We start from the raw sequence: 72,089 nt of genomic DNA, 5'->3' as shown, positions 1-72,089 counted from the left end.
AGACTTAAAAGATTGTTTCTTCACCATACCGCTACAAGAAAACGACAGAGAAAAGTTTGCCTTCACAGTACCGACCTATAATAATTCCCGTCCGGTACAGAGATTCCAGTGGAACGTACTACCTCAAGGTATGTTAAACAGTCCAACTTTGTGTCAATATTTTGTGAATAAACCTCTAGAAATAATTCGTAAAAATTTCCACATTCGTTAATATATCATTATATGGATGACATATTATTGTCTGATTCAAATAAGGATACTTTGGAAAAGATGTTTGAGGCAGTAAAGGAAATTTTGCCTCGCTGGGGATTACAAATTGCCCCAGAAAAAATACAAAGAGGAGATTCTATTAACTATTTAGGTTATAAAATAGATGCTCAGAAAATTGGACCACAGAAAGTGCAGATCAGAAGAGATCGTTACCGGACTCTTAATGATCTTCAAAAACTATTAGGAGAAATCTCTCAATTACAGACGATTATTGGTGTAGAAGGGCATGATTTAAAACACCTGAAAATGGCTTTAAAAGGAGATGAAGACCTAAACAGCCCACGAGTACTATCAGCTGAGGCTGAAAAAGAATTAGAATGGGTAGAAAAGAGAATATTAGAAGCACATGTGGACCGTGTGGATCCAAATCTGGACTGTATTCTGGTTATTTTACCATCTAGAGAATACCCCTCAGGAATATTGATGCAGAGGGACGACATCATTCTAGAATGGGTATTTCTGCCACATAAACAGAATAAAAAATTGAAAACATATATAGAAAAGATCTCTGATTTGATATTAAAAGGTAAATTAAGGCTTCGTCAACTGACTGGGAAAGACCCAGCTGAAATTATTGTACCTTTAATGAATGAGGAAATTTCCTCCTTATGGAAGGATAATGAGTATTGGCAAATAGCTTGCAGTGACTTTTTGGGAAGTATTAGTAATAACTATCCCAAAACAGAGAGAATCAAATTCATAAAGAAAACAATTTGGATTCTTCCACGTATCGTGAGGCAAACACCTATTTCTGGAGTTCTTACCTTCTACACGGATGCAAACAAATCAGGTAAGGCAGGGTATAAATCAGGAAATATAAGTAAAGTAGTTCAAAGCCCTTACAACTCCGTACAAAAGGCAGAGTTATATGCCATTCTCATGGTACTTAAAGACTTTACAGAGCCTCTCAATATAGTCACGGATTCTCAGTATGCAGAAAGAGTTGTCTTGCACATTGAGACTGCAGAATTTGTTCCTGATAATACAGAATTAACCTCATTGTTTTTACAATTGCAGGAAATCATCAGAAACAGGACTCATCCTATATATATAACACACATCAGATCCCATACAGGTCTGCCAGGTCCTCTGGCACAAGGCAATGATGAAATTGATCGTTTATTAGTAGGTAATGTGTTGGAAGCTTCAGAATTTCATAAGAAACACCATGTTAACAGCAAAGGTTTAAAGAAGGATTTTTCTATCACCTGGCAACAAGCCAAAGAAATAGTAAGAAATTGTCCCAGTTGCTCATTGTACAATCAAACTCCATTACCAGCAGGTTGTAATCCTAAAGGTATTCACAGAAATGAACTTTTGCAAATGGATGTATTTCACTTCCCAGAATTTGGCAGTTTGAAATATGTACACCATACTATAGACACATTCTCAGGCTTCCAATGGGCTACTGCCCTCAGCTCTGAAAAAGCTGATTCTGTTATTACACACCTCTTAGAGGTGATGGCTGTTATGGGTATACCTAAAACAATAAAAACTGACAATGGTCCAGCATATGTCTCCAGTAAATTGGAACAATTCTTCAAATATTATAATATAAAACATGTAACTGGTATACCTTACAATCCCACAGGACAAGCAATAATTGAAAGATCTAACCGAACCTTAAAAGAGATGCTTCATAAACAGCCAGGGAAAACAAAGACACCTAGACACAGGTTACACAATGCTTTACTAACGTTGAATTTTCTTAATGCTGATGAAAAAGGACAAACTGCAGCAGAAAGACACTGGACTACAGAGAAGACTTCTGAACTGAACCAACCGGTGTATTTTAAGGATGTTATGACCTCAGTCTGGAAACCAGGATATGTGTTACGTTGGGGAAGGGGTTATGCTTTTGTTTCCACAGGAGAAGAAAAGGTTTGGGTTCCATCAAAATTAATTAAAATTCGATCAGAACAGAAAACATCTCAGGAGGAGGAAGATAACAGCCCATCTACAAATTCATAGTCCACAATGGGTAAAGTGACCTCCTAAAAGGAAAGAGAAGTGCTTTGTTTTTGTCCTCACAGGTAAACTCAGCAAAGAATACTGGACACATGGATTCCTGTAGAAGAATGAATAGCTACCCTGAGGACCATCAAACACACACTGTGTGGTATCAAAGTCTAAATCTCTCTATATTGCTTTTTCATAGTACACCTTTATCTTTATTTCTTCACATACCTCAGTTCCCATTCATTTAACTGAAACTGGCTTTGGAGTTGGATTGGCTCTCCTACTCTAAACCCAAGCATATTATTTAAATACAATTCAGAATTTCTGTATTATATCAAAGAGCCATTGATATAAGACAGAAGAAATAAAATGAGGGACTGTTATCTATGGATTTCTTTTTCTGAACAGTCTAATTTCCTCCAGGTTTTCCATCTTCCCTATTGTCACCTCTTCTGTATGCATACATATGAAAGTTAAAATATTTCTTTGTTAACAGTAATGTTTGAGTTTTCCAGAGAACAAGGGATTTCCTGACAGCAATCTTCAACTGCTTCTGAAAGAGAATGAGGATCCACTTCCTTGACTTCACCTGATTCGACTGGAGGCATCTGAATTGCCCCACATCATTGACTCCACCTGACAAGCACTATCCTGAAACTGGCTTGAAACTACATCACTCGACACAACTCCAGACCAAGGAACAGAAATAGCACATCTTCTACAATCTGACCAGAGCTTCAAGATAAGAGCTTCAATCAACACTAGAACCTCAGTCAGGAACTATCAATCCTGCCATACTGAGACTGTCTGATCTACTCAGATTTTGTTATACTAACATTTTCTTTTCACAGGTCCCCATGAGATTATCATCGTCCCATCTCAGCAGGAAGTAGTTTTGAGAATTCCACGCCCCCTCTCCCTACTATTGATATTATAAGATTTACACCTGTTAGTGTTAGTTTTCAATTATTTTAGAGTTGGGATTGGAAGGAGGTGTTCATATTTGGGTGTTTCTTTAAGATAAGTTTAGGTTTAGATAGAATAGATGTTTGATACATTTTGTTCATGGACACAAGTTAGTTGTCCTTTTTAGACTAAAAGGGAATTGTAGGAGGAAGTCTATGCCGCCATTAAACATGTGACTTACTAGAGGCGCATACAGATGAGGTAATAAAAGGGCGGTTTACCACACCGCTAACCACACCCACTTTAGGCAGGACTAAAGACGTATACGGCTGGACATAAAGACGTATACGTATGTAGGCAGAACTACGTCACTAGCCAAGCCCACTTTTGGGCATGGCTAGGGGCGTTACTGGGGAAGGCATAAAAGACAGCGCACAGGAAGTCTCGCTCTCTTTTCCTGGAGTTCGGCTTCCGGTCCAGTCGCTAGCTGAGATCTGCTGGGCTTCTCGGGGTTTGGTATCGTGTGAGTAATTTTCTAAATTAAATACTTAGCTTCCCTTTCAGTAACTGTGTGTCGCGTATCGTTACAGCGTCCGTAAAGCCAACACCTGAAAACTCTGTTGCTAGAGTGATTTATTCAAAATGTTTTGGAAGAATTGAGACATTAAAATCTTACATTTGAAAGGTTTATTAGTCAGGATTCTCTAGAAGAACAGAACTGATGGTATGAATATGTATGTATGTATGTATGTATGTATGTATGTATGTATATGGAGAGAGAAAAGGGGAATTATCAGAGTGGCTTCTTACAGGCTGTGATTCACCTAGTGCAATAATGACTCTCCACCAAGGAAAAGTCCTAGAATCCAGTAGTTGTTCGGTCCATGAGACTAGATGTCTCAGATGGTCTTTCACAGGAATCTTGAAGAAGCAGACGCTAACACCAGTGAAGGAATGGACTTGCCAGCAAGAGTAAGGACAAACAAGCCAATAGCTCTTCCTTCATCCATGTGCCTTATGTAGGCTGCCACCAGAAGGTGTGGCCCAGATTGAAAGTGGACCTTCCCAGTTCCAAAGATCTAGATTAAAAATTGATTGTCCCACTTCAAATGACTTAAGAAAAACCTCACAGGTGTACCCAGTCACTTTGGTTTTAGTTAATTCCAGATGACAACCAAGAATAGCCATCACAACCTAGGAAAATAATTATATGTCTGGGTAAAATGGGATATTAAGAAAAATATGAGAACATTATCAAATAAGAATCCATAAGATCACTAGAAACATTTAAAATAAAATGTATAATGAATGTATTGTGAGAGATGTAAAAATGAGTCACTTCAATGGCTGTCAGGAACAATTTTTTAAAAGGAAAAAAGTAAATAGAGGAATTATTTTAATGGTACATTGTCAGATTACAGGCCAAGAATGGAGGTGTGTGATAATTCTGAGTTATTATGAGAGAACACCAAGAAAACAAAACTACCATCTTGTGACCTCAACCTCTTCAAAACACAGACCTGTCCCCTTATTGTGTTTTCATGCTCCACCAGGTGTAGCATATAGGGTTGAGTTTACTTCAGCTGTTGCTACTTATGTTCCGTTATGGAAAAACAAGCTAGGCTTCTCCTTGTGATTATATACAGCTTGAACTCATGAGAATTTCACTCAAATGATTCTTCTTAACCCTCAAGAGTACAAATGCTCTGATGCTCTGAATAAAGTCAGCTATTGCATGAGACTTTAGTCCACCTCATTTGTACGTCCTACTCCCCCAGGTTTATGCTGTCAACTAGAGTGGTAAACAGTGCTTAACTTTCCTAAAAATACAGGTGAGTTTTCTGCATGTCACTCAAGCTGTAAAAATTTCTTTAAATGATGCCCAGTATCCAAACAGTTCTACTTAAACAGTTTCATGATCTGAGACACTCAGACATTTTAAAATTCAACTTTTGCCAAAGTGATTTATGATTTTGAAGCACTTATGTCAATTTGATTTATGTTTCTGTCTCTGCCTGTGGTATGTGTACTTAACCTAACTGAGTTTCTCTTAAGAAACAAGGAGCCACAGAGACAGGCATAGTACACTTCTCAATGGACCATTAGCAGAAAATTTAGAAACTGTCCTCTGCTCCCTGTGGTTCCTAAGCTCCACAAAACGTGCACATTAGAGCACCAGACACAGATTAGGCAGTGAAGTCACTTACAACACGCAGGTCCATCCTGTGTTTTTGGGGAAGGTGGTATAAAATTCCTTTGCATAGATGTTTATGGGACAGCTAGTGCAAGAGAGGAGCTGGAAAGGTGACTCAGCAGTTAGAAGTACTTCTTCCTCCTGCAGAGCACCCGAGTTTAGTTCCCAATATATGGTGACTCACAATCATATGTAACTTCAAATTCGGAGAATTTTTCAAAAATTAAAGACTGACTAGATGAGGAAACCACTTAAAATTCATCAGCAAGTGAAAGCCCAATCCTAACTAACTTGTCTTTCACAAAGCCTTTGTGGCAATCAATACCTTTCCACTTGTACAGAGAGGTTTCTCTTGTCTCAGAAGATACAGTTGAGGTTGGAACAGTGACTCAAGACCTAAGAGTGTTTGTCCCTCTTGAAGAGTACCTGAGCTTGATTTCCCCACCACCTACATCAGGAGACTCACAATTGCCTATAACTCCAGCTTCAAGGGAATCTTGTTTCTGCCTATCACAGTGGTATGCGCATACCCATGTACATACACTTAATTACAGTTAAAAAATCCTTAAGAAAAGTCGAAACTGTTATCAAGATTTGGGAGAGAAGAAACATAGGAAGCAAATGCTGAATGATCAATATTCAAAGAAAAAAGTTACTAATCCACAGATAAAAATATTGAATACCTCTCGAGCTTTGCAATCATTTTTTAATATATTTTTAAGCAGTCCACCCTTTAAGGAGCAAATTCATGATTTTACCATTACTAACTGTCATCTGAGATGAGGAGTGTTATTTTCCACAGTCATAATAGTCCATTTTCAAATATATTTTTAAAAGTCTTACCATCACTAAAATGTCGCTCTTAAAATTTTCTATTCTTTTGCTAGTTCTTTAATGGACTCAGTTTCTATAACACTAAAATGAAAAGTGAAGAACGTAACAGACTGTAGGCATCTCCAGAGGAAGTTGGTGTTTTCCTGGAACATCACAATGACTAGGCTGCTATGCTGGTCCTTTGTTGGTTTTATGTCTAAAGTATTTGTAGAAAATATTACCTCTCTAAATGTTGTTTTAAGGTTTCTGTAAATTGTCACTGGTACTCTGTCCCAGGAAAGCACCAAAAGTTACTCTAAAGGACATATTTACAAGTTTTTTTTAGAAAACTGTCTCTACTATCTACAGAAAACAATATACAACCAGACTTCTACATCCAATGGTTCTACATCTGCAGAGTCAATCAAACATGGATTAAATTTTTCAAGGCAAAAAAAAATCCTGTCTCTTTCTTTGTTGTTAGAATCTATGCAATACAGTATAAGCACCAATCATATGGCATTTACTTATTTGTTTGTGTTGCTGATTATATGTAAACATCTATAATTTTTGCATCAAAAAAGAGGTTAATTCCCTAAGTACACCAAGAAATAGGCATCTGACCTGCTACCCATGATAGAAAAAATATCATCTAGGTAGAGCCTGATGTACAAAATAAGGCCATAAAATTCCACTAAAGGACATATTTCTTTGTGTCAATTCCTTTGGACCCAATCATTTTCTTCTCTCTGGTTAGAAATACTCAAATGAGGCACTCAGAGACCTATGAAATCTTACTCTCTGAAGAACTTTATTCAAGAAAGTCATCTTAGCTTGCCCAAGTTTCTGAGCCGTTCACTAAAGACAGTACCCAGTGAACAACAATTACCTAATCTCTCCCTTGAATTTTATAGACATGAAATGCCCAACCATAGAAGATGCTTCTGTTGTCTTCAGGGGATTTCTGGCAATCTAGACTCTTGTTTGTAGCCTTCCATATTATGGTAGAGTTAATCTGAAGCACTCTATGCTTCTCTCCCAGTGCGATATAATCCTACAGTACCAGAAGCAACACTATGTCATGTAAGGTCAATGTATCTTTAACTGAAGATATTAAAGCTAATGAAACTCCCTCAGAAGCCAGGTGACTCATCTCTCACCTCTAGGACACTACACACACAGACCAATTATGTCTTAGCAGAATGACAAAATATGACAGATTCTATGTACTATTTTGAAACAGTGCCAAAGTTCTGCCTACCCATGTCTCCCATACCATGTCTTTGACTCCTCTCTGTTCTTACTATTATGCTTCAGTAAACGTGTATACCATCCACTGGGGTGGCAAGGGAAGAAAGCAGCTAAGGGCTTTGAAACATAAAACTGTGTTATTGTAACTATTATATATAATTTCATGTTACATAAATGAATGTAGTCATTTATTTAGTTGTATTTATCAAGGCCTTTTCCTATGACCTTTTTCAGGTCATTCAATGTGCCAGAAAAGAGGAAGATTAAGAATGGGTTTCAGACACTACAAATAGATCCATGTCTATCACCATGCACAAAACTTAAGTCCAAATGGATCAAAGGCTTCAACATAAATCCAGCCATACTAAACTTCTTAGAAGAGAAAGTGGGAGATACCCTTGAACAAATTGGTACAGGAGACAGCTTCCTGAACATAACACCAGTGGCACAGACACTGAGATCAACAATTAATAAATGGAACCTCCTGAAACTGAGAAGCTTCTGTAAGGCAAAGGACACAGTCAATAAGACAAAACAGCAACCCAGAGGATGAGAAAAGGTATTCACCAACCCCACATCTGACAGAGGGCTTATCTCCCAAATTTACAAAGAACTCAAGAAGCTAGTCTACAAAACACCAAATAAAAAGTGGGGTATGGAACTAAATAGAGAATCCTCAATAGAGGAGTCTAAAATGGCTGAGAGACAGTTAAGAAAGTGTTCAACATTCATAGCTATCAGGTAAATGCAAATCAAAACAACTCTGAGATACCATCTTACTCCTGTCCACCTGTCCAACTGGCTAAAATAAAAAACACCAATGACAGTTTATGCTGGAGAAAATGTGGAGAAAGGGAAACACTCCTTCACTGCTGGTGGGAGTGCCGACTTGTACAGCCACTTTGGAAATCAGTATGGATATTCTTCAGGAAAATGGGAATCAGTCTACCATAAGATCCAGCAATTCCACTCTTAGGCATATACCCAAAAGATGTACTTTCATACAACAAGGACATCTGTTCCACTGTGTTCAAAGCAGCATTATTTGTAATAGCCAGAACCTGGAAGCAACCTAGATGCCCCACAACTGAAGAGATAGAGAAAATGTGGTACATTTACACAATAGAGAACTACTCAATGGATAAAAACAATGGAATCTTGAAATTCACAGGCAAATGGAAGGAACGAAAAGAAACCATCCTGGTTAAGGCAACCCAGTCAAAAAGGACAAACATGATATGTACTCATATATATATATATATATATATATATATATATATATATATGTATGAATTTTTGACATAGAGCAAAGGATTGCCAGCCTATATTACATACCACCAAAGAAGCTAAGAAACCAGGAGAACCCTAAGAGAGACATACATGGTCCCCCAGAAAAGGGGAAAGGGACAAGATCTCCTAAGATAATTGGGAGAATGGGGGAGGGGAGCAGAAGCTAGAAGTAAGAGAAGGGGAGAAGAGGATATGAAGGAACAGGAAGGTTGAATTGGGGAAGAATAGAGGAGAGCAAGATCATAGATACCATAACAGAGGGAGTTACAGGTTTAAAGAGAAATCTGGCACTAGGGAAATGTCCAGAGATATGCAAGGATGACCCCAACTAACAATCTAAGAAATAGTGGAGAGGCTACCTTAGATGCCTTTCCCTGATAATGAGATATGTGACTACCTTATATGCCATCCTAGAGCCTTCATACAGCAGTTGATGGAAGTAGACACAGACACCCACAGCTGATGGAAGTAGAAACAGAACACAATTGCAGAGAGGGAGGAGTGATGAGCAAAGAGGTCAAGACCAGGCTGGTGAAACCCACAGAAACAGCTGACCTGAACAAGTGGGTGCTCATGGATCCCAGACTGATAGCTGGGAAGCCAGCATAGGATTTATCCAGCCCCCCTGAACATAAGTGTCAGTGAAGTGACCTTGGAAATCTATGGGGTCTCTGGTAGTAGATCAGTATTTATCCCTAGTATAGGAATGGACTTTGGGGTCCAACTCCACATAGAGGGAAGTTCTCTCAGCCTAGACACACAGGGGAGGTCTTAGATCCTGCCCCAAATGATGTGACAGACTTTGAAGATCCCCTATGGAAAGCCTCACCCTCCCTGGGTGCAGAAAGAGGATGGGATAGAGAGTTAGTAGGGGGTGGAGGAGGAGGGGAGGGAGAGGGAACTGGGATTGACAAGTACAGCAATCTTGTTTCTAATTTAAATTTGAAAAACTGGGAAAAAAGAGAACATGTTTCAGAGACTTCCAACATCCTCAAGAACAGCTGAAGTACCTTCTGGTGTCACTGCAAGCCTGATTATCCTGGTCAGAAAGGACTTCTCCAAAAGAGTGAAAGACTCATACTCTACATGATGTTTCCCTTTGCTCATGAAGCCTGACACTTCAATGCTATATTGCAAACTAAAAATTATAATAGCACTGAACTGATGGTAAGAAAATTTTCCAAATGCAGCAAACATGCTGTGAAAAAAGAAAGAAAAGGAAACAACAGAGTTGCTGATGTAATATTTGTAACAAATGGTACTACATATGAAAGCCATAAGGCAGCAGTAATGCTTGAGACAGCTTCCAAAGACTCAAGCAGTTGTTCTAATACTAGCTACTAAACTCCCATAAACTACAACAATTCATGGTGGCCTTTGGCCGTAAACCAAGCACACTCGTTTGTTCTACCCTTTATTCCAATAGCCTATCCTTTACAGCCAGATTATAAATTTCCCCATTTATAAAATTAAATTAGACATAAGCTTTAGTCACAGACACAATGGAATACAAATCAGGCATTGAAAAAGAAAAGACAATGATAAGGGTGAGCTACTTTGTCCAGATAAACCATCAAAATCATCATTCCTTATGATGCAAGTCTTAGATTAACCTATTTCTGGAAATTGGAGGAAGTTGGCAAACATAGGCAAACCACTATTTGTCTCATAGTAAGTAAAACTTTATATTGCCAATGTCTCATAAGTAAAACTTTATATTGCCAATGTCTCATAGTAAGTAAAACTTTATATTGCCAATAGGGGTTTAAACATAGGATCTATTTTTTCATAAAGATAGTAGCTGGTGGCCTGATATAAACAACATTACAAGAGGAATTTCACCGTGGAATATGCTGTAAGGACCCCCATGGAGATGATCACAATCACTTGTCATGACTGTGCATAGTGCAAATTACTCACAAGCACTAAGCTTGCTTTATTTCCTCTCTTTTGTTTGGGAACAGAGTGAACCAGTAAAAATACTCATATATTTGTTAATGAAACCTAACCAGAATATACTTAGAAATGCACCCTTATCTGATATATTTACCTTTAGAAATAATAGGCATGGAATTACTGAAGCAAGTTATAAGGGCCAAACAATTCTCATTTAGTATTTATATGCCAAATGTACATTGATATACTAAGGCACATGTAACTGTGTGCTCTAAATAGCTATGCAAAATTAATTTTAATTAGGAGATATCTACAGATGACAATACAGATCAAGCAATACATAGCATTCTTCTAAAATACACAGATTTACTTCATCATTTATTATATTTATTTCAAAATCATTCAGTTTTCTTATCTTCTTATCTTGAGTGCAAATACTGCCTGAAATGAAGGATTTGGTTATGTTATAAAATGACTCTTCTATCCTTTTCAAAAGTATTACATCATTTCTTTCCAAGATAAAAAAGAGTGTATAATATAAATTCAAATGATACATAGGAGTTGCTCAAGTTCACGTTATCTTTAGTAAGAAAGCATTTGAATATTTTAATCACAAAAGTATATTGATATAAATATATTAGAGATATATCACTATGTAATTAAATCAGCAGAGAAAAAAGAAAAGCTTCTGTGGATGAGGCCTGAAGATGTTGCCTTGCTGGGTGACTCTGGTTCAGGCTGTTTTGGAAATGCAGTCAACAACATCTGGGTCTGTGTTGTCATTATACTGAAGGAGGAGCTATATTCAAGGAGGTTATGTGGCAGTTGGCTAGCCTTTGAAGACCCAAATCCAAGCTCACTCACCCGGTTCTATCCATAGGTCAGCCTCACAACACAGCAACTGGTTTTCTCCTCACAGTAACTGGTCCAAGAAGGAGCTAAACTAAAAATGGAAGTTAGAATTCTTTAACTCTATTCTGTCTGTGAGCAGTGAGAAGTCCAATTTACCCTCCAGGCAGGAGATGTGTGACAGTCAGGTGACCAGAGCTTGGTGGGTTTCACACCCATGTATTAAGACAGTCAGCAAGACAAAAAAGTAACCCAAAGATTGGGAAAAGATATTCACTAACCCTACATCTGATAGAGGGCTGATCTCCAAAATTTACAAAGAACTCAAGAAGCAAGTCTCCAAAACACCAAAGGATCCAATCAAAAAGTGGGATACAGAACTAAATAGAGAATTCTCAGTAGAGGAGTCTAAAATGGCTGAGAGACACTTAAGAAAGTGCTCAACATACCTAGCCATCTTGGAAATGCAAATCAAAACAACTCTGAGATATCATCTTACACCTGTCAGAATGGCTAAAATCAAAAACACCAATGACAGTTTATGCTGGAGAGGATGTGAAGAAAGGGGAACATTCTTTCACTGCTGGTGAGAGTGCTGACTGGTAGAGACACTTTGGAAATCAGTATGGAGATTCCTCAGGAAAATGGGAATCAGTCTACCACAAGACCCAGCAATTCCACTCTTAGGCATATATCCAAAAGATGCACATTCATATAACAAGGATGTTTGTTCACTATGTTCATAGCAGCATGATTTGTAATAGCAAGAACCTGGAAGCAACCTAGATGTCCCTCAACCGAAGAGTGGATAGAGAAAATGTGGTACATTTACACAATGGATTACTATTCAGAGGAAAAAAACAATGGAATCTTGAAATTTGCAGGCAAATGAATGGCACTAGAAGAAACCATCCTGAGTGAGGTAACTCAGTCACAAAAGAAAAAAAACAAACATGGTAGGTACTCACTCATTTTAGACATGAATCAGGGGAGTGCCAGCATACAATCCCACTGCCAGAGAGTTTGGGAAACAGAACCTTCATCCAGTGACTGATGAAAGCAGAGGTAGATACCCACAGACAAACACTGAACTGAACTCCTGGAATCCAGTGTCAGAGAGAACTGATGGGCAAAGGAGTTAAGACTGGGCTGGTTTAACCCACAGAAACAGTTGACCTGAACAAGGGGGAGCTCTTGGACCACAGATTGATGGCTGTGTGGAAAGCATGGGACTGACCCAGACACCTTGAATGTGGGTGTCAGTGAGGAGGCCTAGGTAATCTATGGGGCCTTGGGTGGTATTTATCCCTGGAGTCCAAATAGACTTTGAGTGCCTATCCCACAATGAGGGATGCTCTCTCAGCCTGGACTCTTGAAGGAGGGCCTAGACCCTACCCTGGATGACATGACAGGCTCTGGAGATCCACCATGGAGGGTCTCACTCTACCTGGAGATCAGAGTGGAGACTAGGTGGGGGACTGGGTGGCCTGGTGGTGAGGAGGGGAGGGAAACGGAGCTGGGATTGACATGTGAAACAAACTTGTTTCTAACTTAAATTTTAAAAAGGAAAAAAATACAACTTTATGCGTCCATTTTGCTTAATCAATCATGTTTTTATACTTCATATTCAGTTCAAACTGTCTGTGTCAATGTGACATCTGGCTAATTCAATTGTTTGCATGTGTTTAACTGAATGTTCCCCTAAGCAGATATGTATATACACTGCCGTATCCCTCTGTGCTGGTGTTGGTTGATTTTGTCATTTTAATTCATCTAAACTTGGGTAGAAAGTCTCAATAAGGAATTTTCACTGTTGGGTAGGCCTGTAGGCATGTCTATGAGAAATTGTCTTGGTTACTTTAATTAATGTGGGAAAAACTAGCCCATTGTGGACAGCCTCATTCCCTGGGTTTGAATCCTAGACTGTATAAAAGTAGCAAGAATGTGAGCCAAGGCCAACACGCACACATTCATTCTTTCTCTGCTGTTGCTTGTGAATGTAAGTAGCTGTTTCAAGTCCCAGAGTGTACTCTAACCTGGAATTCTACCCTGTCTTCCCTACACAACTTTTATGGGAGTTTCTATCAAAGCAATAAGAAACGACACAACCACCACACTGTTTTAGTAGGGGGTGATTTGCTTGAATTTTACAGGTTCACAGCCAGAGAGGAGCCTGGCTCCAGATGAACCTGTGCTGAGTCTCACCCATTTTACTTTAGATGAGACTTTTTGAGTTTACGCTAAAATGAATTTAAGACATTGTGATCTATTAAGACAGAATGAATGGGACATGAAGCCAAGATATAGAGGTATAGAAAATTGATTTTAACATTTGCTTCCTCCCAAACTACGCTGAAATTTTATTGATATTTTAAGAAGTTTTTCGTCACTGAGTTCCAATTCTTATGAATAAATTAATATCACTATTATTAGATGAATTCTCCTGTTACTAGCTGTATTTTCTACTTTTCTTGTTGATGGATACAACGCTCTGACCAAAAAGCCTTAAAGGAAAAAGGTTCTTTTTCTCACAGTAAGACGGGAAATCAAGTGGCAGTGGCTTGAGGCAGCTGATCACTTGGAATCTACAGTCAGAGAGCAGAGTGCAGTGAGTGCTCATACTCATCCCACCATGGCCTTTCTGTATAAAATCCCCAACACCCATTACTGAAGTGCACTTCCTGGGTAACTCCAGACCTTATCAAGTGGACAACAGAGGTTCATCATCTTAAGAACTCTCATTCTACCTCTGCCTTTCTGATGCAGGAAGAACCTGTAGACTACAGCATGGACATGTTTCTCATTGTCACTCATTCTATGATAATCTTCATAGCACAAAAGAATCCAGATAAACAGCATTAACTGAAGTTAGTTAGCCACATTAGAAAGTTGAGGACTAGGATATTTCAAGGCAAAATCCAGCAATGAGGGATAATAGTCTAGAAAAATCTGAGCCATGAACTTGATTAATTATGAATTATATACTAATGAATTTTCAAAAAATTGTGTTTGGTTTTATCTCGGGTAAATATTTGTTACAGAAAGCAAGACAAACAGAAAAACTCCATGACATACCTTATAACATACTCACTTTGGTGTCTATTTTCTGTTTTATGTTACAAACACAAGAAAGGGTCTATGGATAGAACGCCTTGGGCTGAGAGTGACATGTGCCTTATTGGCACTTATCAAAATCGAATTAGTAAAATTCCACTATGGCAAAGGAAAAGGGGGGAAGTTGGATGTTTTAAAATCAACTTGGTAAAAGAGAGAGTTACAACTTTGTAGTTATAAAGATATTTAATGGGTAACAAATGGAAACAGCTTCAAAACCACCCTACACATACTGTCTAAAAATGTCTCCATATTTCATTTATTTTAGTGTTCTTTTCAGTATGCATGCTTGAGTGAATATCATCAATTTGGTGAGTAAAAAGTTTGATAAAACCAATTCTTGTATCACCAAGATACATCCACAGTTTTGCTTTGGGCTTATAATTAAATGAACCACAAAACTCTCATTTATTAAAATTCATTGCATAGTTTCCAACAGAAAATATATTCATGCTCAAAGGCAGCAAGGAGCTATTATAAATGATATTGAACTGAAATTTGTATTATTTTTACCCCAGAAAAACAGTAGGTGTAAGTGAAATCTATATTTTCTTCACTATATTCCAAGTCATGTCTAAGGGGACCAAGTTAATAATAAAGTTAATGGAAAGTATTTTTGATAGTGTGTGGTGATAAAATATGAATAACATTTTAAATGTAGTTTTACATCATTGACATCAAGTACCTGTGAGCATACACTAGCCTTAGATTCTATTACGAATATCATCCTTTCTAGTAGGCCCACCTCTTTGAATTGATTCATTTATTCTACTCAATTATTTGTCAGTATTTCCTAGTATGCATCACCATCTCAATTCATCCCCTGAGCTTTAGAACTTCTCCTACTGTGCCACCACTTCTGCTGCTTTCTATCTGGGACTAAACCCTCTAGCTTCTGCCTGAAGACTACCTCTCTTCCACCTGTGGTATATTCACAAGACTGGAGCTGAGAGATTCTAGAGGCTTTGGGGGCTGTTGAATTTTGCAGGATCCTAACCTGAGAGCTAAGATCACGGGAAACAGGAGGTGAGGGCCCTGACAAACTCATTGACATCTCACATTTCCTGTGTCTATATATGAGTAGATGGCGGTGGCATCTTATTATCACATCAGAAAATACACAGCATAACATCATTTGTCCATCCTGAGGCTAGCCTTTGGGGATCATTAGAATTAGATCCTCATAACATGGGGCTATTGGGTCAGGCTCCAAGCAGTCAATATCTGGTTGTTAGAGAGTAAGAGATACTCCTTATTGTCCTTGGCGTTTCATTTAGAGGACTCTTGTCTCTACAAGAGACAAAAATTACTTTATTCTTTTAAAGGGCTACATGTGAATTGTACTACTGACTCCTGTAATCTATCATTGTCCCTCTTTGTTTCATTTTTAATTTTTACATAAAGCACAGAAAAAAAGAGAATGTACATCTTTATGAAATCTTTCTCTGATGACATTTTCATGGTGACTAATTTCTCAAGGTGAGACTGATAGAATGAGTTTTGCTAGGTGGCTCATTAAATAGTAGATGACTAGACGGTCAGTGAGAATGGGTTCCTCCCTCATAATCAGCAGTCTATAAAACCAGGAAATGAAACTGCATGATCTGAGTTATTATATAACTCTAGAGGTTCTATTGTCCAGTGTTTCCATCAAATGAACTGGAGGCTAAAATTGGAGAAGATAGTTCTATTTCATTCCAAGCTTGGAACAATAGGTCAAAGACATCTCAAAAACGAATTAATTATTAATTAATTAATAAGGAATGGAAGGAATGGAATGTGAGGGATACATAGAAAGAGGAAAAGAGGGAGAGAGGATAGGAAAGCTGTTCCCAATTTTCCAAAAGGGAAAGATCTCAGAGATTTTACGATACTATGGATAGAATATTCCCGTGCTTAGCACAATTCATTGGCCTTGGACATGTTGTTCCACCAGCAGAGCTTTAGGTAAACTTGCTCTTTCCTTGAAAACTAGTTTCAGGATTGGAGAGGTGGTTCAGCAGTTAAGAGGAATTGCTGTTCTTCCTGAGGGCCTGGAACTCAATTCCCAGACCCCATGTTGGCAGTTTACAACTGTTTGTAACTCTGGCTCAGGGGATCTAATTCCTTCCTTGGACCTGTGGGTATCCACACTCCAGTGACTATCCTCATAGAGACACACACATAAAAATAAAGCTTAAAAAAGGAAAGGTAGCTTCAGCTCTGCCTTAGTCATTATTCTATTGCTGTGAAGAGATGCTATGACCAATAAATCTCTTATATAAGAAAGCATTTAATTGGGGATTGCTTTCAGTTTCAGAATTTAGTCCATTGTTGTCATGGCAGGGAACATGGCATACTACCATGCAGGCAGGCATGGTGCTGGAGAGGTTGAGAGTTCTACATTCAGACGCCCAGGCAGTAGGAAGAGATAGACACTGGGCCTAGTTTGAGCATCTGAAACCCCAAAGCCCATCTTCCAACAAGGCCATGCCTCCTAATCCCTTTCATGCACCCAAGAAGCACCACTCCCTAAGGAATATACTATTCAAGCCACCATAAGACCCAACACCTTTGCTCCTATTAACAGACTAAATGAAATGGTGAGAGACAGTGATTGGTAAAGGAAGAGGGACACAAGACAAATATCTTTTGTCAGACTTGGAAAACCATATAAAGTGGGTGGAGAAAACATCACAATTACTTCTCCAAATTTCCGATGTAATGTGTGAGAATGGCTACAAGCTAAACAAAAGGGAAGAAGATGGAGGTGCTGAGCTTTTGTTGATATACTTCAAAGAAAGGCTATTTCTTCCTGGTAAAGCTTGGCTATTTTTATGAATTCATTTTATCCTATCATCTATCTTCTTTTTAAAGTGCTCTGTTACATGAATAATGGTCAAAAGAATGGGACCTGAGTTGTATCTCTGACCCTGAATAGAAACATGACATTCTGAACTTCTGAAGAGTCCATGAGTTCACAAGATTACTATCTAGGAGGAGGCTTTAATATCACTCTCCTATGAAAGTCAACCCAAATGGACCTCAGCAGGAAAATACTTCTCAAGAAAGCTATTTTTCCCAGAGATTTTTGCAATAGATAAAACCTCCTTTAAAATGCACTTAACCACAGTGGTCTCCCCAGCTGTGGTCTCCTCTGACTCCTAGACTGATTTCACCTGTAATGGTCCCTCTGGAAGGCATCAACTCTCACCTCTGAAGATGTTCCACACTATCTTGTAATAAACTCCACCTGTCTGCCTTCTACAGCGCATGAATGTAGAAACAGATGAACTCATTTGTGTCTCTTCAATGTCAGAAAAGTGATTAACATTAAATTAACCAACTTCAAGGGTTTCATTGGCAGCATTTGATAGGTACTTTACTTTCCTTGATAGTCCTGGTTATCTACCAATGTCTACTTTCAAAGTGCACATCACAGAGTAAATCTGAACCTATATGTATATCTACATAAAGAGTAAATAGAGTTTAGAGGTTGCAGAAGTTTAAGAGATTACAAAAGTCATAAAAGAAGGGAAACTAAGAGAAATTCAAAGACATCTGTGGGAAGTGAGATAGCATACTTGGGAAGAGACAGCTGCTGTTGTCGGCTACAAGATCAAAGTTGAGTCCAGCTACAGAAGTGAGATGGCAAAACATAGTCTATAGAAATGAATGATGGATAGATGGATAGTAGGTCCAGATAGGTGAGCAAGGAAAGGGGAGTTTATAATCCAAGCAGGCTATGTCAGCAACAAGGACTGAGCTGAGACAAAATTCTTTAGAGAGTTTAGAATTACTTGCCTGTTAGTGCTTGCATCCAACCAGATAGGAACTTTCACATCAGTGATACATGTCCACTCTTTACAGGGTCGTGATGAAGGAGTCATAACCTTTCCTCAGTCTTGTAGGTCATCAGTAAATTCTCAGGTCTGATTTTTCTGATACAATTTTTAAGCACTCATGAGGCCAGGCTATCCCAACTCACCTTAATAATTTATAAGGTGGCACCCTTTCTGATCTCAGAAATGAATAATTTATCAATCCATACCATGTGAGTAGTATTAAAGTCGTTCAGTCTACTCAGGTACTCAGGCCCAGAGTCATGCTCCATATTTAAAATGTAATCAAAAGCTGCTTACACAATGAATTCTTTCTGAGCAAGCCTCAGTTTGAAAACATATATGGTTTGAATACTGTGGAATAACATGCCAGATCTCAACACTAGGAACTATGATCATCAACCCTGAATTCTATTGACAGTGATCACAAGACTAGAGAGCAGTGATAACTTTTGGATAGAATTTTTGGAAACAGTGATGTGAATGAGTGTAATTCAGGGAACTAGGTGCCATCTAGAGCCAGTGCTTTCCTGAGTTTGCTTCCTTCCCCCAAGAAGAAAAAAGAAACGCGGACAAATAGTGAGCAGAGAACTTACAGATTTATTAAGGAAAGGTGAGACAGAATACTCAAGTCCAGAAGTGATTCCAAGAGAAGACCACCAACCCGCCTTCCTGCCCAGTGGCCTTTTACTATTCTGATGGTGGCAACTGGATAGACACTGGGGAAAGCTTTACTGATATCGACCATTTCTTTAGTGACTTGTGATCCAAGCCATTGATTCTTACACATCCTTTGGGTGCCTTCTGTTTATAATTAGATAGGTAATAATATATTACCTTTGCAATCAGAGGAGTGGTCACACATCATGGTCACATTTGTCTATTTCTATTCCAGCTCATTTTACTTGTTTTTTAGGGTGTCGATGATTCCCTTCCCTTTCCAGGCTATATGCAGTTTATAATCTATCATGGGCCTATGGAGAGACAACTCCTGTCTCAACAGTATTTGCACTTCCTCCTTCCTCTGTAGATTCCCACAGTATTCACGTAATAGTCTAAGACATGATGGACATTAAATTGTGTTATTCACTCCAGCTAATTGAGAGGTTCACTATTCTAAATACACAACTTATGTGTGTATGTGGTGGAGAAATATGCATGCCTATATGTTATTTGCATGTACACATGTATAAGCAGGTATAAATGGACATGTGCATACCTGCATTTGTAGGCCAGAGATTGATATGGTGTATCTGCCTTTATTGTTCTCTATCTTGTACTTTGAGACAAAGACTCTCCCTGCACCTGGAGCTCACCAATCTGGCATGATTAGACAACCTTTGAGCAACAAGGATCTGCCTGTCTCTGCTACCCTATGTACACCACCACACTTGCCTATTTATTCAAGTTCTAGACATGTGAACTTCAGTCCTCTGTCTACACATCAGGTGTTTTACTGACTGGGTCACCTCCCCTCCCCACAAATGCACACACAGTTCTCTAGAACTGGGTTTTGTAAATAACACCATTGATGAAAAATATAGCTCTCACCTCTAAGGGAATAACAGTTAATTCTATAGCTAAATATGAGTGATCATGGATCAAGGATAAGGATTCAGGTCAACTCAAACATAATGTTCCAATCTGGTAATACGAAGTTTTGTAGCAACTGTTCAAAAAAGTCATAAATTAAGACACCTTTTAAATATGTTGGGGAAACATAAGGAAGGTAGGTAACAGCAAAGAGAAAAATGTCTGTTATCCTGGTAGCATTCACATTCTCTAGATTGATGTATTGATGCCAGCACATTAGAAGAAAATGTGACTCACAGTCACAAGGACAGATGTGTGCATCAGTGCATACACAGAGGTGGGCAATAAATGGCTATTAAGAAGCCTAAAGAAGTCCAAGATAACTTGGTTCCAGTTCTACAACTTCCACAGTCCACAGCGTCAAAAGCTCTCATTGGTCAATCAGCCATGTAGAAATTTTAGCATGGGCACAGCTATTATTTTTATGTGAATTTCAGATCATACCATTAACAAATAAAATTGACTGACCATTTTTTTCTATAACATTAGGTTCTACTTGGTCATCTCAGGATTTGATCAGAGTATCTCTTACCAAATATAACTTTGTATTGTCAGTGTGTGTGTGTGTGTGTGTGTGTGTGTGTGTGTGTGTGTGCATTTAACACTGTTACAAAGAAATAATTGCCTGACATTGTCACCAAGATATTCCTTGTTTTAATAAAGCCTCTTCCTCTAGGCATAATGTACCATTGCCATTATGGAGCAGAGATGAACTTCGCAGATAGTGATGGAAATGGAGTTAGAGCCATATAGTGGCAGCTGATGTCTATGGGAATAGCAATAAGGCTACTACCAATCACTACTAGAGAGAGGGGAGAAAGGTCACAGAACCATCACTTGACATTGCTGCCATTACTCTCTTCTGCCCCCTAGGCTACTGTGATTTTAGAGAGATGCTGAAGTAATATAAGAGGTGGGAGTTTAACTAGAATGGAATTCCATGATGCAATCTTTGTGAAATTTTTCAAATAACAAGGTGAGCCTTTTCAATGACACAATTGTTAAGAGTTTCCTCTACTTCTGTAAGTAATCCCCCAGTCATATTTCTCTGAGTTCATTTGATCACCAAACTGGGTTTGGTTGGAGGCCTTGTCTGTCTTTCATCAATGCTCTATTTGGGGTGAATAAATATGTGTTCCTATCTCCCCTGAAAAGACTATGCAATCAACCCATTATTTGTTTTCTATATTCAAACCTACAGAAAAATGTGTCATATACTGAGTAAGTGCACTAAAATAATAATATCCCGAGGCAGCTAAACTATCAACAAAACATATAGCCCTGCCACTGTTTTCTTACATCTTTCTCTATTTGTAAAAGTAAGGTTATGAAATAGGCAAACTCAAGGGTCTTTCGCTGTTCTAGAATTCTCTACTATAATTCTCATCAATCAAGACAGCACTGCAATGTTATTTAGCATTTTCTAATTCCATTCAGAGTCTATAAAACTGTAGATAATTTTGAATACATTCTCTGCAGTTTGTAAAGAGTAAACATGTGTACACTAATTCCACTGGGCCCAGTTGTGTAGCATCTCCAAGAGAATGGTCCTAGGCAGCATTCTGTAGCGTTGAATATGACTGTCTTGCTTAGTTGCCTATGAGTGTGGCTGCCTTTCTGTGACCAAACATGGTTCTGTCCCTGTATCATGAATTCACAAGGACTACAGTCAGCTTTCTTTTACCCTTTCACCATTTTCTCTTTGTTCTTTTTTCGATCACTACAGTCATTGGCCACCCTGTGGACAGTAGATTAGAAGAACTTCAGAGAGCCTGATTTATAGTATATTTAATGTTACAGTTATATTCTTTTTTCATATTACATTAATTAGTACATTCCTTATATCTAAAATATTAAGTGACCAAAATTTCCACTGGAAGGCCTAGAAGATTTTAATATATTTCTATTATTTTATTTCTTTACACCCCTTTTTAAATCATATTTTTAATTCTTTGAGAATTTTGTGTATGTATTAAAACAGATTCACTAGCTAACCTTCCCAAGCTGTTTCCTCAGGGATTGGATTGCTCTAATGAACTATGACTATGGGCATTGCACCTTTTGGATTTCTTTAAACTCAAACTGAATATAACCTAGCACGTGATCCAAGGAAAGAAAGCGAATGAAGACAGAAGAAAAGAACAGAAAGAACAACTCTAGACCTTGGTTCTCAACCTGTGGGTTACAATGCCTTTAAACACTTTGGGGGTAAAATGACCCTTTTATCGGGGTCATCTAAGACCCTTGGGAAATACAGATATTTGTATAATAATTCATAACCATAACAAATTACAGTTATGAAGTAGCTACAAAAATAATTTTCTGGTTGGGGGTCACTACAGCATGAGGAACTGTATTAAAGGGTCGCACGCAGCATTAGGAAAGTTAAGAACCAGTGCTCTAGAGTGTTTTCAAAATTTCCTGAAGTTGGATTTGTGTGGTGTCTTCTTTCCTGAGTAACTCCCCTTCAATTGATTTTTCTACTGAAACAGCTCAAAGGTGCCAAACTACCTGTTCTGGGAACAGTTACACATGATTGTAAATCATCTTATTAAACCTTTTTAGAATTCTTGTAATCTGGGTCGCCTCTTTTCTCTTAGTTCCTACAGTAATAGCAATATGTTGTAAGAAGAAGAAATAAGTGTTAATATTCCTCAAAAGGTCTCCATGGAAATCTTTCACTGTTTGAGTAAGGATACCTCCTGCCTCTTCTGTACTGCATCTAAGAGGAGAACCTGTAACTCAAGCCCAGAGCAGGGCAGCCTACATTTCTCTATGGTACCTTGGGTCACTTTCTAATTTGCAAGATAAAGACCATAGCTCTTACTTTCGTTCAGGACTTCATATAAACCAACTCAAGTTACTCAGGACAAGACCCTTTAATAAAGGAAACTCAGTGGCTGCTTTAGAAGTCAAAGAGAATGACTATCAAAAGGTAAAATAGTTGCCTTTATTCCTTGGGTCTTGCGTAACTCATTGTGGTTTTCTTTTCTATTTAATGTCACTGTAAGTACAATAAAGCTAAAAACGTAAACTATAAACAACATCTTTACCATTAATCTCTCAATTATACAACTCAAACACACTGAAATTGCATATAATTCTTGCTATGTAACTTGCACATGACAAATATTTCACCATTAACAGAACAGTAAAAACACTACACAAAAATACTGAAATGTTTTACCCTGCTTTTCAGTAAGTGCACATGCTAACAACACTCTGCCAGTGACATTGCTAAGTAAGAAAGCACCGAAAGAAAATGAACTGTGTCAGTTTCATATACTCAAAAGAGACAGCAGTGATTGTCTTCACTTTCTCGCCATTGAGTTTACTAATTCACTTTCTGCAAATCCGCAAAGAATCATAATTGAAGCATAGTCTAATTATACCCATTATTCTACACATAGTATCTTATCCTAATTAACTTTATGTTGCTATGATTAAACACTGAATGAAACAACTTAGGATAAGAAAGGGGTTTATTTGGTGTATGTTTGCATGTCAACAGTCCATCACTGAGAAATGTCAGGTCAGAAACTCAAGCAGGAACCTACAGACAAGAACATAAAGAAGCTGTGATCTTGAAAGAATGTTACTTTCTGCCTTACTTACTATGTTCTTCCTCTGCCAACTTTCTTTTATACCCAGGCCTAACCCCAAGAATGGCACCTCCTACAGTAAGCTTGTCCCTCCCACATCAATCGCTAGTCAAGACAGTACCCATAGACAGGTTCATGGGCTGATCTGAAAAAGCTATTCTTTCACTGAGGCTCCCTTTTCCCAGGTGTGTCTAGTGGACAATCAAAGCTAGGCATCCCATTACCTTTCCAAAAAACAAAACAAAACAACAAAAAACAAAAACCATGAAACTCTTTGCTCATAAACTTGGATTTTGATCTGGTTCACATATAATTCCTAATAGTCATCATGAAGAAGCATCCAAGGCAGTTCAGATTCCTATGAGTCAGACAATAATTCATATTCATTGTTTGGCTTCAAAGATATTCTGAGTGCCTTTCTCCCTGTCACAATAAATTCAAAGACACTGAGTTTTTTAACATCTCACAGAGCATCGTGTTAGAATGTAATTTAGGATTTAGCGGAAAGCTTTGGAGTTAACCAATAGAGTGAATGAGCTATTTTAGGAATCTGGTGGTTAAATGACTGCAATAATTAATTCAAATGTAATGAAGAGAGTTACTCACTTTGCACCCCAAATGCTAGATGAAGAATATGAATCAAAATCAAATGTCCTAGGCTTCCTTCAGTGTCCATACCTTGTGCTTTAGAGCTTGGTTCTGGCTCAATTTTCAAGTCATCAAATACACACACACACACACACACACACACACACACACACACACAAAGAAATCTTCACAATTGAGTGGGTTCTAGCAGAAAGCAAACAAACAAAACTTGCATAACTGTATCCAAACATTCTCTGACAGATTTCCTAGTGACTAAACTCAGACTAGCAATGTATACAATAAACATATTTTCCCCAAACAAAACTCTAATAGTTTCTGCTTAAACCCTCAAAGACATCAGTCACAGCAAAGGCATATTGTATAGTGAATGCAAGCTCCTGCAAAGAAACCCAACTTCAAACTGAAACCTTTCTGCAAGGCTAATTAGAACTAATTAGAACTTCCACAACTGTAAAGAGTTTGGAATGTTACAGGTCCAGAACTTAATTACAATCCATCTTGACTATATTTAGCTATCTAAATAATCATTATTTGCCCAACTCTGTGTCAGACTTAACATCCTGAGAATACCAGACAAAACCTTTTGGACTCTATTAACTTAACAAAAACATAGATTTCATCAATGAAAAGGATAAGTCATCAGATAGCATCCAAAAGACTGATAGCTGAGGGGTTTTTCACATTGCTGTGACCATCTACTTAATGTTTCCATTGTGTAAAATGAGAAAAGATTGTTTTAAAATAAAACATAAAAGTAACTTGATTGATGACCAACATTGTTCTTTTACTATGAAAACTTCACAAAACTGCTTCTACATTAGAATATTGAATCTGGGGTTAACGAAATATGTGTTCCTGGGCAATGGTCATTCATAATTGGCTCTAGAATAAACTGTCTTTCATCCCATTTGACATGAGGGCTGTAATTTGGGGTCCACAATAGTCATCCTTGGATTTATCTCCATTTTCAATTTGTCATGGAAACATTTTGATATGTAATTTCAAAAAACACCAGCATAACTAATGAAACTGCTTATGTGACTGGTTCTATTGTGTAAAAGTCTTGATTAAAGGAAATGAGAAAAACGGGAAACTATTCTTATTGAAGATGCAAGTACCAAGGGGTAGGAATGTTGTTCTTTTCTCTTTTTTTCATTATTTCTGACTCTGCCCTTGTCTACAAAAGTAAAGCAGTTTTTCCAAGCTAAGCAAATTCTCAAAACCTGTACTATATAAAACAAAATGCTTTAAATAAACGAACAGAAAACTTAATATTATACACTGCACAAATCAAAGTCAGAGTTAAATGAAACAGTTTACTTGCATTCAAGTCTTTAATTTCCCATTGGCCAAGGATGCCTACACAGATGATAATAGCTTATTGCTGATATATGTACAGAGGAGTAAAAAGTAAATATTGTTTTCCTTTAGAATATGAGCCAACCAAATTATAGAGACTTTCTGTGCAATCTCACAGAATTCAAATTACAGTAAACACATCCCCCTAAAATAGTTTATATAAGTATATTCAGCTAATCCAAAAGGATATATGTTAATTTCTGTTCCATTTTGTATAGGCACCTGAAAACATTTATTTTTATGCATTGTTAATGTGGTAAGCCTGGGAAATTTAAAAGGAATAAAGTATAGTCTGCTAATGAAAACATGCTTACACACTTACACACATTCTTGTATACTGGAATTGTAGCACAATGAGTTCCCAACACAATTAACTGTTTGACATCAAAGTGGTGTTTAGTTCTGAATGCTGCTGTATAAAATCCTTTTTAAAAAATACTTATGTTTATACTTGATTGAATTTTAAAGGATGAGAAAGATTTCATTATGTAAAGAAAGAAAGTTGGGAAGGAATTTGGAATGAGAGAAGAGGAATGTGAAGCTTCATAGGGAGTCCCAGAAAAGTGCAGATGTTTAAACAGGTACTCAAGGGAGAGACCAAGCCATTAAATCTAAGAGAAATGTCTGGATAGTAACAGTGTATGATGGTCTCAGTCTGTATAATTTTTAAAAACTTGATTTTACTGTAAATACTAGAAATAAAAATGTTCATAAAATAAACAAAACACCTTCCATGCACATGTTTACATTTTCAAGGTCTGCCTAATTAACAGCAAACTTTGTTATGGAAAACAGATGTTTTGGCCAGTTAGTGTGCACTGTGTCTGAGTGCGTGCTATTTGGAGCTCTGCCTTGCATCACATATCTCTTACAGCACTGGTTTTATCTATGTATTTTATTATATTGGGGCAGAACACTTAATGAATGGCATAAATTTCCCTGAAGCACTAACTAGCAGCAGCAAGTTGGTGTTAATATCACTCTGAACAGTCATTTTCATAATCTCTCATTAGGAAATTACATTTCACAAATGGCAAAAGTTTGGAGGAAATGAAAGTAAAATGGGACTAGAAATGTGAAAACCCATGAGGGATTTCTGGGTAAAGAGCATTCATGTCCTACTATTTTCTTAATTTTAAGCACACACTTTTATTTATGATACATATTAGGATGCTCAGTTGAGAGGACTGAACTAACTATAAAACTACAAATTTGACATTCTCATAGAATAAAGTAATTCCCCAGTATTCGTACATGATAGCAATGTTCTATAATGCAGGTAAGTGATTCTAGTAGTCTAAACAGGCCATTCTGCTTTTAATCACAGTAATATCTGCTTACTAAATAATATAAAATTATGGATTTTGAAAAATAAAACAAGAGTATTCAGTAAGATATGTTAGAGAATACTCAAGTGTTCATTCTATGTTAAGCAATGTATTACAAGCACTTACATGATATGATTAACTTTCAAACCACCTAGGAGACACTAGGAATATCAAAAATCAGCAATTGAAGAAATGTACCTAGAAACACCATGTTATTTGCCTTGTGAAAAAGAAAAAAGACATATAAAGAGGTAATGTAAAAAAGACTTCAATAAAATCAGTGTTAGGAACAAAGGTGCAGAGAATAGAAAATCAAGGCTCCCAAAGCAAACAAACAAAATGCCTTACTATATAAATAGTAAAGTACTTAAACATATACCTCATCAAAGATAACGGCAAAGAAGCACAGGGTAACACACTGTCATTTAATTATCTTGAGGACACAAAAACACAATATAATGTACACCTATCACAATGACTATAATCTTTTTAAATTTAAACAAAATGAAAATGCCAGGGGGTAGCAAGCATCAAGAGGAACTTGGACTCAGCATGTAAAAAAAAAAGTCATGGCATGAGAACTTTGAGGAAAGTTTGCAATTTGTAAACAATTAAATACATACCATATTATCTGACCACTTTAGTATAATTTATTTACCCAAGAGAAAACATATGAACTCACAAACACCTATGCAGACGAGTCAATCACAGCTTGATTTTAATAGACTAAACTATATCCAATGAAACTATTCATCAGCATGTAAGGCAAGTTGGGCTTAATCTTTGTAATGTTATGCAGCAATAAAAATAAACTACAGTATCGGTATACTCCCGCATAAACAGACTTTATTATTCTGGGTGGAAGACACTAAGCTTTGAGCCTGGTGTTAGTTACAGTATGGAGGGCATTAGAAAAGACAAAGTAACCTGCGGAGTGAGGTAAAGCAGATCTGTGTGTGTTAGGAGTGAGACTAGACAGGAGGAGTCAGAATTAGGAAGTGCGAGAGGACACAGACACAGTGACAAACGTGGTCATTGTCTGGGGTTAGCTGGTGCTTTCACAGATGTTGAACTGGAACTGTGACAAACACCTGAAATTTCATGAGTCAATTAGTCTCAGATAAATCTTTTTAAATATTTATGCATGTCTCTATGAAGGTTTTTTGTTATTTTGTTTTTTGCTATCATCTTGATCAGTGAGAATCATCACCCACATTTACCAACAGCTATCCCTAGGGAGAGAAAGAATTGGAGTTTGCTTTTGTTTTGTTTTGTTTTTTTTATTAGTTAATTTTCATTTTCTTAATATCCCAAAACAATTTTTAATCATTTACTTAAGAATGAATGTTCTTCCCTGAGGATATTGGTGACATGTGCCTGTACAGCTCTTGGGAGATGGGAGGCAGAAAGAGACAGAATTCAACGCCAGCTTTGACTACAGAAAACAACCACTAAATCTTCTTCAGAATTTAGGGTTCTTTGAAAAATACATCTATCTCTACATTAACAAAAGAATAGAGTAAAAACAAGCTTAGAGCCACAATGTACTCTACTTTTTTAAAGTATGACTTCTTTACAAGAAAGGTAAGTTCTGTGTTGAGAAAAAACAATGCACTTTAAAAGCAGTCTACTCCAGTTGAGAAGTTGTCCATTACGCTGGTAACTATTTCCCTACTTAAGTTTGTCAAAATAACCAGGAGTCATTTGTAACACTTTGCATATGAAGATTTACTGTGGCTTCCTTGCCCTTAGGTTCTTAGACAGGAAAAGATTAGTGAACAGAGACAAGAGACAGCTCAGTCCTTTCTTTGGTGAGTCACTGAGCCTACTCGTAATAACAGAATTTTAATTAGGTAAACGAATCAACTACACGCTACCAGAATCTTATGTTAGTCATTCAGCATGTTTTTGTAAATGGTATCACATGTGTCCCTTTTTTCGAGGTCTCAGTGCCACACTCATGCCTACCGGACAAATGACAGTTACACAGCATCGGCGGCCAAGATCTCTTAGAACTCCGCATCGTGGAAGAGAAGGGCCGTGTGACGCAGAGGTCATTGCTAAGGCTGCGTTCTCATTTAGACGTGACTATCAGCAGCAGACCTTGTGCCGAGCTTTCTTGGCCTCAGTTTCCCCTACTTTCAAACAAGAGGAGTCATGCTGTCCTGTTTCTGGTTCTTCTCCAAGCACATCGGCCCTGCATTGATGTCCCTGCCCCGTGTGCTACACAGATGCACTGTCCCACCGTGTTTGGCAGCCAGGTATCCTTTAGGTACCATACCAGTCTCCCCTCGACGTCTGCTGGCCTCTGTGGCCTCCTCCCAAGGCTCTGCTGGGCCTGCCAGGGTGCGCCAGAACTTTCACCCGGACTCTGAGGCAGCCATCAACCGCCAAATCAACATGGAGCTGTACGCATCCTACGTGTACCTGTCCATGGCCTACTACTTCTCCAGGGATGATGTGGCCTTGTACAACTTCTCCAAGTATTTCCTTCGGCAGTCCCTGGAGGAGAGGGAGCATGCAGAGAAGCTAATGAGGCTGCAGAACCAACGCGGAGGCCGGATCTGCCTCCAGGATATCAAGAAGCCAGACCAAGATGACTGGGAGAGCGGACTGCGGGCCATGGAATGTGCTCTGCTCCTGGAAAAGAGCGTAAACCAGTCGCTGCTGGACCTGCATACTCTGGCCTCAGAAAAAGGAGATCCTCATTTGTGCGACTTTCTGGAAACCCACTACCTGAATGAGCAGGTGAAGTCTATCAAAGAATTAGGTGACCATGTGCACAACTTAGTCACCATGGGGGCTCCAGCTGCTGGCCTAGCGGAGTATCTTTTTGACAAGCACACCCTTGGAAGTGAGAGCAAGCACTAAGGCAGAGGCTGCCTTTCCAGTACCCTAGTGAGTCCCAAGACCTGGAGTTAGCGGTTGCCTGCTTTCTTGCCCTTAAAATTCAACTCTGTCTTTACATTCTCTTTTTTGGACTATTCTGCCAGTGTTTTGTAGAGATAATTTGCTCACCCCGGTATTAACCACAGCTTTCTGCCCACGCCAAAATACTAATATTTTCCCAGCCTAAAAGATAGCCCAAAATACTATGGTATAAAAAGGATGGAAAACACAACACTGAAATTAGATACAAGATCATGCTCTTAGAATGTTATTAAATGTTGTTCCTAACCATGAACCTTAATCGAAATTCCATAATTTTCAATTCAACAATCTGTTCTGTATTCGAGATCTTATGCACAATGCTCAGGCAGGAAAATATGCAATCTATAATATAGTATAATATAATATAATATATAAATAACCCTAAAACAGAGAAGATGTAGAGTACTATGAAAATCACACGTGCAAATTTTTTGACAACTATTCTATTTTCCCAGTGTGTTATAAGAAATGGCAATGTATGGAGATGACCTGGGTTTTTTTCTTTTTAAACTTTCATGTCAAATTTGGCATTAGCTACATTGGGTATCAGTGGTGGTATTGGGCAGCTTAAGTGGATTCACATTTTAAGGGTTCTGAGAAGTCTTTTAATTAAACACACAAAAAACAAAATCAAAAATGTGCTTTTCTGTTTCAGTGTTTGTCAATCGTATACTATCTATAGGTAGAGTGATTTAGGTTTGTTTTATTATTGTGTTGTTGTTTTTTTGTGGGGACAGGGGAGGGTGTCTTTAAAGAATGAACTGCAATATAACAGAGTAAGCTTGCTTGGTTTCAGACTCTATACCAGACTCTAGCCACAAGGTTGTATAGCCTCCCTTTCAATATAACTGAGAGGGAAAAACCTCTCATAAAATGCATTTTTAGGGTATTTAGAATGGGAAAGAAAGAACAGTGGAGCAGAGACGTCAAGAAGGGATCCAGAATGATGACAGCTTCCTACTGGGCAAAGGATTTTGTTGTTTTTGATTTTGGTTTGTTTGGGTTTTTTGTTATGGTGGTTTTTTGTTTTGGTTTCGTTTTTTGTTTGTTTGTTGTTTGGTTGACTGGTTGGCTGGCTTGTTGCTTGGTTGATTCGTTGATTGGTTGGTTGGTTGGCTAGTTGGCTGGTTGGCTGGCTAGTTGGCTGGCTGATTGGCAGGTTTTTATTTGGGGGGAAGGGGGGAGGTGAGAGGGAGATGTTTGGGGAACAGATATTGGAGTCTATTAGAGAACTATCTGATGGATAGGAAAAAATATGTGGATGTAAGGAGCACAGGATGGATGAATGAAGTCACTACAGGTGTGGTAAAAGGAAATACCTCCCAAGATTCCAGTCGAGAAATGTTTAAAACATTGAACACTCAGAAGATTAACCTGAAAACCACAGGAAGGTCTATTGTTAGTTTGAGTCATCTGAGACACAGACGACAAGAAATTGGTGTACAAGAAGCTAGGGAAAGCTGGAAGAAAATGAGGGAAAGAATTGTGCATTGACTCTTACAGGAAGGTCTTAAAACTTATAATCTTGCATTAGACTTCTTATAAGTCTGGTTCTCAGGGAGAGAAAGTAAAGTGTTGGGAGTTGTTTTATGGAAACTGGTCATTCCGTGGATATATGTACAGGGTTATCAAGCAAAAGGTCATTAGAAGAAATTCAGTAGCCCAGACATTGGCCTGCCTACATTCCTTTCTAGTATATTCACTGATTGACTAAATTCCCAATGTACTCAGTGATTTATGAATAAGAAGGATGGGCTCTTAGACACAACACCAATGTTTCCAGGGAAACACCATACATAGGATACCATGGCAGCTGCTGTTAAATCCAACTTTGCTAAACACATTCTGATGTGGTCTTAAATTCATAACGTATTATTTTAGAAGCAAGTTGTGTTACATGGCAGGGTTACATTACATGAGTCTAAGTATATAGAAAGAATTACAGAAAATGTTGAATAATAGATATTAACATGACTGTAAATATATATATTTACATCAAGTTTAGCTGGAGTCTCTTTTAAAGTGATATTTTAAGTGCGCAATTTAAAAACTAATCTGTATTTCAAGACAAATTTCTTATGGAGATCTATCATTGTCAGAAGAAAAAACAAACTATAAGATGAAGAGAAAGGCAAAAAAGTTCAAACAGAATACAAACAAATTGATGCTAGTGAGAATTCAGAGGTGAAATCACTTAAATTTTGTGATCTGATCCATTCAATGAAAAAGGTTACAAAAACAGGATATGGAAAGAAAACTGATGTGTCTCGAGTCTGTTACTGGAAATTGTGGGACTTAAACAGCACTCTCAGCAGGAGAGCTAAGGAGAGGAGAGGAGTGTGTGATGGTGCAGGTCTGCTTGCAATGATTATGTTCGTTTTCCATTTTATTCTGAAGTAGTCTGTTTTGCTGCACAGACATCCTATTATACGTCTTTAGCAAATTTCCTCTTCAGTTTTTCTAGATGAGTGTTTTTCAAACAGCACACCCATTAGTGAGATAGGTTAGTGAGTCACTATCCACTTTGTGAACAAAATAGAATAGAAGTGAATGTTGTGAAGTAAGGATATCGTCCAATGATAATTGCTTCTGGTGTGTGCACATGTATCCTCATGCATTTATGTCTTAGAGAGTGACATTTCTTACTCTGTTGTTGTCATGGGTATTCAACAGCTATTCTTTTGGATAATTATTTCACAGTCTCTTAGCTCCTCAAATCTCCCAATCCCCTTTCCCTACTGTCAGTGGTAATCTTTTTACTCAGAGAGAAATTAGAAGTAATTGCAAGAAATTTTCATACCGTCCCTGCACTGAATGAATCATACCTTTACATTTGTATGCACTTGTTATGCTTTCAGTTAGGCTACAAGGGTTGAAGCAAGCAGCCCCAGCAGGTCCACAGAACCCCAGGATATGGGATGCCTAAGCTGCATAGATTTCTCATCTTCATTAGTTGATTCCCATGAGAATATAAAATGTCATTGTTTTTCTTTAACAAATAGCACCACCCTTAGACTCAGAATACTTCTAGAAAATAGCAAAGCACCATCCTGTATCCATCCCCTTGATGACATTCCTTACAAGATGTACTTCTCTTCTCTACTATGCTCTCAACTGCTCATTTCCAAGTTCAGTTTCACAGTATTTTATGTCTCTGTCAAAGTCACGTGGGTTCTGTGTTTATAAAGTCGTTTTTCCAGCCGCCTCTTCTTCAGCATGAGCAGTGCTGTGACCACTCACTGTTACAAATCTCAGCCACCCTTTCTAACTCCATCATTCCCTCTTGACTTTTAAACCTTGACCCATGCTGGTGTACTATCCTTGCATCTAGATTCTCATATGTATCTGCATTTGTTTCCTGAAGATTTCACCAAACCAGATGAATTTTACTTAATTGTAAATCACATACGTATATAAAAATTCTCCACCTTTGATACCTGGGATTTCATACCAAATATTTGACACTTTTCTTCAGATATATATCAGACATCTCATGATTGATCCATTTAAAGCAAAATTCTTGATTCCCTTGCCCTCCAAAACTTGTATAGTCCCATCTTTTTCCTCCTGTAAGTACAAGTCCATTCTACTGCTTTCTATGATCTATCCATATCTGACACCACACTTTCTTTCCATATTATAGTTCAGAACACTGGTGAGTTCTTTCAATACAACTTCCTAAAGCTTTCGTTTTCTATAAGCTCTGATCATTTCCTGTACTGTTATATTTTATAGCACACCCTTAACAGTTCTGATTGTATCTATTTTTGTGTGCATGGACTTGTTTCTCCACAAATCAGTCAGTGTGGGTTTTGTTTTATTTAGTCCATCCTTAATACTTCTCAGAAATCTTTAATGATTCCCACAATTTAGAAAAAAAGTCAAGTCATGTTGTATAGCATGTCTCACATAGCACTGTGCAATTTCAGCACATAACCATCTTGACCAGATGTACTTTGTGTGTATTTATGAATGTTTGTAATAAATGCTAAGACTTGAGAGACTGTGTGTGTGTGTGTGTGTTAAGTTTCAAGAGTTAACTATCACTATTCCTGAATGCTGTGATATTATAGCTCTATAATTAGCAGGAGTAAAATGGAAGAGAAAGGGGAAGATGAGGAAGGAAGAAGGAGGGGAGGGTTTTAGGGGAGAAAGAATGCCTTTTTGTCAGTATCCCAGATATATTTGTCCCCACTGATCCCTGCACTTCAAATCTGTTCCCTCTGTGATGAATGCTTTACCACTGAAAGCAAATGTAAGTTGCACTCTGGCTCCATTTATATCACTGATGGCCAAGGTACAGACTTCATGATCATCCATTCTAATTTAGTCACTATCTCTTCCATTACTTGGTCCCTCTCCTTTGATTTTGTTTTCTCGATGACATTTATCACCACCTGACACATTTTTGGTTTGCTTAGGATTTCTTCTCTCACTAGGAGTCAAATTCCCTTGGCCAGACCTGAAGAAGACCTACCCGCCTGCTAGTTGGTCCAAAATGATAGCGAATGAGTGAATAATTAAAATATCCTGAAACTAGGTAAAAGTACTAATCCATACTTTTAGAAAACTTGGGCTTAAAACTCATGTTTGAAATTCCAATAATTTTTAAAAAATAAATGAATATTAGGGGAAATGTTAATATTGGAAAAGGTGATCTGGAAGGCTCTCGGGGCACTATCACTAATTAGTAGTACTACTATTACTACCCAAAAGAAAGGAAAACAAGAGATAGGCCCAGATACAGAAACTGGGTAGATTCTAGATTTAGAGCAGACTGGACTTTAAAATCTTTGAAAAGATTCAGGAACAGAACATAAAAATATAAACGGAAACAATAATTTTAAAATGCAGCACTGATCTTGGAGCCATGAAGAGAGTTCCTCTCAGATGTGTCACAGTTTACTGTGCCTGTCGATGAAGAGGCCGTCAGAGCTGGTGATCGGAAAGTCAATAGCTATTTCAGAGCAATGCCTTTCAGAATTGTGGAGGCAGAATGTCAAATCAGATTAAAGGAAACGAGGCGGAAATATGGAACTCTTTTTCAAAGGTTTTTTTTTTCCTCTTTAATCAAAAGCACAAGAGGAAGATGACTGCAAATGTTCTTAGAAAATAAGTCAACAGAAAGGAGAGGCTTGAGAAACAAACAATAGAGCAGGGTTCTAGGAAGAGTGGCATCTAAGATCAAAGCTCAGACATGACCTGGAAGGATTTGTCCTCAGAAACCAGCAAGTTTGGAAGAGGGAAAAAATGGCTGAGTGTCCTTAGAGAAGAAGGAAAATTGAGAGTTCTTGTCTTTGCGGTGCTAGGTTGTCTAACTAAAATAGCAAACAAGATCACTTATGGCAACATGATGATCTATGAAGAAATGCTTCTGTTAACTCTATTCATAACAATTAAACATTGTAACCAAACAAATTATTTTATAAATATGAAGTTTTTGCCCCATGTCTAATTAAAACCTGGGGATTTCAATACATAAAATACTGCACCCATGTTAGATGGTGGATTAAAAGCTACCTATGTGTGGTGTAATGAATGAGAAAACTCAGGATAACAGAAAACAAAGCTCCCCCCGCCTGCAAATTTCTTTTCCAAAGAGAGAAAATGAGAAGGGTGTCAGAAACCCAAAGAGAATGGTAGGGTGGCTGAAATCATGGCTGAAAAGAACTAAGCAGCACAAGATTGCAGTAGCCTGGCGGCTGGCACAGTAAGTGATAGTGAAAACCTTATCCAAGAGGTAAACCAGCAAAGGTAAGGGAGAAGAGACCAGAAGTCCAACCTGTAGGACAAACCCCCAGTTCTTGACAGCCTTGGATACAGTTGATGCTTTTGGTGAAAGAGTGACTCCTCTTGCACTATGGATCAGGGCTGGTGAAGAGTCCCATCTTGTCATTCTTTGTGAGTTAAAGAACTGTGACTAAATACAACCTTAAAAGGAGATCTATTACTTAAGAATGAATTTCTGTGACACCCTGAGAACAAAAGGCAAATGTAAGTCAGAGGTCCTGGAAGTCACCCTGCCACAACGACAGGTTCTTTAAGACAGCTGCAAAACACAGTGGTAGAGAGGCTCACACTCTGATGACTCAAAATGTCCTGGCAACAATAAGCTTGGCTCAGGCAGTGAAGAGTTAAGTAGGATGGTAGGATGAAGCGCTGCCCTCAGTGCCTAGTAACCGACCCCATGAATGGATGGTAACTGCAATAGACCGGAGCCTGAGTCAGCTAGTGGATTAGCCTCCATAGCTAGAAGATTCACTGCTGCAGAGTCTGAGAGCTCCGAAGTTGCAGTATGCTGCTGAACATTCACAATCTGATTCCTCTGAAAGGGGGTTTAGTGTTTACTGGATTGTGAAAACGTTGGGTTCCAGTCGCCTGTATAGATCTCACTGCTATGTTTGCTTCGCCAATCACAATGCTCATCACAGGGGTCAGATCACAGCCCTCACTCACATCACAGGGCTACAAGCTAACACCAGCTAGACTGTATGAACTAAGGAGTCTCCTCCAGGTAGGGAAACCTACCCATCTCAGACTGCAGAGAGGCATGGAGTGAAAAAGACAGAATAAAAACAGGGCTGCTGGATATTTGTCAGTGGGGGACTCAGCAGCAAATCAAATCGCTTGATACAGTGCTCCTCAACCTGCGGTGGTGATCCCCATGGGGGTCACGTATTGGCTGTTCTGCATATCAAATCTTTAAGTTGTAATTGATAACAGTAGCAAACTTACATTTATGAGGTAGCAACAAAATAATTTTATGGTTCAGGGTCACCATAGCAATACTAGCTGTATTGCAGGGCTCATCATTAGGAAATTTGAGAACTTAGAATGACAGGTCTTCAAGTTTCCTTAGCTCTCAGCCCAACCCAGTACAACCACCTGTTGACTCCAATTTTGAAAGTTCTGGAAAGAAGCTAATACAACACATATTTATGTCTTGTGTACCTTGCATGCCATGCACTCTGTTTCCCTTTTATGACATAATACATTGTATCTTCACTCTTTTATTAAAGGGCTAAGGGCTTTTGAGTTGTTTTATAAGCATCCTTCTTACATTTAATTTTGTTCGGAGAGTTTTTCCTGCCTTTTTTATTTCATTCATTTACTATTTCTCCTACATAAGTTTTTAGCTTCACAACACACTCTTTTGCCATTTTCTGTTCTGTGTTCATTGATGATCTACTAGAGGTCTTTAATCAAATTTAAATGTATTTCTATATTCTGTTCATTTCTGTGCTGCTGATACTGTAACATTTTAATTCTTTGTAAGTGGTACTGGAAACTAGCACTCAAAAACAGGCTGCTTACTGAGATCTTCAGATAAATTGGGAAGAGGTATTAAAACTAGCAGATCAAGCTGGGCGTTGGTAGCGCTCAGCACTCAGGAGGCAGAGGCAGGTGGATCTCTGTGAGTTCTAGGCCCGCCTGGTCTACAGAGCCAGTTCCAGAACAGCCTCCAAAACAATACAGAGAAACCCTGTATCGAAAAACAAAACAGCAACAAAAAAGCTAGCAGACCACGATGCAGAACAAGAAGCCTGCTAAAGCAAAGCAACATGATCCCCAAATTAGAGAGACCAAGGGAGATTGTTCAAAGAAAAGTGGATGAATGGCTACTTTTTCTCAAGGCAAATAAGGCAATCTGCTTAATTTGTAGAATTGGTATGATATTTCAAATAGTATGAACTGAAGATGCATTATATGTGCAAACAAACAAAAAATGCAGGTAAACTTAGCAGATATCAAGGTATGTGTCAAGGATTGTGCTGTAAGACCAAACAGCAGAGCTGTGAAAAACTGTCTTCACAACAAAATACTCTTCAAAGAGTTTCCATTCATTCTTCAAACACATTATTAAGTATCCCACTAGTTTTTTTTTGGTTTTTATGAGACAAGTATCCCACTAGTTTTATAATTCCTTCTTTTCTTTTATATTAAAGAGACTCAATGAAGTTTTATTAGCCAAAAGTGTTATTTATTGGTGACTCAAACATGGGACACGCTGAACATTTTTCAAGGAAATTCCAAATTAGGATTTTTTATGGGAAGACTTTTGCTGATCTTTGGCAGTAGGTGTGAAAATTATGCATTGACCTAATTATTGCTCATCACAGTTTGCCACTGTTGGTGTACTTAATGTACAACAATTCTTTCTAATCAAGGGTGGTTCAGCAAAATTTGGAAACCCTGATCTCACACCAAAGACTGACTTCTGGTTTTATCAGGCCTTCCTCAGTTTAAGTAGTCACCTTTAGTTAATATGGTAGTCACAGAGAAAATAATTCATTGTGAATTAAAATTAGAAATAGGAGCAGTGTTCTTGTTTAAAATTTAATGAGTAGTAATAATTTATGGTAGCTTTGTACTAGAAAATTTATTAAATTCCCTTATACATGCTAACATGTACTTCTCACGACTCTGTCATCTAGGTGTTATTTCATCTTTCTAATAAACTTGGACTCAGAATTCACATTGTTAGGAAGTGGGTAAGCCAAACAATACCCTGGAATTTCACTTCAGGTTCTATTCAGTAGCTCTGCTTTCTATGGAAGGATTTGAGACCAAATCCACATTAAATTCTTCATCTGAAGAACTAAATAAAATGCTTTTCCACCAGAGATTTCTCAGTACATGCTTCATCTTCAACAATATGATTTATGATCTTAATTATACTCATTAGTAGGATATAATGATATCAAAGTCTTAATTATTAGATTTCAACCACACTAATTGGCACTGAAGATATTAGAATTGTGAACAGTAACTGAGTTGAATGTCTTCATGGTTAACATTTTACTGCCACACATAATAATAGATTCAAACAGGTAAATAAAATAAGCATCCACTAACTGAACAGTATCCATACAAGATAAATAAACAGGCTTTCAGTTAATCTATTGGCATGAATTTTAGACAGCTTATCAATCAATGAAACTGAAAACAAATATTTGGTAGATCCTTTTATGATTTTCCTTATAGATATTTCTACTGTGTGTCTGAGAAGCAACAGTTTGAGATAAACTTTCTACTTCATTCTCTGCATTTTTAAATTCTTTCACATTACATCCTTGTGATCTTGAAAGGGCACAAGACATACATCTCTGTGCTAACCAAAAGGTGTATCTGAAAAAGGTAAGGTGAATGCCAGACAAGTGTAATCCCAGCTACTTGTAGATGGAGAAGCACAAGAATCATGAGTTTGAAGCAACCTAGGCTGCATAGAAAGTTTAAGGGCAAGAAGTACACATAGCAAGACCTGTACTTAAAAGGAAAATGAATGGGCTGGGGAGACGGCTTTATGTATGAGTGCTTAATGGGCAACCACAATGATCTGAATTCAACTCTCCAAAATTAACATAAAGAACCAGGAACAGCTGTAGGTGCTTCAAACCCCTGTATTAGGGGGAAGAGCAGTAGATCCTAGGACTTAGCTGGCCAGCCAGCCTAAACAAAATAGCTAACTTATGATTTTTGTGAGAGACACTGTCTAGAGCCAACACGGCAGAGAGTCAGAGACTTCCAACATCATCTGCCCTCCACACATGCACATGGGCATGATACACCTGCACAGCCATGTGCACACACCATACACCACACACACACACACACACACAAAGAAAAAGAACTAAGAAGCAATATGAACAAGAGGCAAATAGAGATATATGTATCTAAATTCCAGCTTGAAATTGGAATTTCACCTATATAAAAATTTTAATGTCACCAAACTCCCAATTTGTAACACACTACTTTTGACTGTGGTCAGACTGTACTGCACCCAAGGAGAAGAGAATTAGGAAAACATAAGGTGCTATGTGAGGGGAAACGTGAGTGGAAGTCTGTGAAAATGTATGGACTTCATAAGTAAAAACAGATGAGAATTATCTCTGTATTCATTATATAATACAGAGAGATTGTCCAAGCATCGATTAAATCATCACTGCAATATGTGAGGACCCAAAGGAAGTCAGAAGAGTCATTGCAAACACAAGAAAAGTTACAACTGACATGAGAAGCAAAGAAATACTTCTACAAAGAAGTTCTAATCTAGCCCACAACATGATAATCACACTTTCAAGTTCTCTCAGCCACATCCTGCATGGCCCACTCTCACCAAGGCCGGCTGGGTTTCACACACATGGATTGTGTCTGCTCTTCATCCCCTCCACGGTCACTATGATCCTTAGTTGTAGTCCCACATCTGACACACACTCTCTACCCTTCACCATCTGTCGTCAGCTTGGTAGATGCAATGTACAAGAACTCTACTACTCCATAGTCCCATCAAGCATTTATTCTTCCAATCTCCTTATTCCCTTTAGTGTCACCCCTGTTACACATCCATCTACCCTGGAAGATTCTATATTACTGTCGTCAGTTTCTTGTCTCCAGGGACTAAGAAACTGCCATATGAGAACTCTTCAACAAATGAATCAAACTACCAAGCTATATTAGAGCCTAGCTAGAATAGTTCAAAGCCATTCCACTATGCATCCAGCAATATACATTGGAAACATAATTATCTAGTTACAGAAAACGAGTTTAGCTTCAGTGTAGCATCTTAGTGTGAGTTCAGTAACCACATCCAGAATGCTGCAATAGATGCCCAGGATAATGTCACTGCCTCTGCTGGCAATTTATGCTTCCAAAGTTTAAATCTTGAACTATCAGGAATCTTTAACATTAGAAACCATGGGTTCTTCCTTTCTGAGCATTTTATCATTCAAGTATTCACAAAGGGAAATAGACGATGCTGAAAAAAAGTGATAATCCAGAAAAGTGGGTCATGGATGGGTTCAGAAGGCAGTCTCTCCAGGTGAAAACATGAATTTTTTATAATATTCCTACTCTCAAAGCACTTGCAGCATTTTCATTTTCTAGAAGGGGTCTTGCCCTGTAGACCGGCTGAGCTCAAACTGGGGATTCTCCTGCTGGTTGCTCACTGCGAGCATGTATATGAGGCCTGCACATCCACTTCCGGCTGAGCCTGCCGTATCTATGATGTCTGCTGCAGGTCCAGGAATTTACCTTAAACATGTTTATTTCTTGTCTTGTATAACTTCCTGCTCCTCTCTCTTCTAGCCATTTCAAGCATGTTATTGCCTGCTCAGTCCTTCAGATGACACAGTGGACCAAGCACGCCAGTTAGGTCTCTGCTCCCCACTAGGTTTCAGTAAGTCCTGTTGGAACTAAAAGCTTAGTTTTCAATCTTGGGGAATACTACCAGGGAGCCAAATGGGAATCTCAGCAACAACATCACACCTCCTTCTGGGGCTTGTCCACACCTAATGGGCTCAGTGAAGGGAGAGAGAGAGAGAGAGAGAGAGAGAGAGAGAGAGAGAGAGAGAGAGAGAGAGAGAGAGAGAGAGAGTTCATCCAGAGAGCATGTGGCAAAACGTCACCTTTCCCCCAGCTTCAAACGTCTGTGGGATATCCTACCTCCAGTGAGCCCTGCAGGATCTGAGGCCACAGTGACTGCAACTCAACCCACCCCACCCAAAGTTTAATAGACTTTCCTTTATTTATCATCAGTAGTTGACCTTAACCCTAAATTAGTCCTCGCAAACCTTTTGCAAGCAATAGCTCTGTCTTAGAATCACCTAGGCACGCCACATCTGAGAACATCTGTCTAAGATCTGTGGTTCCAAATTCAACATGAATTCATTATATGTGTATATGTGACCAAAGACAAGGAGGGGCTAAAGATATGGCTCAGCAATTAAGAGCACTAAATGTTCTTCTGGAGGACCTGGGTTCAGTTCCCAGCACTTGTGTGGTGGCTAACAACCATCTGCAACTACAGTTCCAGAGGATCCAACACTAGCATCTCACCTCTAGGAGCACCCCATGCATGTGGTATACAGATACACATGTGTGCAATATGCACATACCCATAAAATAAAAATCATAACTATGTTTAAAAACCAAAGATAAGTAGTGACAAAGATGTGGAGAAACAGGAAGCTTATAATGACTGTGGAGACATAAAATGGTATAGGATGCAGACATAGGGTAGCTGCTGCTTTAAATCCAAAGCAGAATTTCCAGGTGCCCCAGCATTCCTCTTCCAGGTACGTGCTAAGAGGATGTGATGCTGGCATTTTTAGATGAAAGTTGCTGCATCATACGTATTGCAGCTGAGTTAGAGAACAGAGCAATGATCTGCAATGGGTGAAGAAATGCTAAAACATGTAGATTTATCTACTAGATACCTACCTGCATGTGTACATCTACATATATGTTTATACCCTTATACCCAATAGAATAGTGTTCATCATTTACAAAAGAAATTCTATTAGATGTGAGAGCATGACTGTAGCTAGGGAATTGTACTGTAAGTAAAAGACGTTAGTCAGGGAAAGGACAACTACTGCATGATCTCACCTATGGAATATAGAAAGGCCAAACTCAAAGGACTGAGGTCATAATGGTCAAAAGATACAAAAAGAATTCAAGGTATCTATCCACAGCATGGTGTTCACAATTAATTTCAAGGTGATTGTGTTCTTATGTAAGACTAAGAGAAGATTTTAAGTATTCATAACTCAATTACAACAGTTCTTATTTGAAATAGTAGACATGCTAATTATGTTGTTTAGTCATTCCACAACATATACACATGCCAAAATCACATGCTGTATATCACAAACATATACAGTATTTATTAATTTAAAATAAATGGAAGTATCTTTTTATAAAAAAATAACCTTGACACTTTCTCCTTTCTAAGATCCCACCCCCTCCAAAAAAACAAAACCTACGTTTTAAGCAACTCATGGGCTGATTGAAGTGGAAACAACATAAAAATTGACAACTTCTTTTTAAAATCAAAAGCCCAACTCTCAATTGTGAGGTGAAATGCCTTGTTTTTATGCTAGTGTCAAAGGGAGAGAGAGGTTGTAACTGCTCTGTGTAACTAACCTAAGACGATTCCCTATTTTATTCTCTTAAAATCAATGGGATAAATCTATCTTCTTCCCCTACACTTAGATATTTATAAAGTCTTTACATTTATCAAAAATCTGCAACAAACACTAAGAGACAGAGATTTCTTGGGATTATGGAATTAAATATTGGGTTTTGATAGCAGAAACTACGAGGTTCAATTCAGGAAAGGACACTTAGCCTAACATAACCCAGCTTTCAACGCAGTCAGGTTCAAGATTATTAAATGGACTAACACCATCCTGCAGTTCCCAAGTGACCATTAGGAAAACATTGTTTACACATGATGAAAATGTTATATTCTTCAGTCTGTTTCTGCTGATGTCAAAGAGTTTATGTCATGTAAAGGTCAGTCACTGCACTATCTTAAAATTTGTTGCAATTTGCAAAGAAAATAGTTTCTCTTTGTTTCAGCTAAATTAGAAGTTAATGGACTGAATATCCCACCGTAGCAATAATGTAAATAAGTACAAAGCATTAAGAGAGAGGGAGAGTAAATCAAATTGAGTTGAACGATACATCTTCCCAAGAACATTGTGCAGAAAAACATGGGCTGAAGAGTAATTATTTTTACGCATGGTCACTTGGCATTTTCAACCAGTAAAACATATTGTGCCCAGATCCCACCAGCTAGTGCAAACCACTGGTTGTTAATGTCATGACGCCACCTTGTGGACAATGTAATTACTTAGAAACTTCTATCTGATTTCTTTGTATATATAGTGAAAGGTTTACAAATAAATCTCTTCAGTATGGCAGAAATTAATCAATAATGGCACATTTATTTTATTATCATGTTCACTGAAAGTTACCATTAATAAATTTTATCAAAGATGCTGTTTCTTGTTGTGAGTTGCTACAGACTAAATTTAGTATTCAAAGTACCCATCTGCTAGAGAAGGATTAGCTAAATCTTTGTTTTCAAAGAAGTAATGAAATACCTGCTAGTAAAAGTTAATTTCATTTACCTCTATAGCATGATGCCCAACACTTTCAGCAAAATGTAAGCTGCAGAATGTATTGATGCTGGGGTTCAGTAGAAAATTAGAGATGCAAAAGTCTCAAATATTAGGTTGATTTTTCATGTGTTACATTCCCCATTAACATATCTACTTATTCAAATAAGAAGTTCTGTGATTTACAGCAATTCTAATTGTGATTGGCTTCTTAAAACACAACTAGATTGAGCACAGCATGGTGTGTGCCTATCTTTGATAAATAAATGTATGTGTTGCGTCTTAGTTATCATAGCTGCCAGAAGAAATCCATATGTAATATGGTGCTCTAAACTGTGGGGTCAGCCACAATGTAGGGATAAAGGAGAATTGGGTCTGATCTTATGTCTGGTTCCGCCCGCTAGCACCGTCATATTTCTCTGGCTCAGTTCACTCTGTGAGCCCTCTGTACTTTTCGGACACATTTTCTTTAAGCAGCTCTCACTTGCAGTAACCTACCTTGGCTACCCTCTTGGACATGTGACTGAGGGGTGGGTAATGTTCAGTTACTGGAAGGGAGTTTAAATGTTTCGTTTTGATCAAAGATGTCTAAGTTACTAGCTATGTCGCTTTGGGTGGCTCACTGAGCTTTCTTTGTCTTGGTTCTCTTATTTTTCCTGTGAGATTCTAAAGAGTGATAACATTAAAATGTGTAAGGAATGTATCATAGTGACTGAGTGACGGCAAAAGGGCGTTGGCAGAAAGGAAACTTGGATTAGTATGGTTATTATAGGGGATATTGATTAATTCAACCTCTTCCTCAACCTTAGAGTAAGTTGAATAATGAAATACTTTCCATTTAATATTTGTAAAAGAAGCAATTCTCTTCTGCTTTGACATCCCTAAAACATTTGGTCAGAAAAAAAGTGTAGATGATACTTTGATGGGGTCTGAACTGATTTCCTCTAAGTAACCAAGGCTTTAAACAACTTTCAGTTTCCCAGCTCCCACAGTGCACTGACAGCATCATGTCCAATTCTCCAAACCACTTGAATCTTCATGGATCATTAGACATAGGAAAAATAACAGGTGCATCTTTGACATGCAAAGGTGACTCATCTCCCTTGCATGGATCTGAGACTCCTCCAGTTAATGTAGGTAGTCAAGGGTGAGCACCCTGTTCAGATAACACAAGAGCAGCCAGATATCCCAAGGGAAGTTTCTAGAAAACTAGTTAACCACTAGTCTGTCTATAATGCTCTAGACATTAAAAACAGCAGCTGTCACTTGAGAACTGTGTGAGCTACAGCTCTCAGCCACAAATATGAGCGTTGTTATGATTTACTGCACTTAAAATCCAGTTAATTAAAGCAAAAGCGTTTCCCAAACACATAAAGTCTCAAAAGTGACAATCAATATTCTCCTCATCATGATAATTTTTTCCCTTGGCCAGTTCCGACATTAGTTTAAGGCCCATCCTAATTCTCAGCACAGCCTTGTCGCTCCTTATCCGTCACAGTTATTCACTAAAGCACCTGGCCACCTTGTACTTGGTTGTAATCTACACATATAAATCATGAAAGGTAGGACACCACCTAAAGCAGATCAAAGTCTAGCGTTTCATCAAGTCTCTAGCTTTTCAATATGAACTTACCACTTATTTAGAAGAGGTTTAACTTTGTTCTGTATGTTAAAATATAAATTTTCTTTATTCTATTTAAACCAATATCTTTTGCAGGCACAATATTTGAACTCATTTGGGCTACATTTGCTCCCCATTTTCCATCAGTCATAACACACACTGTCCACCTGAAAGAACAATGGGCTAAAGATATAAATCAATGGTAGAATATTTACCATGTGTAACAAACAGGGACCCTGTCTTTAAAGCTCAGTATTAATAAATGAAGATGTTATATATAACAAACAAGGGTGTGTTTCTAAATTCCCTTTCAAAATAAACATAGGGCTATTTTTCTAATTTTGTATTAAAAAGGCAATCCCAACCTGCCTACCACTTTTTATTCTTGTTAAAGTACCTTTAACACAATATATATTAAATAACAATTTCTTAAACAGTATGTAAAAGATCTGAACTTTCATTAAAAAATAAAGATTTTTCTATTCTTTTCCAGCAACCTGAATTTCTCTGTTGACCAGGTTGACAGATTCAGCTACCAGATGTTCTGATTTAAGGAGTTTGCAACTAGCTCACTTAGGGTCAATGGTGTGGTCTGAATTTGCTGTTGCTCTCAATAAATCATTTTTTCAGAGGGCAATGGTGGAGGCTGACTTTTAAGTTTTGATGTTATACTTTTAGAGACAGACTATGCCAGTATAAAGAGAGTATGAGAATTCACATTTTATCTATGCTTTGGATGTATGACCATCTAATCCTAAATCTTTTCCAAATAAGAGCCAAGTGGGCAGGGCATGGGAGATTGTTGGGAGGTCATTTTTGTTGCCACCTAACCCTAGATATTGTTGCAATCTCTAGAAGCAATTATTGGAAAAAGCCATGATATTTTCTATTATGCCCTTATTCGAACACTTTAAAAGTTGCTGCCCATGGTGTGTCAGCACAATACTGAGCCATATTAAGTATTTAAAGTAGATATCTGTTTTTCAATGATGTTTACTGCTAAACACCTTCAACAAATGGTGCTGGCATAACTGAATGTCGACAAACAGAAGATGCAAACAGACCCACATCTATTCCCATGCAGAAAACTCAAGTCCGAATAGATCAAAGACCATTTATTCCTATGCAGAAAACTCAAGTCCAAATAGATCAAAGACCTCAACATAAATCCAGTTACACTGAACATGATACAAAAGGAGTGGGAAGTAGCCCTAAACACATGGGCACAGGAGACTACTTCCTAAATATAACACCAGTATCACAGACACTGAGAGCAACAATTAATAAATGGGTCCTTTAAAGAGTCATGAGTTTCAGTAAGCCATATTGAAGTGCTTCCTAATATATCTACCCCACATAATTGTACATTTTAACATCTTAACAGCTTTGTTACATTAATATTCTAAGGATTTAATTTTACATATTGTACAGCCTACTTATAAACTTTTATTGAAATCTATAGTGCATTCTTGACTGCAAAGATTTAAGAGAAACATTTTTATATACTCCAATATTTCAACAGGTTATGGATTGATCCAGGCATTTATACTAAAGTAGCCTTCATTGAAAGCACTGGAGCTGAGCTTCAATTAAAAATGCTACATTTCCTTTGAGGGCATTTGTTTTGCTATATTTAGTATCAGTGGCTTCTCTCACCTCCTATCAGCCAATAACTACATGTGCACTGTCCTTTAACCTAAGACAATACTATTATTATTTCTCTCATGGCTTATTTCTGAAATGTAGTATAGAAGAAGATGAATCCTAGCCAATAGCACCAACTCATTAATGTTTGTTGTTAAAAATGAAAAAAAAAACGAATTTAGAATGACTTTGTGACTTTTGAGGGGGTGGGTTGTTACTTTTTTAAAAATCTAAACTATTAAACCTGACATTTCTACATATCATTTGGCATAATGGTCCAGCAACTAAAACAATATTGTAGGCCTATCATTGCAGAGAAAAAGAGAGAGGCTTTCTGCCATTCTTGAAGCTCTGATAATGGATTATTGTTCACCCCACCTGCCTTTCTTCCCTTACCAAAAGACACATGCTCTAGAGTCTACAAAGGTATGAAGAAGTTATGTGTATTTTCAGAATAATAAAAGGAGAAAGATATAGAAATGTGTAGTGTACATGACATTAAAAATCACTTTGTAAATTAGTAGTTGTAGATTCTCATCTAGTAACCACAATTACTAACACTGATTAGTTTACTAAGTTTACAATACCAAGCATAGTATCTCTCTGGCTGAGTGGGTCTTATGTCAAATTGGAGAGCTGTTGGTGATAGCCATGTTATGTCTGCCACTACTACACTCATAGGTTTACTGTGCCGTGCTAGTCATTGATGTGTTTCATATACATCATCGGTGAGTGGGACTTGCATCAGAAGCTACACCCTTAGTCTCACCCAGAAAACTGCCCAAATGTGAAGTGAACAAAGAGGACACCAACTAGCATGCAAAATTATACATAGGGAAATCCCATGAGGCTTCAACTCTACACGAAGAACTAGAGGCAACTGAGTAAATCTGGGAACAGGAAGGTGGCCCTCCCCAGGAAAGAACACACCAATTGTTTGTCCAGGCCCAACTGCTCAGTCCTAAAAGCATACATACAGGTAACATATGTACTCAACAGGATATATTTGGGAATACATATATGCATGCAATAACAATAAAGGAAAAAAAGGAGACAAATTTTAAGAAGAGTGGGAAGGGGTATGTAGGAGGATAAAAGATCAGTTTGGTCTTATTGGCATCAAAACTGAACTGAATTAAGAGAAGTAATTAATTATCTATAAATTATAAAATTAGATATTTTCACATGGGTAGGAATATTTTCAATACGAAAAAACACTAAAATAACTGGATGCATATCTTCATTAAAACATTGGCTATTTTGTACCTTGGGGTAACGCTAACCTAACAAGTGAAAGACCTGTATCGTAAGAACTTTAAATCTTTAAAGAAAGAAATTAAAGAAGCCCTCAGAAAATGGAAAGATCTCCCATGCTCTTGGATAGGTAGGATCAATGTAGTAAAAATGGCAATCCTGCCAAAAGCAATCTACAGATTCAATGCAATCCCCATTAAAATCCCAGCACAATTCTTCACAGATCTTGAAAGAACAATAATCAATTTTGTATGGAAAAACAAAAGACCCAGGATAGCCAAATCAACCCTGTTCAACAAGGCAACATCCGGAGGCATCACCATCCCTGACCTCAAGCTCTATTATAGAGCTATAGTCCTGAAAACAGTTTGGTATTGGCACAAAAATAGACAGGTAGATGAATGGAATTGAATTGAAAACCCGGGTATTAACCCACACATGTATGAACATCTGATCTTTGACAAAGAAGCTAAAAATATACAATGGAATAAAGAAAGCATCTTCAACAAATGATGCTGGCATAACTGGAGACTGGCATGTAGAAGAATGCGGATCGATCCATGTTTATCACCATGCACAAAATTTAAGTCCAAATGGATCAAAGACCTCAACATAAATCCAGCCACACAACCTCTTAGAAGAGAAAGTGGGTGGTACCCTTGAACGAACTGGTACAGGAGACAGCTTCCTGAACATAACACCAGTAGCACAGACAGTGAGATCAACAATTAATAAATGGGACCTCCTGAAACTGAGAAGCTTCTGTAAGGCAAAGGACACAGTCAGCAAGACAAAAAGGCAGCCCACAGAATGGGAAAAAAATATTCACTAATCCCACATCTGACAGAGGGTTGATCTCCAAAATTTGCAAAGAACTCAAGAAGCAAGTCTCCAAAACATCAAAGGACCCAATTAAAAAGTGGGCTGCAGAACTAAATAGAGAGTTTTCCATAGAGGAGTCTGAAATGGCTGAGAGGCACTTGAGAAAGTGCTCAACATCCTTAGCTATCCGGGAAATGCAAATCAAAACAACTCTGAGATACCATCTCACTCCTGTCAGAATGGCTAAAATCAAAAACACCAAGGACAATTTATGCTGGAGAGGATGTGGTGAAAGGGGGACACTCCTCCATTGCTGGTGGGAGTGCCAACTGGTTCAGCCACTTTGGAAATCAGTATGGAGATTCCTCAGAAAAATGGGAATAAACCTACCACAAGACCCAGCAACTCCACTCTTAGGCATATACCCAAAAGATGTCCATTCATACAACAAAGATGTCTGTTCCACTATGTTCATAGCAGCTTTATTTGTAATAGCCAGAACTTGGAAGCAACCTAGATGTCCCTCAACCGAAGAGTGGATAGAGAAAATGTGGTACATTTACACACTAGAGTACTAATCAGCAGAAAAAAACAATGGAATCCTGAGATTCGCAGGCAAATGGATGACACTAGAAGAAACCATCCTGAGTGAGGTAACCCAGTCACTAAAAGAGAAACATGGCATGTACTCTCTCATATATGGATTTTAGACATAGATCTGGGGAGTGCCAGCCTACAATCCTATGGCCAGAGAGTCTGGGAAACAGAAACTTCATTTAGTGGCTGATCGAAGAAGAGGCAGACTCCCTCGGTTAAGTACTGAGCTGAACTCAAGAAAGCCAGTAACAGAGAGGGAGGACTGATGATCAAAAGGATTAAGACTGGGCTGGTTTAACCCCCAGAAACAGCTGACCAGACAAAGGTTAACTCTTGAATCCCAGGCATCAGCCTGGGAATCCAGCATGGGACTGATCAAGACCCCCTGAATCTGGGTGTCAGTGAGGAGGCCTAGGTAATCTATTGAGCCTTGGGCAGCAGATCAGTACCCATCCCAAGTATACACACGGACTTTGGACTCCCATCGAACAATGTGAGGTGCACTCTCACCCTGAACTCTTGGGGAAGGGTCTAGGCCCTGCCCTATATGAAATGACAGACTATGGACACCCCCATGGAGGGCCTAACCCTCCCTGGGGGAATGAGGGGATAATGGGGGGCGGGGGTTGGGGGAGGGCACGGGAGGAGGGGAGGGAAAGGGAGAGGGACCTGGAACTGACTTGTGAAGCAACCTTGTTACTTATCTAAATTTAAACTGGAAAATAAAATAAAAAAAATAAATGCCAAAAAAATTTGGCTATTTTGATTTTAAAGAGTCTTTAAATACTATCTTGCCCATTTGTGCTTTTCTCAAGTGAAAACTAACAATAGGTGAGTCTAGGGATGAAAAGGTTGAAAGTATTCCAACTGTGTTTAAGGAATTCAGGTGCTTTAAATAAGATAGATGACATTATGATGTTTAAATTTGTTCTTCCTCTCATGTCTAATAGAAGTAAAGTAAATGCAGCTGGCAAGATGGTTTGAATTTCAATTATGTTAGGCAAACAACCCCAAGTCAGTCGAAACATAAACTGTTAATTCTCCAAGGAGAGTCTATATATGGCATAAAGAAATAGAGATGCCAATGTGCTCTTAAATTGGGAGCAGAAAGCCTCAAAGCAGACTCGATCCAAACAAATCAGTCAGTTATGAATATACAATAACTTCCACCATACATCAACAAGGGAGAGTGACTATGATGACCAAACACCAGTCTTCCTTGCCTATAACCAATCCAACATTTCTTTCTTTGCATGTGGCACCACATACTATGAGGGCTCTACTGCTTATTAGCTATGGTTGTGTCTTGGCTTTTTGTCCAAGAAGGTTCATTCCAGGGGAAACACACGTGGGAAGGAGAATAAATAGTAGAAGACTTACTTTTATGTGAGTCATAATCTATGAATTCCTTCAGAACAATAAACCACTTAGATAAAAGGATGTGGGAAATGCTCTCTCTACAAAAAGAATAAATACAAAAATATTAGATAGCCCATGGGCTATGAGGTTCAGTGTTGGGACTGTTCCTGGATCCAGAGCAAAGATTCAGATACTTCCTGGAGCCAATGCCAAATCATTCTTAAAGTCCTCACTCTAATTAGGAATATCCCAAAGGCTGCTAAGATGGTCTTTCAGTTAGGGGAAGCTAGGAAAGGTTGTAAGGAACATATCCTAGATCAATAAGAAATCTTTTTAATAGTAAAGGTAGGCTGTATCTGAAGCCAAAAGAAGTCCAAGCATCTAATCTACCACATTTCTTGATATTCTTGAAGATCCTGTCTGTCTATGTTAGAAAACAATAATATCCTTCCTTGTGACATGCTTTCTTTTATTTTTCCTGTGGCAGGATTGTGATTTTATACTTGATAGAGCAATGATTTTCATCCTTCTAGTGCTGTGACCCTTTAATACAGTTCCTCATGTGGTGACCCCCAACCATAAAATTATATTCATTGCTACTTAATAATGGTAATTTCACAACTGTTATGAATTGTAAATATATGTATTTTCTGATGCTCTTAGGCAACCCCAGTGAAAATGTCATTTGACATCCACAGGGGTCTTGACCCACAGATTGAGAAACCTTGTGACAGAGATGAATGACATCTATCATTCCAGGAGAAGTATTTACTGTGAAAGTAATTTTGATGGTATTCTACTTATTTCTAACTTAACCATCAACTGTCCTATGGAAAAACTTAGGTAACTTCTAGAAAATATAGGGAGTGTCCTGCACATCTTTGCCATATATAAAAATAGTTATACAATGAATAGATGCCAAATTCATGTCAGATGGATAAGCATCTCTAGCTGACTTATGTGTCTTTATTCTTACAAGCATTAATGGAAAATGGTTTGATAGAAGGTTAGTTGGTTATCATTTGTGAAATCATGTGACTTCATGAGCAAAATCAACTTTTTAAAATAATAATAGAGGAGAAATTTCCAAATGAAAAAGCACAACCAAAAAGAGAAGAGTAAGGACTCCTTACTCAGACTCAACTATGGAAATGTGTTTTGGACTTCTTAGGTGCTCCTGTCTGCTGTGTAAATAGAGCACAACAGCACTTTAGTTTGTATTCAGAAAACATGCATAGTAAGACTACTAGTTGCAGTGAAATAGGAAAAGTTTCTAAACAGCTTAAAAACAGCTATAGGGCTAAAACCTAGAGTCCTTGAAGAGAAGTATACTGCATAGGTGGACAATGTTACTCCATGGAGAGATGGGTTATAAAATAAAAATCTCAGTACAAGAACAGGTTACCTCCTATGAGTTATTAGTCAGGAAGATACTAGAGACATGCAAAACAACACGTTATTCCCATTCCTCCTCGTTGACTACTCTATATAAATATATGTTAAGATCCTATTGCATGGAGGGACCATTAACTTTGCATTGAGAACAGAGGAATCAACTTTGAACTGACCAGGAAACTCTCTCCTTGCCAGACAGATTATATAGTATGCCCAAAGATGCTATGCAGTCTTTTTTGGAATAAAAAAGAAATCAGTGGTATTATCTAGCCAAACATACTACAACGCTGACCTGCTGGCAATGTGTGCCCACTGGAAAAATGGTGGCATAAAGTCTATTGGGTTAACAAACTCCTTTTTGATTTGCTGTGAGGCCTGCTCCAGGAGAGGATTTTTCCTTGGTACTATAAACCCACTCAAAATCTCAGAATAGGATGTCATGGGCCTAGAGGGAAGAGTGGAGTGGATATACTTATAAGTGTTGCTTTGTTAAATGACTGTCCTATCAAATTATCTTCTGATTGTTTGTGATGCTCTCAACTTTGATTGGAAAAGTTTCTTTTCAGTAAGTAGTGGTTAATGCAAAGAATCCTAACTAGCCAAAGTGCCAAGCATGAATAACTTAATTCTGAGCTGAGAATAATTTGAATAAACCATTCATATCAACATCTTACCATCCAGGCCTCAGAGAACTTTGTGGAAGAGGAAATGGGCAGAATGTAAAAATCAGATGATGGGGAAAAGAGTTGTGAAATGCTGGTTTCTGAATATGATATGTCTGTTACATGCATTAATTAATAACAAGTACAGTTAATGCACAAGATTATGCTAGCCAAAATTGCAGAATGGATAGGAATGGGTCCCCAGAGGCCTCTCATGTATTGGAAGAGATACTGAAAGCTGAAAGAGGGAAGTCACTCTCTTGTGGGGATGTGGTGACTGCTAAGTTTCTCATGCACCACTGGATGCCACCCATATACATGTGTGTGTTGGCAGTGCTAGTTGGGCATGGGGAGCTACAATAACAAAAATTAATAAATTGTACATGAAGCTGGGAACACGATGAGGTAGACAGCATAAGGGAAGAAGGAATGAGGTAATAGAGGCTACATATGATCAAACTATTGTATAAACATATAGAATTTTCAAAGAAAAAAATACTACTAAAAAGTCAATGCCTAATAAAAATTTCCTTTCTTCTGCCATGATACCTGAAATTCCAGATTTAAATGACCAGTCATGAGGATTATCTTACTAGGAAACATCTTCCTCAATGATAAGGAATAGCAGGTTGGTAGTTACATTCCAACCTAAAAAATATTTAGAAATGACATTTATTTAACATAAAAATACTTTTTATCTTTTGATTTTTTAATTTAAATTAGAAACCAGGCTTCTTCACATGTCAATCCCAGCTCCCTCTCCTTCTCCCTCCCCTCCTCCCATGCCCTCCCATCACCCCCCCCCCATTTCCCCTCCACCAATCCCCACTCCTTTCCCTAGGGAGGGTGAAGCTCTCCATGGGGGATACCCATAGTCTGTAATTTCATCCAGGGAAAGGGCCTAGTCCCTCCCCCAAGAGTCCAGGATGAGAAAGCATCTCTCATTGTGGGATGGGCACTCAAAGTCCATTTGTATGCCAGGAATAAATACTGATGTATGACCTAAGGCCCCATAGATTGCCTAGGTCTTCTCACTGACACCCACATCCAGGAGGTCTGGATCAGGATTCCCAGCCATCAGTCAGGAGTTCAAGACTTCACCCTTGTTCAGGTCAGCTGTTTCTGTGAGTTAAACAAGCCCAGCCTTGACCCCTATGCTCATCAGTCCTCCCTCTCTGTCACTGGGTTCCTTGAGTTCAGCTCAGTGTTTAGCTGTGGGAGTATGCCTCGGCTTCCATCAGTCATTGGTTGAAGGTTCTGTTTCCCAGACTCTCTGGCACCCAGACTCTCTGGCACTACCCAGATCTATGTCTAAAATCCATATATGAGAGAGTACATACCATGTTTCTCTTTTTGTGACTGGGTTACCTTACTCAGGATGGTTAATTCTAGTGACGTTCATTTGCCTGCAAATTTCAAGATTCCATTGTTTTTTCCCACTGAATATTACTCCATTGTGTAAATGTACCACATTTTCTCTATCCATCTAGGTAGTTCCCAGGTTCTAGCTATTACAAATAATGCTGCTATGAATATAATGGAACAGATGTCCTTGTTATATGAATATGCATCTTTTGGGTATATGCCTAAGAGTGGAATTGCTGGGTCTTGTGGTAGGCTGATTCCCATTTTCCTGAGGAATCTCCATACTGATTTCCAAAGTGGTTGTATGAGTTGGCACTCCCACCAGCAGTGGAGGTGTTCCCCTTTCTCCACATCCCCTCCAGCATAAACTGTCATTGTTGTTTTTGATTTTAGCCATTCTGACAGGAGTAAGATGGTATCTCAGACTTGTTTGGCTAGGGATATTGGGCACTTTCTTAAGTGCCCCCCAGCCATTTTAGACTCCTCTATTGAAAATTCTCTATTTAGTTCTGTACCCCACTTTTTAATTGGATCACTTGGTGTTTTGGAGACTTGCTTCTTGAGTTTTTGTAAATTTTAGAGATCAGCCCTCTGTCAGACGTGGAGTTGGTGAAAATCTTTTCCCATTCTGTGGGCTGCATTTTTGTCTTATTGACTGTGTTCTTTGCCTTACAGAAGCTTCTCAGTTTCAGGAGGTCCCATGTATTAATTGTTGACCTCAGTGTCTGTGCTACTGGTGTTATGTTCAGGAAGTGGTCTCCTGTACCAATTTGTTCAAGGGTACCTCCCACTTTCACTTCTAAAGAGGCTCAGTGTAGCTATATTTATGTTGAAGTCTTTGATCCATTTGGACTTAAGTTTTGTGCATGGTGATAGACATGGATCCATCTGCAGTCTTCTACATGCCAGTTCTGAACATCTATACCCCAAATATGAAGGCACACATATTCCTAGAAGAAACACTACTAAAATTCAAATCACACATAAAGCCTCACACACTTATAGTGGGAGATATCAACACCCTGCTATCACTACTAGACAGGACCACCAGACAGAAACTTAACAAAGAAACAAATGAACTAACACAAGTTATGACCAAGTTGGCATTAACAGACATCTATAGAACATTCCATCCAAACACAAAATAATTCTTCTCAGCACCACATGGAACCTTCTCTAAAATTGACCACATACTTAGCAATATAGCAAACCTCAACAAATGCAAAAAATTGGAATAACCCCCTGTATCCTATTGGGTCACCATGGTTTAAAGTTAGAATTCAAAAACAACACAAATTGCAGAAACCCTACAAACTCATGAGAACTGAACAATACCCAATTTCTCATTCCTGGGTTGAGGAAGAAATAAGAAATGAAATTAAGGACTTCCTAGAATTCAACAAGAATGAAGACACAACATATCCAAACATATGGAACATTTTGGAAGAAGTGCTAAGAGGAAAGTTCATAGCACTAGGTGAAGGACTTTGAGAATAGTTACACTAGAGAATTAACAGCACAACTCAAGCTCTAGAACAGAAAGAAGCAAACTCACTCCGGAGTAGTAGACACCAGGAAATAATCAAATTGAGGGCTGAAATAAATAAAGTAGAAATAAAGAAAACAATACAAAGAATCAATGAAACAAAGAGTAGGTTCATTGAGAAAATTAGTAAGATAAATAAAACTTTATGCAAACTAACCAAAAGGCAGAGAGAGAGAGCATGCTAAATAACAAAATCAGAAATGAAAAGGGGGACATAACAGCCAACACTGAGGAAATCCAGAGAATCACCATGTCATACTTTGAAAAAGTGCACTCCACTAAATTGGAAAATCTAAAGGAAATGAAAAATTTCCTGGAAAGATAACATTTAACAAAATTAAATCAAGAACAGATAAGCAATTTAAATAGACCTATCACCCCTATAGAAATAGAAGCAGTCATCAAAAGTCTCCCAACCAAAAACAGCTCAGGGTCAAATGGTTTCAGTGCAGTAACAGAAATTCAAAGAAGAAATAATACCAATACTCCTCAAACTATTCCACACACTTGAAGCAGAGGGGTCATTGCCAAACTCTTTTTACAAGGCCACAATTACCTTGGTACCCAAGCTACACAAAGATACATCTAAGAAAGAGACCTACAGAGCAATATCCCTCATGAAAATTGATGCAAAAATACTCAATAAAATCCTGGCAAATAGATGTCTCTTCTATGTGAATCTTAGAGGCTGTCAACTATGGGGCAAGAGCAATGTAATATTCACAAGGGTGAGAAGGGGATAATGCGAGGGAAGGGGAACAGCCTACATTTGTATGGGATAAAAAGTTCTCTAAATCTGAGCTAGAAGCTTTTTTGATATCATTTATAAAAATTCATTTTCATCATCAACTTGAAGACATTTAGATTTACCAGGTGATGATGCACATTTGTGGAGAACATTTCCAGAAGAGATTAACAAAGGAGGCAAGATTTTCTCTGAAAAAAGGGGTGGCATGAAAAGGAGAAAAGAAAAAGTTGCCTGAGCTTTAGTGTTATCTTCTTTGCATCCTGCTCACCATTACTGGAACTGCTGTGCTCTATCATGTCCTTCCCTGACACAATGGACTGATACCTCTGAAATCACGAGTCAAAATAAATGTTTCCTGTATTTAAAAAAATCCTGGCAAATAGAATCCAAGAACACATCAGAAAAATCATCCACCATGATCAATTAGGGTTCATGCCACAGATGCAGGAATGCTTCAACATAAGAAAATCCATCAATGTAATCCACCATATAAAAAAATCTGAAAAAGAAAAACCACATGATCATATCACTACATGCTGAAAACTCCTTCCACAAAATCCAACACCCCTGCATGATAAAGGTCTTGGAGAAATCTTAGGTAACAGGAACATACCTAAACATAATAAAGGCAATATAAAGTAAACTAACAGACAACATCAAACTAAATGGAGAGAAACTCAAAGAGATTCCTCTAAAATCAGGAACAAGACAAGGTTGTCCACTCTTTCCATTTCTCTTCAATATTGTACTTGAAGATCTAGCTAAAGCAACAAGACTACAAAAGGGGATCAAGGGGATACAAATTGGAAAGGAATAAGTCAAACTTTCATTATTTGCAGATGATAGTTTACAAAAGAGACCCAGAAAAACTCTACCAGGGAACTCCTACAGCTGATAAACACCTTCAGCAAAGTGGCAGGATACAAGGTTAACTCAAGAAAATCAGTAGCCCTACTATATACAGATGATAAAAGGGCTGAGAAAGAAATCAGAGAAACATCGCCCTTTACAATAGCTACAAACTACAAAAACTACCTTGGAGTAATGCTAATGAAACAGTATAGCAGTAACTTTGAGCCTTTAAAGAAAGAAATTAAAGATACCAGAAAATAGAAAGATCTCCCATACTATTGAATACCTAGGATCAAAGTAGTAAAAATTGAAATCTTGCCAAAAGCAATCTACAGATTCAATGCAATCACTATCAAAATCCTGGCACAATTCTTCATAGACCCGAAAGAACAATAATCAACTTCATATGGAAAAACAAAAGACCCAGGATAACCAAAACAACCGTGTACAATAAAGGAACTTCCAGAGGCATCAGCATCCCTGACTTCAAGCTCTATTATAGGGCTATAGTCCTGAAAACAACTTGGTATTGGCACAAAATTAGACTGATAGACCAATGGAATGCAATTGAAAACCCTGATATTGGCACACACACCTACGAACACCTGATTTTTGACAAAGAAGCTAAATTTATACAACGAAAAAAAGAAACCATCTTCAAAGTGCTGGCATAACTGGATGCTGCATGTAGAAGATTACAGATAGATCCATATCTATTGCCATGCACAAAACTTAAGTCCAAATGGATCAAAGATCTCAACATAAATCCAGTCACACTGAAACTCTTAGAAGAGAAAGTGGGAAGTACCATTGAATTAATTGTTACAGGAGACAGCTTACTAAACATAACACCAGTAGCACAGACACTGAGATCAACAACTAATGAATGGGACCTCCTGAAACTGAGAAGCTTCTGTAAGGCAAAGGACACAGTCAACAAGACAATAAGGCAGGCCACAGAATGGGAAAAGTTAAAATTCACTAACGTCACATCTGACAGAGGGATGATCTCCAAAATTTACAAAGAACTCAAGAAGCTAGTCTCCAAAACACCAAATGATCCAATTAAAAAGTGGGGTACAGAACTAAATAGAGAATTCTCAAAAGAGGAGGCCAAAATGGCTCATAGACACTTAATAAAGTGATCAACATTCTTAGCCCTCAGGGAAATGCAAATCAAAACAACTCTAGGATACCATCATACTCCTCTCAGGATGGCTAAAATCAAAACACCAATGACAGTTTATGCTGGAGAGTATGTGGAGAGAAGGGAACACTCCTCCACTGCTGGTGAGAGTGACAACTTGTACAGCCACTTTGGAAATCAGTATGGAGATTCCTCAGGAAAATGGGAATCAGTCTACCATAAGATCCAGCAATTCCACTCCTAGGCCTAAACCCAAAAGATACACATTCATACAACAAAGACATCAACCATGATCATAACAGCATTATTTGTAATAGCCAGAACAATGAAGCAGCCTAGATGCCCCTCAACTGAAGAATGGATGGTGAAAATGTGGTACATTTACATAATGGAGTACTACTCAGTGGAAAAAACAATGGAATCTTGAAATTTGCAGGCAAGTGGATAGCACTAGAAGAAAACATCCTGAGTTAGGTAGGCCAGTCTCAAAAGGACAAAAATGGTATATACTCACTCATATATGTATTCTAGACATAGAGCAAAGGATTACCAGGCCACCGTCCATATTGCCAGAGAAACTAGGAAACAAGGACTACCCAAAAGAGACATACATGGTCCCTGGGAGAAGGGGAAAGGGACAAGATCTCCTGAGAAAATTGGGAGCATGGAGGGAGAGGACAGGGAGCTAGGAGAATGAGAAGGGGAGAAGGGGACATGAGGGAGCAGGAAGTTTGAGTTGGGGGAATAATAGAGGACAGCAAGATAAGAGATACCATAATAGAGAGAGCAATTAATAGGTTTAAAGAGAAATCTGGCACTAGGGAAATTTCCAGAGATCTACAAGAATGACACAAACTAACCATCTAAGCAATAGTGGAGAGGTTACCTTAAATGCCCTCCCCCCAATAATGAGATTGATGACTACCTTAGGTAGTCATCCCAGAGCCTTCATCCAGTAGCTGATGGAAGCAGAACATGGGTGTCAGTGGGGAGGCCTTGGCAATTTATGGGGTCTCTGGCAGTAGATCAGTATTTATTCCCAGCAAAAGTAGACTTTAGGAGCCTACTTCACCTAGAGGGAGACCCTCTCAACCTAGACACACGGGAGAGGGAGAGAATCTAACCCTGACCCAAATTATATGACAGTATTTTAAGATCCCCCATGGAAGGCCTCACCCTCCCAGCAGAGCAGAAAGGGTATGGGATAGGGGGTTAGTGGGGGGAAGGGGAGGAGGGGAGGGAGAGGGAACTGGGATTGACATGTAAAGCTAGCTTGTTTCTAATTTAAATTAAAAGGTAAAACATTTAAAAAATAAAATACCTTTAAAAGCAGCAACCTCATCATTTGAATTTTGCTTTTTATCAATATAGAAACAGATTTGGTCACAGTGTTTGTAAAGTAAATAGCCCTGTTTTAAAATGAGCATGATAGCCACCTCCCCCTTCTGTATCAAAAAAAAAAAGTACCCAGAAGAGAACATGCTTCATCACATCGCAGATGATTTTGCTTCCATGATCTGTCTGAAAGACCTAAATGGAGGAAAACTGCATAGAGCACCTCCTGGACCAGCTGCTGCTAGAAAAAAAATAAAGCCAGAAAAACCGCTATTCAGAGACAATCAGGATGATGGCCAAGCAACATTTTCAATGGGCTGGTGAACTTCTGCATAAGTGTAACCCCCCAATTTTGTATCACATAATGTTGCTGATTCATTTATAGAGATGAAGGGACTGATACAGAATCATGATAATTTGAATAAGTAATTTTTTCACATAACAGGTCCTCAGAGCATTAACTGTGCATTGCAGCCTATATAGTGTGAGATGGGATTTCCTGCACAAACTGTCTTTGGGAACACTTTTCATTAATTGAACTGCATGAAGTGACAGGGAATGTTTCTTTTCCAAAGACTATATCTAGCATATAACCCTAACGCTTTTGATGACAGAAATGGTCCTAATTAGCAGAGGCTCAGCCTAATGATGCAATGACATTTGACCTGGCTCATTGCCTGGATTCTTCCTGTGTCTTTTCAGAAATGCAAAATGAACTTAAGATTCCAGAAAACCCACAAGTCCACAAAGACACAGGAAAACACTGAAGTGTCACTTTTACCTGAGGGAGAGAAAACAAGATTTACAATTACCTAAAATGTTCTATGAAACTCTCTCCTCGGAAGTTATGTTTTATAAAACAAATAAGACATGAAAGTGGCGGGGAACTATGGAGAGGATCATGGGGAGTGAAAGAGCACAGAAAACTCAAAGTGCACATACGTGTGTGAAAATATAGTGAGGCTTATTATTTCTACAATTAATATGTGCTGGCTTAGAAAACGCACATTTTAAAAACTTGTTGGGACCTCCTAGGAATATGAAAGAGAAAGAGGAACAGAAGAGTGGAGATCAGAGAATGGAGTAGCGTTCCACCCCAGGTCTCTAGACTTGAGGCAGGAAGATTTCACCCAAGAGCCTCCTGTCATTTCTAGGCCTAGCAATCCTGGAAGACAAACACAACTCTGCCCCAAGTCTCTGACTTGGATGGGAAGAATTTCACCCACGAGCCCGCCCCTCTGGTGCCAAGCAGAGTCCAGCCCAGAACCATGACAGGCTGAGTGGGACAACAAGACTACATTCAGACTTGGGCTGGACTGCTCTGGGCTCCGAGGAAGAAGCCGGATCCTACCCAGCTTTAGGACGGACCGAGCAGAACAAGAGATCTATAGGCAGCACCAGGCAGACAGAGCTATTATGGTGAACAAATGTATGATGTGGGATGGAAGACACACACACACACACACACACACACACACACACGCACGCACACACACATACACAAGCACACACACACACACACACACACACACACGCATGCACACACACGCACAAACTGCCTCTGTCCACAAGACAGAGGCATATCTTTAGAGGTAAAAAGAGGTGAGGTGCAAGCTAATGCCGATGGATAATGCAATTTGCAGTATCATTTTGTAAGGTAACTAAACAAATCGAAACTCACTTTATTCTTTTCATGGTTGGCTAACATTAAAATGAAGCAGAAATCCAATCCCAAAATCTGGAGTTTTGCCCAAATGTCTTTGGCATGTCAACTTCCCAATGACATGAGATCCTTGCTCTTCTGACCCTAGGGTACTCCAGATACCAGGTTTTACAGAAAATTAATGAATTCTTTCCATGAGAGAAGTAATCTTTGATGATTTTCAGTATTGACAACTTGTTTTTATTATCATGTTTGTTAAATATGTATAAACCCAAAACTAACTATAAATTCCTTATGCTTAGAGTTTATACTTAGAGCTTTTATTCAAAAGTCAAAACAAGTTTAACAATATATACAAACAAAATTACAATCATAACCAAATTCAAGTTGGTATATCAATGTAGTATGAGAGATAATGCTGTCACACTGCCACTAAGTTGAAACATGAAATAATTGCTTCAGTATAGGTTTTTCATGTGAATTCTAGATGTTTCTACTAGTCTATGTCTCTAGACTCTTCTGTATTAAAACTATCAGAACCTTTTCAGTTGTTCAACACTCTGTTATGTAATTTGGCATTTACTTGATATAAAATGTGTCATTTATTATGTCCTTCCTTTGTTATATTATGTTCCATATTAAAATGCTGCTTTGGTTTAAAAAGCTTATTAGACACTGATGCACAGCTATTCTGCATTAGGGCAACTTTACTCTTCATAGGATCCGTGAAACTCTGGAGGGCACTTTTGATTTTCATATCTTGGAAGAAGAGGAACTAGCATCTAGTAGGTAGAAGCAACAGACATCTCTTATATAGCAGTTTCCCCCAAATTGAAACCATCTCTCCCTCAGGGAGGACAGAGGCTCCTTGGATCAGAACACTAATGAAACAAGACTCAGAAAATTACAAGATCCATGAGGCTCCTCACCTAGTCTGGAAGTAGTAAACAAATGCTGAGGAGGAGGCTCTCCCAAGGAGCTACCCACAAATTGGGAGGTAGCTTTCAGAAGTCATCACTCATGGTGGAATCTGCTCTCCGAAAATATGTCTATCTCTGAGTCACTCATGCTATCTATAAGCAACCACAGCTCCATGCTCCCAAGTAGCCCCAGTCAACTTACTGTTTCCTCAGGCAAGCATTGATTGGGATAACTACTTTATTCCATTGTTAGTGCTATATCTGGAATGAATAGATGCATATCCTGCCTCTTCAGAAAAGGGGGGAAAATGCATTCTACAATGCATAGGACATATAAGAAATCAGTTGGTTTGAAATATTGGTGATGAGTAAATTGGGAAATTTAGCTAAGGGAAATACCAACTGCTAAATGTCATATATTATTTATTACTTGGTTATAAGCTGGGTTCTTGGTAATTCTTTTTTAAAGTATTTTAGTTGAACATTTAAAATCATAATTTTATGAGCATGCATTATAGGGACAAAATATATGAATTTCAAAAGATATAAAAATTTAAGTTCCAAGAACTCTGGTAAAAACTAACATTTGGAAGATGCTCATTTTCTTATGTAATAGTATTAAATCTTTTCAATTCATCATATTGCTGATTTTTGACATATACTGTTTTAAAGGATGTACACATTTGTACCCTATATTGAATCCATGTCAGAAAATCTATGCTAGTTATCTATTTGAATAAAATACACTATTGAATCCATGCTTGAGTTTATCTTAAGTTCAAGATATGCATTCCTATAAAGGAATGGTGGCATGAGAAAGTTGTGACCTAGAATTATAGATTAATTTATAATGACAGAATGACTAAGAATCTTAGTACTATCTTCAGTCCATCCAGAAAACACCATTTATTAGTGCTTACAAGAGGCCATGAAAGGTTTGGGGAGAGATGGCTTGAAGGTGGTAGCAGACAATGGGGATATGGTGGAGAGGCACAATAAATTCTAATGTTCTACAGCACAGTAGGTCAAATGTGGCTCACAATTGCATATTTTAATATTGATAAGATGGAGGATTTAGGAAATTTCAATGAAAAGAGATGTTAACAGTTTGAGGTGATAGACAGGCCAACTACTGTGAACTGATCATTGCACAAACTACATGTTGAAATAGCACATAAACTCATATACAGGTATAATTACGTGACTATTAACCATTTAAAAGTAAAAAAGTGGTGCAAACACACGTTAAGTGGTGTAACCTTTATAAAGTTTAATCTCTTAAATTAAGTATGTATTTTCCACCCTGGAATAAAACTTGCTTAATGCATTCCAGTCAGAGTGCCTGGGAAGGAAGTATTACCAAAAATAAACAACTGAAAACACTTCTAGAGCTGAAACTTTTTTTCTACAGTATAAATTCAAGTGTCAAAATAATTATCACCTCAATTTATTTTCAAGATTGTCTGGCCAGCTGCTGCAAATGATGGATCATCTTTCATCTCTGCGATTGTACAAGAGGGTGGCCTAGAATCAAGAAGTCTTCACTTGACTCTGGATTACCTTGATAACTCATTGTATGACCTTAAGGAAGATTTCCTCCAACCACCTGCCCTAATGCTCATTTGGAAGGCAGATAGCAAGAGCTCTATTATAGTACTCTGATGGCCAAATGAAGCCATACAGGGAGGATACATTTGGCATTTCCTAAGCTCTCAGGGTTTGCTATCATTATTTCTTTACTGGAGGCTTATGTGAGGGATAATTAAAAGATTACAGAAACAGCAAATGGTTATAAAAGCCTATTTTAAGATGCAGCTGGATATTTGAAATATGCAAAATTATCATGCCTAGAGTAAGCCATTTTCTCAATCCCTCTATGAACATCAGTTCTGGAAACAGTATGATTATAATTCACTTTTTTAAAATTCAAACAAATAAATGTTTATGGAGCCTCTTTTTTAAATTTTAACTTTTATTGATTCTTTGAGAATTTCACATCATGCCTTCTGATTCCACTTATCTCTCTGCCCCATCACACCCTCCCTCTGCCCTTGCAACCTCCCCAAAAAATAAACCAAATTTAAAAGAAAAATCAAAAATCAAACCATAGAGAGAAATACTGTCATAGAAGCTCACAGCTTACCCTTTAGCCCACTCACTTTTATTTGCAAGTAAAAAATTTATTGCCACAACTCATTGGTCTGGCCTGAGACCTCTGGCTTCTGCTACACCAACAATGATGGACTCTCATGGGGCTCCTCTTGAGTATCATGTTGTTGTTCTGTGTTGCAGTGATCCCGTTGTTTTAGATCTATAGTGTTGTCCCCTTCATATGTTCCATAAATTCATAAATGGGGTGGTTGTTGGGGTGGGACAACTCCTAGCCCTGGATCTTGGCCTGGGTGATAACTGGGTTCGTCAGCCTGCTAGCTCTCCCTCAGGGCCACTACCCAGACTAGCACTCTAGCACTACCTCAACTAGCTCATCCAATGCAACCTGCAACAACAAGAGGGGCCAGCCCTGCTCTCAGGTCCCCAAATCCTGGTCACCCACACTCATACCATCCAGGGCCAGCTCTAAAGTTGGAGTGCTCTCCCACCCCAGGGCTGGCTCACCTGCACACCACTCACCCCCACACTACAGGGTCAGCTCTAGTGTACTCCCCAAGTGGAGGGCAAGGTCTGATTTCCTGTGTGCTGCCGCCTGTGAGGGTCAGGGTTCGCTCTCCAGCTCTTAGGATGCCAGGCCCGGTTCTCTCACCTATCACAGGTGTATGACGCCTCTTTTATGTTCTAGAGACGGTGTGGTCTTATATGGAGGCTCAAAGCCCACTCTAAAGGGGCTGTGCCTTCAGGAAGCTGACAATCTAGATATAAATAAGAGGAGAAATGATGCAAAAATTGCACTAGTCCACCACCTGATTCATGGTCTTCTTTAAAAAAAAGTGTGTATGAGCAGTCCTTAGCCAATGAGAGTAAAGAGGAAAAGGCAGAAGCTGTGGCTCCTATGTGTTTGTGAATAAAGGAATTTCTTTTTGAAGTGAGACATGGACCACAGATTTGAGATAATAATCCAAGCACCTCTTGTGTAGGTTTACAGTAAACACACACACACACACACACACACACATATATATATATATATATATATATATATATATATATATATACTTAAGTAGTTTTTGCTTAGACCTCACATGGTATTGAATAAAATACTTAGGGGTATTTTCCTTTTACATGCCCTCCAATGAAGTAGGCAGTGGAAAGCACAGGGCAGAGAGGGCAAAGAACTGACACTGTAAGGATTGTATTTAGAACATTCTTGCTGTTTGCCTGATTTTTCCACTAGCATGAGGCGTACACTAAAAATACTCATAGCACATCAGGCCTCTGCCTAGGCTTTGTCTGCTAAGGACTTAAAAGGAAACAGCACTGGGAGAAATGAAGGTGGTTAAGCAGTGCTAGGCATGGAACCCTGATGTTGGAAGCAGATGACCCTCAAAAGTTAACTAAATAAGGGAACAAGAAGGGGGAAAGAGGAAGGGAAACAGCTGGATAAAGGAAGGAATAATACAGGGAAGGATAAATATAAAGACATTTCAAAAAGTCACCACTGAAGAAGCACCCTAAATATACCTGTGTACATGCACACACACACGCGCGCGAGCAAGTGTGCACACACATACATGGCCTCAGAAATCATCACTGAAGAGTAGAAAGAGTAGAAGAGCTGGAGGTGGTGTACGACTACAAGAAAACACTGTTTTCCAGACAGAGCCAAGCAGTGACACTTACGAATTCGCAGCAGCTAGGCCACATATACAAAAGAAGTATAAACTCAACCCAAAACATATTCCATCATGTAGGAGCGAAGTTGGGAAGGGAAGCTCTACTCTAAGAAAAAAGAAATACTAGAAACTAACCAAAGAGGGAGGGTCAATTTTCTGTAAGAATATAGCCTCGAGTGAGCTGATCTCACTACAGTGGAGAGCCACACGTCCAATAATAAGTGGGCAGCACAAATGACACTTGATGTATTTTCTTAAAGGACACAAATTCAAGTGGGTGCAAAAAGGGGATGGATATAAGAACAGTTGAGGGACTGAAAATGATCAAAAGCACATTAATATAGAAAGTTTATATAAAATTAGGTTGGGTTGGTAGGGAAGGGGTGTGTTCGGGAACAGTTTAGGGAGAAGTAAATATGGTCAAAACATGATGTGTACAATTCAAAACTCTCCAAGAACCGCAGACTGGCAGTGGGGAGGCCAGCATGGGACTGATCTGGACCCCCCAAATGTGAGTGTCAGTGAGAAGGCCTGGGCAACCTATGGGGCCCTGAGCTGTGGATCAGTGTCTATCCCTGATATACAAACAGTCTTCGTGTGCCTATAGCACAAAGAGGGATGCTCTCTCAGCCTGGACTCTTAGGGGAGTGCCTGGACCCTACCCAGAGTAAAATGACAGACTCTGATATCCCCTATGTGGAAGGATTTGGCAATAGGGTGGGAAGGTGGGGGGGAAGGGGAGTGCGGGAGGAGGGGAGGGAGAGGGAACTGGGATTGACATGTAAAACAAGCTTTTTAAAATTAAAAAAATGATAAAAAAATTAAAAACGAATTTAAGACCTTTAAAAAAACTCTCCAAGAATTAAGAAAAAGAAAGCAAATGAAAAACAAAACAACAAACATGAGATTGTCATATTATAATATTCCCCATGGTATATCTCTGCCTGCAGTATGTAAGCCATTGCCTTTGTTTCACGTTTATAAAAGTAATAAAGATGATGGATATCAGGTTGTGTCATTGTCAATAGAGGAATGTAAATGATGTGGCATCATATAGCTGATACATGATTAATGAGGATCCTTGTTTTATATTTTAAATATTTATTTTATTTTGTATTTGAGTGTTTTGGTTGCATATATGCATGTGCACTGTTTGCCTACCTGCTGCCTGTGGTGGCCTGAAAAGGATATCATATCCCAACATACTTCAGTTACCATAGTTGTGAGCTGTTATCGAGGTGGTGTGAACCAAACCTGGATCCTTTGCAAGAAAAGGTACCTTTGGCCACTAAGCCATCTCTTCAGTCCCAGGGTCTGTGTTTAGGTGTTACCTGTTTCTATATTAAACTTATTCTAAACTTTCTGTCTCATAATAATTACGTGGGAATACTAACAAGCCTACAAACTAGCCTACCAAAACAATTGATACTGGAAAAACAAAATGGGATACTATGTTTCCTATTTTCAAATTATATTACAAAATCAATCATAAGACTTTGGTTCTAGGGGAAAAATACCTTCAACCAAATGGAGCTAAGTAATTTTCCAATACACAGAGACTGGACAGCAAATGATACAGCTAGCCCTCCTAGGACTTGATATTTTTTCATTTTTTTGCAAGTCCTCTAAAGATGGCATTGCCCCAGACAACAGTAAGTAATTTTAAGAACATGATGCCCACATTCCCAAAAGATGGGTCAGGTGGTTTTTGGTTGTTTGGTGGATGCTTATCATCATTTAAGGGGGTTTATTACAAGTTGTTATTGGTCATAGTAATGGAGGAAATTAAACAAAGATTAGATTCTAGGATCTTGTACTGAAAACTATCCATTCAGTTTTGTCCGAAGAGCTGTATTGGAACTCTGCTATGAATTTCATTGAATCTACAGGTTGCTTTTAGTGGGGTGGCCATTTTCAATATATTATTGCTGCATATCCATGAACATGGGAGGTCTTTCCATCTTCTGATATCTTCTTCAATTTCTTTCTTCAAATACTTGAAGATTTTGTCATACAAGTCTTTCACTTGTTTAGTTAGAGTTACTCTAAGATATATTTAGGAGCTATTTCCCTTGTTTACTCATCAGTCTGTCATTTGTACATAGAAAGGCTTAAGATAGCCAATTTTAATGCAATTTAAGTTGCAAGTAAGGATGACTTCTTTTTATTTTTGTTTTTTTGAGATAGTGTTTCTTTGTAGCTTTGGAGGCTGTCCTGGAGCTCCCTCTGTAGACTAGGCTGGCCTCAAACTCACAGAGATCTGTTTCTGCCTCTCAAGTGCTGAGATTAAAGGTGAGCACGACCACATTTACTGACGTAGGTGTTTCTCTGTCATTAATTAAAATCCAGATGAAGTTCAATGATTATTTCCTTGTGACTTCCCAATGTATTTTGACTTAATTGTCAGGTTATTTCACACTTTCCATAGATGGATCTGTGGCTCAGAGTAAATGGTATAATCTTCTCATGCTCCATCTCACCTTTTCACCTCCATGGTAACAGAGATGGCTTTATCTGACAACATATTTGGAATGGTGTGTGTGTGTGTGTGTGTGTGTGTGAGTGTGTGTGTGTGTGTGTGTGTGAGTGTGTATGTGTGTGCGTGCACAAATGCGTAATGAAAGTTTGGGAATACTTAAGACTGTTAGAACGTATTACTCCTCTCTGCTTAATTAATAAGCAATCTTATTTTACATACAGCACACAATAACAAAACCATATGTTTTTGTCATGCTCAGGTACACTACAGAGGAAATGTCTGCTGTCACACATTATGGAGCTCAATGCATAGGTTCTTTTCTCAAAAGATCTGAATGTATTTGTAATAATTATTTTTCCTACCACAGGACTAGAACTTCATTATATCTTTGTGCTTTATGCTCCTAACAGACATATTAAGTATTATTGCAGTGTTATAAGAGTGGGAAATTTTAATTTGTCCTTATATTTATATGACACTATACTATAATTTCACATTGTTTAAGATATTAATGAAATTTTGCCCAGGACTAACAAGGGCACTATTGAAGCAGATTTCACACAATTCTCAAATCTATTAAAGCAATAAACATACCACACAGTGGCTTCACTGTTCCAAGGTTGAGAAGTTCAACCCTGCACTTGAAAGACTTATATTAGAAAGGTGAGATTTTAGCATACATTCACAAAACTTAATGAAAGGCATAAAAACTAAATTACAGAAATAGTTATTTATGTAAAATATCAATCTTATTCTATTTACCCCATGCTATATTAGAAAATACATAATTTTTAGACTTAAAAATAAGTCATTGGTTTTTTGCTTTGTAGTAGTTGGCTTAATATAAAAACTTATTCAAATATTTCCCTTACATCTCACTGAAATAAGAGAAATATCCAAGAGAAGGAACTTGTTGAACCCAAATAGTCAATGTAATTTTGATACATTGCTGTTTTTAAGACACTGTTGGAAATTTTTAACTATTCCTACTCCACTAGTTATATCATCTGCCCAGACCTTGAATTTTCCTTATTGTTAAATATGTCCAGGTATCTAGTAAAAAAAACTATACATGGAGAGATCATATGCCCATGGATGAATTTACTACTGTTTCACTAAATTTACCTGGAGTCAAACTATGTTCTAAATATGTATGGTTGTTACTTATGAGTGTCATAAATACATGTTACTCTGACCCTTAATCAAAGAAGAACTCAAGGAATCACTATAGGTTTAAGAAGAGATCTGGCACTAGGGAAATCTTCAGAGAACTACAAGGATGACACCAACTGGCAAACTAACCAATAGTGGAGAGGCTACCTTAAATGCCCTCCCCCGATAATGAGATTAATGACCAGATCTTAGAGTCTTCATCCAGTAGCTGATGAAAGCAGAAACAGACACCCACAGCTAAACACTGAACCGAACTCCTGGAAATCAGCTGCAGAGAGGGAGGAGTGATGAGCAAAGGGGTCAAGACCAGGCTGGAGAAACCCACAGAAACAGCTGACCTGAACAAGGGGGAGCCCTTGGACCCCACACTGGTGACTGAGAGGCCAGCACGGTACTGACCCAGACCCCTATAATGTGGGTGTCAGTGAGGAGGCCTCAGCAATCTATGGGGCCTTGGATAGTAGACCAGTATTTAGCCCTGGTGAATAAATGGACTTTGGAAGCCCATTCCACGTAGAGGGATGCTGTCTCCGCCTGAACACATGGGGAAGGGCCTAGGCCCTGCCCATAATAATATGACAGACTTTGAAGATTCTCCATGGAGGGCCTTACCCTCCCTGGGGAGCAGAGGGGGAATGAAGTGGGATTTGGGGGGATGGTGGAGAGTGGGAGAGGAGAGGGAGGATGAGAGAGTTGGGTTTGACACGTCAAGCAAGCTTGTTTCTAATTTAAATAAAATAAAAAATGGAAAAAAAGAAGATTCTCTTTGCAGGGGTGTGCCATGAATGCTGAGAGTCCTGAATAATCAAGGTGCTGAGAAAAAGTGCCAATAGAGTTCTCAGGTCTAAACAAGACAAGCCTTGGATAGGGCTCAGAGAACATCACAGAAAAGAGTGGAGAATGAATGTAAAAGCTGAACCACAGAGAGAAGGGCAATGAAATGCTATCTTCTTGTTATGACTGACCCATGTGATCACTATCCCACACTGACTGCAGTTGTCCACACCGTGTCTGCACTAGACTTAGTCTGTCAACATTCAATCATGCATCAGGGAGTGACTGATGGGACCTTATCCTTCCCTGCTGAACGAACCACTGGCTACCGATGGATTCTGGGATAGAAGCATCCAATTTCATCAGTTTTGTACTCATTGGTAAGCACATCAGGCATTGATGTATGGATCCCAGCCCATGCTCATACATGACCCAAATTGACACAAAACTTTAAGAATGAAGAAAGTAGAAAATACACTTGCATGGAGAAGAGGGCTTGGCAGGGGTGAGAGTGAGATAAGAGAGACTGCTGAGGAGTGTAACCAGAATGCTTTGTATGACATTGTCAGAAGACAAATTTCACTAAAATATAAATCCATAAGCAAAATAAAATATCAAAAAACAACAAAATGGAAATTTCAAATGATCAAAGGACAAGGAAATCCAAAGAATCCACACCTCTATTACCCCCCCTTGGCACAGATTCAGATCTTGATTACAAGTCCATTACAAAATTTTAGGCAACTTTCAATGGCTTTATGCAGAGTGATGAGAGAGTAAGACCATCATAATTCTCTGGTAGAGACTGAGCAGCAAGCAGGCACAATTTCTAAGATAAATAAATAAATAAATAAATAAATAAATAAATAAATAAATAAGAGAGCAATTTCCCAAGGAAATTTTTCAAGCCTTACATGTTACATCTCCTTTTACAATGAATGGAGACTAATCTGTGGAAAGATGTTTCAGTTGTTTGGATATAGTTTGTCCCCATCAATATCCATAGTGAAAATTTTTTGCCTATATGATGTTATTGACAGTCACTGAGTCCTTAGGAAGTATTACATTATGGAGGAGGGGAGTATGTCCTTATGAAAGGATTAGTATAGAATCCACTACAGTGGGTAGGTATCATGACAGCATCTCGTTATAAACTGTCTGGGGATCTGAGTTCTCTATTCTTCTTATGTACCTGCTGTGTGTACTTTGCTATGAGCCCAAATAAATTGTTTTTCTTTTTAAGTTATACAATTCAA

The 72,089-nt window shown here is 38.3% G+C and overlaps 1 protein-coding gene across 1 annotated transcript; it reads left to right on the top strand.

Moving 5' to 3' along the window:
- Positions 1-28,907: 28,907 nt before the first annotated feature.
- On the top strand, positions 28,908-30,399 carry Ftmt (ferritin mitochondrial). The gene has a single exon (XM_005069124.3). The coding sequence runs from the start codon at positions 29,012-29,014 to the stop codon at positions 29,723-29,725; it is 714 nt and encodes a 237-aa protein (XP_005069181.1). The 5' UTR covers positions 28,908-29,011; the 3' UTR covers positions 29,726-30,399.
- Positions 30,400-72,089: the final 41,690 nt, after the last annotated feature.

This window comes from Mesocricetus auratus, unplaced genomic scaffold (genome assembly GCF_017639785.1).
Source record: "Mesocricetus auratus isolate SY011 unplaced genomic scaffold, BCM_Maur_2.0 Super-Scaffold_6730, whole genome shotgun sequence".
Lineage (NCBI taxonomy): Eukaryota > Metazoa > Chordata > Mammalia > Rodentia > Cricetidae > Mesocricetus > Mesocricetus auratus.
This window is presented reverse-complemented; position numbering and strand designations above follow the sequence as displayed.

Excerpts from the sequence above, each read along its gene's own strand:
- Ftmt (XM_005069124.3), top strand. The coding sequence starts at position 29,012 with ATGCTGTCCTGTTTCTGGTTCTTCTCCAAGCACATCGGCCCTGCATTG.